Genomic DNA, 71,647 nt, shown 5'->3' on the forward strand with positions numbered 1-71,647 from the left:
TGATCGTAGTCTCAACCAAGAAGCCATGTGAGAAGTGAAAATGAAAGTCGCTCAGTTGTATCCAACTATACAGTCCATGGGTTTCCCCAGGCCAGAATACTGGACTGGGTAGCCATTCCCTTCTCCAGGGGATCTTCCCAACCCAGGGATTGAACCCAGGTTTCCCACATTGCAGGTGGCTTCTTGACCATCTGAGCCACCAGGGAAGCCCAAGAATACTGGAGTGGGTAGCCTATCCCTTCTCCAGTGGATCTTCCTGATTCAGGAATCGAACCTGGGTCTCCTGCATTGCAGGCAGATTCTTTACCAGCTGAGCTACCAGGGAAGACCAAGAAGCCATGGGTTGCCTTATCTTGCAGAATATCTGGTCTGAATTAAGCTAAACCTACACTGAGTGTTTACCAATGTAGCCATACCCCCACCCCTAATATTTGGATTTTAAAACTATCAGTTGGAGACATTTCATTAGCTCACACGCGCGCATACACACACACACACACACATACACAAACCCCTTTTAAACTGTTTATTTTTTAAGGACAGGAAGGAGCTATCTAACGTTCCTTAACACGTGATGATGTGTACCTGACATATATCTGTGGGTTCATGAAAGCATGTTAGAAAAATTGTTTAATCTTATTTAGTCTGTTTCTTTGATTCAGTGTCATCTTATTTTTGATGGATAATTTTTTGGGGGGGGGCAAAATTTTTGATGAACAAAAGTTTGAGGACTTTTTTTAAATTCAAGAGTTATTTCTATTACACAATTTTTATGACCTCTTTTTTGTCTTCAAAGTCTTTGAACATAATTTTGAAGAGAAAGTTTAATGTAATCATAATATACCATTTTCATATTTGCCATTTTACTTTTAACTATCTTTATTGAGAATCATTCACATATCATACTATTCACCCATTTATAGTGTACAGTCCAGTGGGTTTTTGCAATCATCACCACATTAAATTTTCATGCTTTTCATCACTCCCAGAAGAAACTCTGTACCTGTTAAACGTACATACCCCATTCACCCCAGCCACGTCAGTCAAAGGCAATCACTATTCTATTTCCTGTCTCTATGGATTTGCTTCTTCTGGACATTTCATATAAACAAAGCCATACCATATGTGATCCTTTATGACTGGCTTCTTTCACTTAGAAAAATGTTTTCAAAGTTCACTCATGTTGTAGCATATTTCAGTACTTCGTTTCACTTTGTGGTTAAATAATATCCCACTGAATAGATAGGCTACATTTTGTTTATCCATTGTCTGGTTGACTATTGGAATTCTTTCTTGCTACTATAAATTATGCTGCTATGAACACTCACGTAAGAGCTGTTGAGTGGGCATATATTTTCATTTCTCTTGAATATATACCTAGGAGTGGAATTGCTGGGTTATATAGTAACCTTATTTTTTGGCCATGTAGGCATGAGGGATTTTTAGTTGCCTGACCAGAGATCAAACCCATGTTCCCTGAAATGGAAGTGTGGAGTCCTAACCGCTGGACTGCCAGGGAATCCCTGTATGGTAACTCTTAGTTTAGCCTTTTGAGAACTGTCAAGCTGATTAAAGTCTTTGGTGAATTATTTATTTTGTAACAAAAGAAATCACTCCAAGTTCCAAAGAGCATTTATGGATTTTTTGACCCCCCCAACCAGTCCTACCATGTTGGTCATGGATCTGCTTTAAAATTTTGGTGCTCAGAAGGAGTGGACCTGAAAGCATCTGGCAGCAAGAACAGCAGCTCCAACAGAGAGAGAGTTCCAAAGGCTGTACCAGGAAGATTAGAATGGACATTTCCCAGATGGGCCTTAGCCCATGGAGATATTTCCCAATCCACCCTTCTTATCCCAATAAAAACAAATTCACAAGAAAAAAAATTGGTTCCCAGGGACCCACTATTCTTTACAGACCACCAGACTCTGCTATCTTGTAAAGGACATAGTGAATTAGTGCATGAACTAATGTCAATTTTTATTTTTTGGCCACGCCAAGTCGTTTGCAGGATCTTAGTTTCTCAACCAGGGATTGAACCCTGGCCCTCAGCAGTAAAGGCCGGGAATCCTAACAACTGGACCACTAGGGAATTCCCAATGATTTTTAGGTATGTCTTTGCTTTTATTTATTTGTTTTTGGCTGTGCTGGGTCTTTGTTGCTGTGCGGGCTTTTCTCTAGCTGTGGAGCGCAAGGGCTCCTTTCTAGTTGTGATGTGAGAGCTTCTCCTTGCAGTGGCTTCTCTTATTGTGGAGCACAGGCTCTAGAGTGCACGGGCTTCACTAGTTGTGGCTCATAGTTGCGGCATATGGACTCAGTAGTTGTGGCTCCCAAACTCTAGAGTACAGGCTCAATAGTTGTGATGCATGGCCTTAGTTGGTCTATGGCATGTGGGATCTTCCCGAATTAGGGACTGAATCCATGTCTCCTGCATTGGCAGGTGGATTCTTAACCACGGAGCCACCAGGAAGCCCCTAGATATGGCTGTTTGAAATATCAAAGCAGACCTCTCTCCCCCGACAAAACAAACAAACAAAAACACCTTCTAATATTGATATTTTATATTTTCTACAACTAATCATGATATATGGACTAGAATTACTGGTTGTGCAAGATCCATTTTTGCTGTTTTATATTTATACCATTCTAACAAGATAGCATCCAGGGTGAGAGTGAAGTTCTGGCTCAATCTAGGGCATGACTCAGTTGTGGCACCTTATCAAAATGTAAAGATCCCAGATAAGTGCTCCAAATATAACTTCGATGAGGTAACACACATGATCACAATGGAGTACAAGAAATTCTCATTTGACAAAACAGATACATTGTGTAAGGCCTGCATATTACAAATATCACATAATTGAGCCATTGAGCCATATGTATAAGTCAGGGTTCTACCAAAGAGATATAATCAGTAGGAGATAAATATATATATATATATATATGAGATTTATTATTACAAGGAATTCCCTTATATGATGGTGAGTGCTTGCTAAGCAGGGTCTGAAATTTGTGGGGCAGGCCAACAGAATGGAAACTCCTGTGCATGGGCTGATAATGCAGTCTATAGAAAGAATCTCTTCCTCAGAGAAATCTTAGTTTTGCTTCTAAGGCTCTTTAACTTACTGGATGCGGGCCATTCAAATTATGAAGGATAGTATCTTTTACTTAGTTACTGATTACAATGTTAATCACATGTACAAAATACTTTCACAGTAACACCTACATAAGCTTTTGAATAACTATACTATAGCCTAGCCAAGTTGTCACATAAAATGAGCCATCATGGGACTTCCATGATGGTCCAGTGATTAAGACTCTGCCACTCCACTGCAAGGGACACTGCTTCAACCCCTGGTTCGGGAATAAGATCCCACATGCTGCATGGTGTGGCCAACAAATAAATAAGTGATTTAAATTAAAAAAACTAGCTATCATACCAAAGGACTGACAAAGGCTGCAGATACTTTAGTTTACCAACTATACTGACACGCCCTTGTGGCAGTAATGCAAGTTCATAATTTACTCAGCTTATCAGCTTTGAAAATACTGCAACTCTTGATTGTATTTTTAAAAATTTTAAGGTTTTCAATATTTCATATTTTTTACATAAAGTAAAACTTTATTAATGTTGTTATTCATATTTTTATATAATACTAATTTAAAATTATTGAAATGCACAGTACAAGCAATTCTTTTGTCAGGTAGCTTTTACAATGTCAATCAAGGTTAGAAACTATGGCTTTTAACGTAATTATGTGGAGGCTTTTGCAGTTTTAGGCCTTTTAAGGAGAGCGCCTTGGATATCTAGGTCTGCCTCTTTCAGTTTCTTCAACCATCCTCTTTCAGTGTTATAGTCCAGTTCCTATCCTACTCCCTTGAGACTCTACACTCCTTATAGGAGGAGACATTTTCTTCCTTCCTTCCATGTCTTCTTGGATCTTGCAAACTTCCATATCTCAGGCTTGATCAGACTTTGGGGACTTCAAAGAGAGAGGTGAGGCCGAGTTCAGGAGCCATAGATGCGGACTGAAACAGGACGGATCGGGGCAAGGCACAACCTCTAAAGGAATGACACAGCCCTTGAAGATATAACGAAAGTGGTTAGAACCAACTAGGTCCAAGAGAGTAGATTAGACTTCCAGTAAGCCTTGAACCTCATCACACACTCATTGCAATACATTAGCATGTTAAATGACACACCCACATATACTATGTCTGTTTCGAGGTTGACCGTAACTGGGTGGTGGCCCAATTCCTGGAAATCTCTACCCCTTCTCCAAAATATTGACAGTTGGAATAATCCTCCTATTCATTAGCCTATGAAGTTACTCAGTCCATAAAAACAACCACCCCCTATTTTGCCTTCTGAGATGGCCCACAGTCTCGTTATAGAGTGTGCTGCTGCTGCTGCTGCTAAGTCGCTTCAGTCATGTCTGACTCTGTGCGACCCCATAGATGGCAGCCCACCAGGCTCCCCCGTCCCTGGGATTCTCCAGGCAAGAACCCTGGAGTGGGTTGCCATTTCCTTCTCCAGTGCCTGAAAGTGAAAAGTGAAAGTGAAGTCACTCAGTCGTGTCTAACTCTTAGCGACCCCATGGACTGCAGCCTACCAGGCTCCTCCATCCATGGGATTTTCCAGGCAAGAGTACTGGAGTGGGTTGCCATTGCCTTCTCCAGTAATAGAGTGTGTTTCTCTCTAAATAAATTCACCTCTTATCTATCACTTTGTCTTTCACTTACTTCTTTCTGCATTGAGACATAAAGAGCCTGAGCTTCAGGGCTTCCTTTGTGGCTCAGTGGTAAAGAATTCACCTGCCAATGCAGGATACACAGATTCAATCCCTGGTCCAGGAAGATCCCACACACCATGGAGCAACCAAGCCTGTGCACCACAATTACTGAGCCCATGTGCCACAACTATTGAAACCCTCACCCTAGAGCCCACGCTCTGCAACAAGAGAAGCTACTGCAATGAGAAGCCTGCATCCCTTAACTAAAGAGTAGACCTGCCAGCCACACCTAGAGACAAGTCAGTGTAGCAACAAAAACCCAGCACAGCCAAAAATAAATGAATACATTTTTTAAAAAAGAAGAAACTGAGCTTCACTAAATCCTGAGACCAGATGTGTGATCTCAGTTAAAACACCACGGATTCAAGTCTCAATCTGAGTTTTGGCAGCATTTGAAGTTCTAACATAGGGGTTTGAGTTCCAATCTAAGTTTTTTGGTTTCAGCATCAAATCCAGCTCAGTTTTACCCAAATGAGCATAGGAACTTGATATCTTCACCAGTTCCCTGAGAAGTATGTACACCACTCCCAAGACAGCATTAATTTTACTCGGTGACAACACATTCTCTCACAGATGTCATTTCCCATAGCATTATTTCGTTAAGGGACATTTGACTCCTCTCTGAATCTGGCTTCCAAACTTCACGACATTAGTTGCCAATATCTTACCAAGAATAAAGTACACCAGCTCCAAATCTCTCTTCTAATAAGATTGGGGGGTTGGGATGCATTGGTAGGTCTCAGTTCCTGCTTCAGCAGGCCCTCAATAAATATTTGCTGAATTAAATAGAATGGACATTCCTTTATGTGATGGGAAATCACAAATGGCCTTTGGATTATGATTAAATTTCCACCGTGTGGCAATACAAGCATTAATTCCTCCAAATAAACTTACATATTTCCAAGTAGAAATTTCATACTTCCTAATAGAAATATTCTTGCATAGAACAACATCACTGGTACTCAAGTTGAAATCATTATTATTCATAATGCAACATCGTTATAGCAGCTATTTCAGGGCTCCGCGCATCTGTCAATGCAAACAGAATATTGTTGTCTACAAGGAACTAATTACGTCGTTTTTAGTAAGCAGTGTGGAGTGCATCAGTCTTTCGAAGTAGAAAATGGGTGAGGTTATTCTAAGTTGTGACCTGCAAGCCCCGCCCCATATACCTGAGTGGCTCCGCCTACGGCCCGGCTTAGGTGAGGGGCGGTGAACCACATTTCCCAGCGGGCCCTGCAGGCCTCTAGCGCCTGCGCGTTGGCAGCTCAGGCAGGCGGACGGAACTCCCGCGCTATCCAGCCACCTGGTCTCGCCTTGTCTGTTCTCTACCTACGGCATGGAGGGGGTCCCGGCGGTAACCGCAGGCAGCGCGGGCGCTGCCAAGGCCGAGGAAGCCGCAGCCATGCCGCCCCCGCCTCCCGTCTCCCCGCCTGCCCTCACTCCGGCGCCCGCAGCGGGTGAGGAGGGCCCGCCGCCCCTACCCGAGGCGGGGGATCCCGGCTGCTCGGGCTCCAGGCCCCCTGAGCTGGAGCCGGAGCGCAGCCTGGGCCGCTTGAGGGGCCCCTTCGAGGACGAGGACGAGGAGTTGGAAGAAGATGAGGACCTGGAGGAAGAAGAAGAGGAGGAAGAGGAGGAAGAGATGAGCCACTTCTCGCTGAGGCTGGAGGGGGGCCGGCCGGACTCCGAGGACGAGGAGGAGGTATTGATAGCCCTTGTTTGACCACGCTGGCCCTCCTCCGTTAGGGCCGGGCCGGATGTCCCCGCTCGCCGCTGCATCCTTTGGCATTGGAGTCCACCCTCACCTCTCCTTGCGCCGCTTGCTTGTGGCGCGGACTGGCCTTCTGTCCCTGCCAACTCATTTTGTAAGATTCCGGCAGTCACTTAAGCTCCCTCTGTCCGACTCACTCATTATTGAAGCTACTGCGTGCCAGGAATGTAGGCGCCAACGGTACTGTTCTCCTGCCTTCTAGAAGCTTACAGTGGCTGGGAGTACAGTCCAGTTCTACAGGATGTTGAGAGTGTGGGGGAAACCCTTCCCGACCTAATCAATCTCTAATTGGGAAGATTTTTTTTTAAATTGGGGCAGCGCGTACTTCATTGATTCAGACAGTATACCGAGCCAGTCAGAATTTGTGTATTAAACACCAGTATCTGGAAAGTTTGTCCATTTTGTGATAATTCATAAAGTAAGATGCCCTTCATCTGGCAATATACAGTAGCTCCAAAAAGAATGAGATCTTTTTGAAACATTGGTTCATATTGTATTATTGTAACTTTGAGAGTATTTGAAGGGTCTGAGGTGTTACAACTTGTTTCCATGTTGCAAAGTAGACTACACATTGTTAATAAAAAAATTTAGGAATTATGACTTGGCGAGGACTTTTTTTTTTTTTTTTTTGGCAAGGACTTGTAACCTGTTTCCATTGCATTTGCAGCGCCTGATCAATCTCTCTGAGCTGACTCCCTACATCTTGTGTTCCATTTGCAAAGGTTATTTAATAGATGCAACTACCATTACAGAATGTCTTCATACATGTAAGTGTATAGTTCATTACATTTCCAAATAATATATTAAGTTTTTGAAATGTCTTGAAAACATTCTAATTCCAACATTTTTTCCCCAACAGTTTGTAAAAGCTGCATTGTCAGACACTTTTACTATAGCAACAGATGTCCAAAATGCAACATAGTAGTACATCAGACACAACCTCTTTACAACATAAGGTAAGAAAAATAAGTAACATTTATATTTTAAGTATACTTTTTCTGAAACATTGAAATTGTGTAGTTGGTAGTAAATTTGTATCTCAAAATGAGGAGAAAGGGAAATGCATATTCTTTAAAGAAATACATATAGAGCACTTACTGTGTACCAGGCACTGTGACATCTGCTGTAAACCTTAAAAGAAAAGAAAAAGGTACAGACCTCTTTTCTTGAGAATTTTAATTCCATCACTAAAGTTGATGAAGCTAGTTTAGGCTTGTCATTTTCTGTGTATCTAGAATTCTGTTTTTAAAGGTAATAACAAATAACTGGCCTCTTTAGAAAAACCTATCTGTCATAGGTCATTGTGGCTTATTAATCAAATTTTCAGTTCATGCTCAGTTTGCTAAGGGAAGAAAAACACTGAAAGTGGACTGCTTTCATTTGTTTAGCAAATGCTATTATGTTTTTACTACTTCATAGAAGAGTATTTTGCAGATGATACACAGAATTTTTAAGTACTTTCTCTGCCCTCAAACTCACATTCCTATTTAGGAAATAAGACCAGTTCACATGGAACAATTTAGCAAACTGTTCAAGAGTCTATAATTACTTGTAAGTATGACTACATGTAATTACTTGAAGTTCTCTTAGAAGAGAACCATTAGTGCTACCTAAAAGTAACTCACCTCTGAGAAAGGAGCTATTCACTCCTAAGAGAAAACAGTTAACTTACAAACAGCGTCATTCACTCTGTACCAAATGCGTCTTTTCTGAATTCTGAGGTATTCTCCATCCTTTCCTTTTATTAGGTTGGACCGACAGTTACAAGACATAGTGTACAAATTAGTGATCAATCTAGAGGAAAGTAAGTTTATTTTATTACCTAGTTGTAAGTCCCAATATATCTTCTGACTCTACTAGTTACATTTTAAGTGTAATTTAGTCTGTGTTTTATCATTTTTTAGGAGAAAAAAAGCAAATGCATGATTTCTATAAAGAAAGAGGTCTAGAAGTACCTAAACCTGGTAAGTTTGGGTGTATATCATAATGAATTTATAGATTAAAGAATACTAACTTAATAAAATTCACTCCCTTTGAGGTTCTTTTTTGGTGATAGCTGGTTATTTTTTGATCAAAGAGAGAGAAAGATTTTGAATGCAGTGACTTACTGTAATCCAATTTGTAAGGCTTAATGAGTAGAGGCTCTGAAGCTGGATTGTGATCCTGGCTCTGCCACCTTATTAGGTGTATAACTTGTGCAGATGACCTCATTGTTTCAGTTTTTTCTTCTATAAAGCAGGGATAATTGTAGCACTTTATAAAGTTGTTGTAAGGACTCACTGAGTAATGCAAAGCACTTAAAACAGTGCCTGGAACATAGTAACTGCTCAAATGCTAGTTTTTATGGTGATGGTAATGTCACAGTATGGAAGTTAGATTTGAGTTTAAATCCTCATTCTTCCACTTACTATGTGGGTGACTACAGGCAAATTGCCTAATCTCATTAAGTTGAATCTCATTTTCTTTACAGTTAAAGTACATAACAAGTACTTCAATTAAAAAGAAAAGCAGTAGTACCTATGCCATGGAATTATAATCAGGGTTAAATATGATAGTGCATATAAAAAGTGCTGAGCATGAGCCCTGGCATTTGTAGTGCTTATTAAGGATTACTCACAGCTATTGTTGCTTTTATGCTGAGCTTTCTCTGTGGCCCTGATAAACTAGCCACATATGTTTGCCTTCCACTGTGGAGCGCTCCCCAGGCTTGTCTCTAATTTCACTGGCTTTGACAGATTAGCTAATGTTATTTTAAAAAAGGAGAGTGAGTGCTTTATGATTTTTAAATAGTCAACATAGTTAAATCTGTGCAATTATTTTTCAGAGATCTCAATTTATGAAGTGTTTATTCTAACTCAACTTTTTTGTTTGGCTATCAAATAGCTGTTCCACAGCCAGTCCCTTCAAGCAAAGGAAGAACTAAGAAAGCCTTAGAATCAGTGTTTCGTATTCCACCTGAACTTGACATGTCTTTATTACTAGAGTTTATTGGGTGAGTACCCTAAACCCCTACCTCTGAACTTTAAAATAAAGAAATTTTAAAGTCCCAACAGTTAGAAAATCATCCTGAGCTAAGGTACTAGAGAGTATCACAATAACTACTTATATCTCTATCATCTGGCTTTCAAAGTCAGCCTTGCTATTATGGTAGAAGGCACTTGGCTACCCCTCCCTATTCATTCCGTGCTTCCCTTAGAGGTTAATAATTACTCTCCTAAAAGTAATGATTGTCATTCCCATGCATTTTTTTATGTGTTTACCACGTGTGTATGTATTACTAAACAATATGTAGAATTGTTTTTGTCCATTTAAAAACCTTAACTGGTGTCATACTATGTTTTCCAACTTTTTTCACTTAGCACTGTATGATTCATCCATGTTAAAATATATAACTAGTTCACTCATTTTCACTGGGTGTTCCCTTAAAATAAACATACCATAATTTATCTTTGCTTGTACTTTGGAGCACTTAGGTCGTTTCCAATTTTTTTTGCTATAGTACACAGTGTTGCTTTAAACATTTTTTTACAGATCTCCTTTTGTCTTTGTGAGATAGTTCTCTAAGAGTGTAGGTTTCTTGAGTCTTAGGATATGTTCAACTTCAACTTTACTTGGTTTTGCCAAATTATTTTCCAAATATTGGATATCTCCCTAATTCATATAAGTTGCTTCTTTCCAATGCTGTAACATATAGTGTACTCCATTATATTGCAGCATTGTTAGACCAACTGTCATCACAGAGTTGGCCTGTATCAAACTGTAGTTTTTGAAATAATTACATGGTTTGCAGGATAAACTAAAATGCCTTTCTTGGAAAATCTAGATCTTCCACTTTATGTCCCTGATGACTATTTGACTTCTCAGTCACTTCCTCCTTATAACTCTAGGCTGCCTGTATTATTTATTTAGTATCTAGCTTGTACTATGTTGTATTTATCTCTTTATGTATTCATCCTGTGTTCTCAAATATTATGGATCCCTGAGAGGTGAGAAACCTTTCTTATGCCTCCACTGAGCCCACTTAGTAGTGTTTTATGATAAATAAAATACAGATTCTTTAGAAGAATAAGAAATCATATAATATCAAACTTTAAAACAGCAGTTTCTGTTATTAAAGAATGTGTTCAGCCTAAATGACCAAAAAATGAACTAGTAAGTTAATGGTATGTGGAACATGAGCATGTGCTAGTAACATATGTGCTAGTATGGAACAATTGCCAAAATTCACTTTCTTAAGTGAAAAAAATAAGATGTAGAAGAGAATATATAGCATGTGCTCATTTATGTTTCTCTTAAAAGGGGGTGGTGGACATATGTGTGTGTATATGTATATATCCCCCCCCCCCACAACAAGGATAGACCATTTCTGAAAGGACATTTAAGAAAATGTTGATAGCAGTTAGTTCTATAAAAGGGCACTGGAGTTTATGAATCTAGGATCAGAAAAAGTCTTACTTTTCATTGTATTTGACTTTTTACTGTGTAACTTGATTTTTAATAAGTTTAGTTCATTAAAATTGAAAATTGAAAGGAATTTGTATTTCTGAAACATTATTTTGGGGAAATGTAACCTTTTCCACTAATGCACAATAGGAACTTTTTTTAAACCTTTTTGGAAAAGTGGCAGTAATGTAAAGATGGCAGATATGTTCCAAGTGTGCTACATTATCTCTGCCTCTGTCAGCAGCACAAATTAGTACTTAATCATGACATGCTTGACCACAGTACTCAAAGTGGTCATTACCATTTACCAGGGCTGTTCCATTTTTAACACATTTCCTGCTGTAGGAAAAAAGAAGCCCTCACTTGGAATAAGAAGATCTCTATTTAAGTCCTAACTCCTTTGTTATATAGCTTTGTAAAATTGAACTTACCACTTTCAGTTAATGCATTAGATGCTTATTAAGGTGCTGCTGTGTGCCAGCGCAGCAGTCTGCTAACTGTTGGGAATGTATTTAAATAAGTCAGCCATGGCCCTTGCCCTCATGTAACTTGTAGTTTTTAGTTTCTTCAGCTTCCCTGTTTGTAAAACGAGAGAACTGACCCTTGTATGTTGTTGATTATGATGGGTAATCTGTGTACATCAGAAAATAGTCTTTTATCTGTTTTCGAATGGTTATGGGGAAGAAAGCTTCCAATGTGGCAAGAAGTCCTTTTGAAGTCACCAGTCCTCAGAGTTAAATCCCCATGTTTATTACATTGAAAAGCTTGGTGTTACCCCTGAAATCAGGCTACTGAGGGTAACCCATAGGAAGCTCTTTCATGGTAGGACAAATTGCAGGTGAGATTTTTAACCTAATGCAAGTACAAGGGTAAATTTGATCCAGCTAATGACCCTGCTTGAACTGGAGGAGCAAAAATACTTAGCTGGGTTCAGCCTGTGGACAGTGATTTTTCAACCGCTGAAATGAGCATGAAGTGAGATTCCCTACTCCACCTCCAAATTTGGTATGCATCTTTTGTGATCTTAAAGTAGTCTTGTACAGTGCTTCTTTTTGTTTTTCAGTTTCTATGTGTAAGGTAGAAAATTATAAAAAGAAATAATCTTAGACAGGCAGTATAATGTATACAGACAAAGCATAACTCAAGGTATGTAACCCTTAGGATGTAGCTTAACTTCTCTGGTCACCGGTTTCCATATTTCTAAATTGGAGATTATAATACCAACTCACAGGATTGTCATAAGAATCTACATGTGGTATTCCTCACATGTCTAAATTACTATAATATATGCATATTGATATAATGCAGGCTTATTCAGAAATAAAGGTTAGTCTGGTGCTGTAATATGTACAGCATCTGCCTGGTAAAGAAAATGGACTCACATGAGAGTGTATGAGAGAAGATACGGCAAAAATTTAATGTAATCTTAAGCTCAGTGGTGTTTAGTAAACCAGAGAGTTGCTATTCCACTGTATGCTATGCTAGCCAACTAGGGTCTTATGTTCAGCTCTGGGCACTATATTTAAGAGAGCTGTTGGTAAATGGAGGTGTAATCAGAATAGTAAAAGGTGTGAAAACCATGTCATGTGTGGTGGCAGAAAAACTGAATCTAATTCACAGGAGCACCAAAAGGTGAGACTAGGGCCAGTAGGTATGTTACAGGGAGAAACATTTGATTCAGTGCAGACATTTTCTAAAGTTGCCCACAAATGGAATGAACTGACTTGTCAATAGGAAGCTATTTCTTTAGACATTTAAGCAGAAGCCAGATGCCCATATCATGGATTCTATAGAAATAATTCTTATGATGAAGAAGAGGATGTTTTACTTTATTTGATGTTATTTATTTATCTTTCGGCTGCATGGCTTGCTGGATCTTAGTTCTTCGACCAGGGATTGAACCCACACCCTTGGCAGTGAAAGCACAGAGTCCTAACCACTGGACCACCAGGGAATTCCTGAGAATATTTTGTAACTCTTAAGATTATGTTATAATCTTAGGTTTAAGTCTATATATAATATGTATACATAAATTATGTTTTATATTTATGTCAATATAACATACTTTATAAATAGTTAAAACGTATATTATATTTTAATGTCTTTATATTTGTATTATAAGAATACTCTAGATGATGCTATTGTGACCGTGCCTATTCTTCACATGATAGGAAAGAAAGCATGTGGGCTTTAAGAATTCCCTGGTGGTCCAGTGGTTAGGACTCTGCAACTCTCACTGCCATGACCCATGGCCCAGGTTTAATCTCTGTTCAGGGAATTATGATCCTGGGCAGCGTGGCAAAAAAAAAAAAAAAAGGAATGTGGGCCTTGATACGTACACCTGTGTTTGAAACCCAGCTTTATCACTTCCTGGCTCTATAACCCTAAGTAAGTTATTCATCATCTCTGAGCTTAGTTTTCCTTATCTATAAACTGGAGATTCTAGTGCCTGATTTACAGGGCTACTGTGAGGACTGAATGAAAAACATTCATAATATATGAAGACTTAATATAACTCCTGGTGCATAGTAGATGCTCAAAAAAGTTTGTTCCTTGCCTCTTCATGATATGAGTAATTGATTTAATCAAAAGTCTTTGTTCTTGTAGGGGAAAGACAAATTGAGTAAATCATGCCCAGGTGATTATGCTACAAGTAAAACAAGAGGAAATGTAGCAGCTTTCTTGTAAGGACTCTATCTTGTAAATATTACTGTCGAGAAAAAAAACACATTAATTATGATAAAGAAAAAGACGTTTTACTTTAAACTGGAAAATGTTAGAATGCTATATGTGGGGGAAATCTAAATATTAAGACTGCTTTTGATTCCTGGAAGAAAATATACAAAACAAAATAAACTATGGTATAAAACTGCCTTTACCTTACCACTAGGTGGCAGATATGACAATTAATTGTATCTGTTCATTTCATAAAGGGTTAGGTGACTGTGTTTTAAGATTAAATTGATGTTTCTCAAATATTTATATTATGTTATTTTTCTGTGTTATATAATTAAATATGTAGTTTAAAAATTGATTAATTTTGCTTTCATTTTTCAGTGCTAATGAAGGCACAGGACATTTTAAGGTATTTTACTCTTATTTTTCATTTGCTTTACAAGAGGGCCCTATAAGACACAAATTTAAGATTAACAATCATGTGGAGACTGTCTTTGATAACAATAAAAAGTGTTTTAGAAATAAAACTTGTTGAAATTTGGAGTATATTCAATAGTGCTTTCTTATAGATTTTTGAGAAAAGAGTTATTAAGTAGGGGTTTATTATTATTTCACAACAATGGTCTAAGGAAAAATAAGTGAGTAATTTTTAAAAGTGAAGCCAAATGCTGTGCTGATTTGGTGATTTAAAAATATTTCAAAGCATTTTTTGCATAGTTGGCATTTAGAGTTAAATATGAACTTATAATTTCATTTTCATGTAACATCTTTGGTTCAGATTAACTTGCCTCAACTTTTTATTTCAATCATTTAGTGAAACTTTAGCAGTAAGAATGAATTCTTCAGTTCTGCTACTGCTAAGTCACTTCAGTTGTGTCCAACTCTGTGCGACCCCATAGATGGCAGCCCACCAGGCTCCCCCATCCCTGGGATTCTCTAGGCAAGAATACTGGAGTGGTTTGCCATTTCCTTCTCCAATGCATGAAAGTGAAAAATGAAAGTGAAGTCGTTCAGTGGTGTCCGACTCTTGGCAACCCCATGAACTGCAGCCCCACCAGGCTCCTCCGTCTATGGGATTTTCCAGGCAAGAGGACTGGAGTGGGGTGCCATTACCTTCTCCATTCTTCAGTTCAGAGTTGTCTTAAAAGGCTTCGGTATCACAGGTGCCATTGCACACTGTAGCTCCTGTAGTATGAGTCACTCAGGAAAAGGAGACTTTCTTAAAGGGGGTAAATCGGGCCTTAGAGTTACTTGGGATTATAAAAATATAAAGGAATAACTGACTTTGATCTGCTTAGATTTTCAGTGACTTTGTCAAAGTCTGCACGAAAATATGGGTGAATTATACCTGGTTGGACATAGTGTTTTGTTTTGTGACTGTAGTGGCTTAAAGGACGTGAGTTGATGCATAGGAATAGATGAGTACTTTTTTGGGCGAAGTATATTATAGGTTTTCCCCAGAGATCATTGTGATGGAGGGGATGCAGTGTTAGGTTTAGTCACTTTTAACCTCTTCTAAGTTGTAAAATACCAAACTTACAGTGATAAACTTTAGGAAGTCCTTTCATAGTATGGTGGGTGGGAAAGTAGCATAAAAGTTTCTATATGGGACAAGTATAGTCATAGGCTCCTAGAGTTCACTGAAGACATCTGTGTAGTGACCTGTAATAGCCAGGTGAGCCAACAGAATATAAAAATCTCATGAAGAAAGAACTAAAAATTAAGTTGGAATATTAACCTATTCCACAAAAGCACATGTGCACTTAGAATATGTATGTAATTCAGAGCCTCACACATCAAAGAAATATGACATTGCCTGCCACCTATGAAGTGTTCTTGCCGAAACAAACGTGAAGCTGATCATATCCCTGGATTACTAATTTACAGGAAATCCAGGGGATACAGGAACTTATTTAATTACTCTATAGGAATATAATAAGCCAAATCTAGATACTGGAAGACTGCAGGACAAGGACAAACAGTTCTGTTTCTTCAACAAATAAAAGGGAAAGACATAAAGAGGGAACATGTAGATAGAATATATTGATTAGAAGAGACTCAAGGGACATCAGTGTATAGTGTTTATTTGGATAGGATTTGAAAACTAAAAAATTTATGAGACAGTAGCCCCCAGTGGTAAGTAACATGAATATCCATCAACTGATGAATGGATAAACCAAATATGATATATCCATGTAATGGAACAGTATTTGGCCTTACAAAGGAATGAAGTAGTGATAGGTGCTACAACATGGATGAACCTTGAAGATATTTAAGTGAAAGAAACCAGGCACAAAAAACCACGTGTTTTTTGATTCCACTTACATGAAATGTCCAGTATAGGCAAAATTATAGAGATATGGAGTAGATTAGTGGTTGCCAGACACTTGGGGGTGAGAAGAGGTTGGGAGTCACTGCTAATTGGTATGCATTTCTTTTTGGGTGATGTTCGGAAATTAGGTAATGGTGATAGATGCACAACTACATAAATATACTAAAAACCATTGAATTGTATACTTTAAAATGTGGTGAATTTAATGATAAGTGAATTATATCTCAGTAAATCTGTTAAAAAACAAGCCAAGGCCAAGAAAACTTCAAATAGAAGCATTGTTTGTATAAATTTAGTGCATACATTTTGAGAAAACAAAAATATATCTGATAAAAATAATATATACATAAATTAAAATTTTTATTCTCTCTGTAATGACAACCCTAAAAATAAAATCATTTTCTACTAGGTAAAAAAAATTGAGACAATTGGTGAAATTTGTACACTTACTGTCTATTTTCTGATATTAAGGAATTTTAAAGTATGGTGGTAGTATTATGTTTTTAAAAAGAGTTCTTATTTTTTAGAGATGCATGCTGAAGTATTTACAAAGGAAATGATATGTAAGGGGTTTGTTTCAAAACAAGCCTGGGGAATGGGGGCCAGGAGGCAGTTGGGATAGGAAAAGGGTGGGATTTATTTAAAACAAGATTGACTTTGAGTTGATAAAGCTAAGTTTATAGGAGTTTATTTATACTATTATTAAACTTTTGAAGCATTAAGTTTTCAGTGTTAACTAAAGATTCCCGTGTTAATTTGCAGGTGTATGTCTGTATGAGGTAATGAATGTATTGTTTTAGAAACAAATGATCCTATTTTTGCATTTTTTGACTGTTTTTACTTTGCTAAAACAGTCTTTTTAAAAAATACTTTCTTAGCTAACACTTTGGCAATCTTATCGTTTTTCTTTTAATTCTGCATTTATAGGGGAGTTCTAGTTACAGTTTTTTATATTATAGCTGAGTATAAACTACTGCTTAAAAAGCTGCTTTTATTTCTTATTTGGAGTTCAAATAAATATGTCTGGCTAGGATAATGCTTAGTTAAACTTTTCACCACATACACTTATGGCATGATAATCATAAAGTCTGTTTGCTGCATTCACTTTAAAAATATTTCACCAAGCAGTAATACATGTCAGAAAATTTTTCCCAGGAATCGTCTTTTCTTTAACTTTTAATTATGAAAATATTTGAACATACTGAAAAGTAGACAGAATAGAACCTCCATGCATCCATCACACAGTTTTACCAGTTAACTAATGACCAGTTGAATTTCTTTTCCACTTCCCTTCTTTTTGGGGGGACTTTGCCACGGGCTTATGGGATCTCAGTTTCCGAAGCAGAGATTGAACCCGTGCTATGGCAATGAAAGCTCTAAATCCTAACCACTAGGCCACCAGGGACTCCCCACGCTTCCCTTCTTTCTGATGTTTTTCTGAAACAAATCCCTGGCATTTTGCCACTTCCTCTGTAAAGTATTTCAGTACTCTTAAAAGATGAGTCCCTTTTTTTTAGTGACCATGTATCATACCAAAAAAAACAAGTTACAAAAATGTCAGTGTTGTGAAAGATAAAAATAAAGTGACAGACCTATTCTAGATTAAAGGAAATTAGAGAAGCATGACAACAAAATGCAGTGTGCATTCTTTCATTAGATTCTGGATTGAAATAAGAACAACATACAAAGGACATTATTAGGACATTGGAAAAATTTGAATTTGGACCCATTTAGATAATTGCATTGTATTGTTATAAATTTCCTGAATGTGTCTATAAATTTCCTAAAAATTATAGTTATGAGGGAGAGTCCCTTTATTCTGAGAAGATAACTGCAGGTATATTTAGGGGTAAAATAGCTCAATGTCTGCAGGTAACTTAAAAAATGGGCTTCCCTAGTGGCTCAGACAGGAAAAGAATCCACCTGCGATGCGGGAGGCCTGGGTTTGATCCCTGGGTTGGGAAGATCCCCTGGAGGAGGGCATGGCAATCTGCTCCAGTATTTGTGCCTGGAGAATCCCCATGGACAGAGGAGCCTGGTGGGCTACAGTCCATGTGATTGTAAAGAGTCAGACACACTGAGTGACTAAGCAGCAGCAACTTAAGAAATAGTAAGTGTCCATGTATGTACACACACATACATATACGTTGGAAGAGATAAAGCAAATATAGCAATATGTTAATATTCTAGTTCATAAAGTAGGTGAAGTCTATCTGGATCTTCATTTTACTAGTCTTATAACCTCTTTGTAAGTTTGTGATTTTTCAGAAGATTGAAAGTGGGGAACAAAAAAAGATGTTTCTTACCAGGTATCTAGTCAGTGTACAAATTTTTATCTTAGTTGCAGTGAGTGTTTTATTTTAAATCAAAATCCAAATAATGTTCATACATTGTGATTGGTTGATAGATCTTTAAATCTGTAAGTTTTCTGTTTCTTTTTTCTCGCAGTTCATTTCTGTTTCTTTTTTCTTACAGTTCATTGTTGACAAAACTGAGTCATTTGTGCTATATGGTTTCCTACACATTGGGTTTTGATGTTGCATCTCTGTAATTTAACAAGTTCTTCTGTCTTGCTCATAAACTGGTAGTTAAGTCTGAGTTGATCATACAGGTGTGACTTGAGGGAACTAAGAATACTTTATAGGTGGGGGTGTTTTGTCCACCTGGAGGCACATGATGTCTGGTTGTTTGTGTGTGTGTTTGTGTGTGTGTGTGTTTGTGTGTGTGTTTGTAATGCTAACAAGTATTGGTAGTCAGTGTCAAGTCCGTTAACTTAATAGGGTTTGGAAAATGATGTTGTTATTCCTCCTCTGTTTATTGAGATACTTCTATAAGGGAAACTTCTGTTTGGTTAGCTAGCAATACCATTCATATAGGAAAGAGAGGATAAATGCTGATTCTTTCTCTTTACTTACCAGGTTCAAAATAATGAGTTGATTCTTTAGCATGCTCCAGTCATAATCAGTGTTTTTGTCTTACTTTGTGTTTAAATATATTTGTGGTTTAAATACATCTTAATTATCGATTTTGATGTTCAAATTGTCATATCTTAAGATAGTCATGGCTGTAATAACAAGATATTTCATACTCAACTCGTACATCTCTTGCCCCAGACACAGAGTCGGTCATTTCTCCAAGGTATCCTTGAGTGGTATTTCAGAATTACAATCTGGTTGCTAGGGATTTACCTTGCTACTGGGTTGGTAACTATTTTCAGTTGACAGAGGCAGGAATTTTTTCAAAGTAAAATGAGTTGATCTTTTTAAAAGATATTTTTAGTAGTATGCATTTTCTATAGCCAGGAAATAACTGAAAGTCTCTTAAATCTCCCTATAGATTTTATCTCATTACTCCAGCTTTCTTATCAAATTGACCTTCTGTGTTAACAGGTGGTAGGGAAGATTTTTGTGCTTAATTTCAAAGAAATATAATTCTTCTGGGAAATTTTACTTTTCTGTTTATGTGCAGATGGTAGGAGGCTATTAGGTGTAGCAGGAAAAAAAACTAAGTTGACCATTTAGGTGAGAACTGGGTTATATACAGCCTTAAGAAAAAAAAGCAAAAATCAGAAGGTACATTTTCTTCTAAAAAAGCTGGATCTGGCTCTAGCTGCCATCTTGCGTCCCCGCGTGTGTGCGCCCAACCTCAGCTGGTCTGCCCGAGACCACCTGAGCGCCAACCCTAGTCCCCCGCGCGGCCCCATTTCCGCTCCAACAAGATGAAAGAAACTATCATGAACCAGGAGAAACTCGCCAAACTGCAGGCACAAGTGTGCATTGGTGGGAAAGGAACTGCTCGCAGAAAGAAGAAGGTGGTTCATAGAACAGCCACAGCAGATGACAAAAAACTTCAGTTCTCTTTAAAGAAGTTAGGGGTAAACAATATCTCTGGTATTGAAGAGGTGAATATGTTCACAAATCAAGGAACAGTGATCCACTTTAACAACCCTAAAGTTCAGGCATCTCTGGCAGCAAACACTTTCACCATTACAGGCCACGCTGAGACAAAGCAACTGACAGAAATGCTCCCCAGCATCTTAAACCAGCTTGGTGCCAACAGTCTGACCAGTTTAAGGAGACCGGCTGAAGCTCTGCCCAAACAATCCGTGGATGGGAAAGCACCACTTGCCACTGGAGAGGAGGATGATGATGAAGTTCCAGATCTTGTGGAGAATTTTGATGAGGCTTCCAAGAATGAAGCAAACTGAATTGAGTTAACTTCTGAAGAAGATAAATCTTGAAGAAGTTACTGGGAGCTGCTATTTTATATTATGACTGCTTTTTAAAATTTTGTTTATGGATCTGATAAAATCTAGATCTCTAATATTTTTAAGCCTAAGCCCCTGGACACTGCAGCTCTTTTCAGTTTTTGCTTATATACAATTCATTCTTTGCAGCTAATGAAGCTGAAGAAGCCTAAGAATAAAGTTTGAGACAAAGATAAATAAAATTCTTTGCCTAGTAAAAAAAAAAAAAAAAAAAGCTGGATCTGAAAATTATAGCAGAAGAAAGCATTACCTTGTGAGCCTGGAGTATGAAGACTAAAGGTAACCATGTGAGAACCCAACTTTGAAAGCTAAGGCCAATGTTTTCTTTCAGATGTTGGCAGATTTCATAATTCTGTTCTGGATAATCTAAAAAGTACAGTATGGATAACCTCAACTAAGTTGGATTAATCTTAACAAACACATAGGGGTGAAGTGCTCATCAAGAACTAGAAATGAGGAATATTGAACTATCCTCTGTTGGTATACCAGAAGCCTACTATTAAGATGGTAATGAGAAATTGACCTTCAGAAATGCACTTGTTGCCAGGCAGGCGTCTAGCTAGATGACCCAGAATTGCAGCTTTTCAAGGCTTGGTAGGATTCAGGCTCTTCCGGCAATGGTACCTACAGTGCAGTACCTTTATCAAGATTGCGCTTGGAGCACTGCTGTTTCTGCTCCGTAGTGAGAAAGACTGCCATAGATTTGCAAGATGATTCTTACACCTGTGTTAAAAAAACATGAACCTTTGCCGTTTTTGTCTGCATTGTATCAGTATCCATGATGACAACTAGGCCCTCTAATTACATTCCTTCACATAAAGGAGCACAATAAATCAGTGCACTAGTAGTAACTAAGTACGTACTGTGTGCCAGGAATTATTTATAGTTATTTACATATATTAGAGCTTCTCTGGTGGCTCAGACTATAAAGAATCCACCTGCAATACAGGAGACCTAGGTTCAATCCCTGGGTCAGAAAGATCCTCTGGAGGAGGAATTGGCGACCCACTTCAGTATTCTTGCCTAAGGAATTCCATGGACTGGGGAGCCTGGTGGGCTACAGTCCACGGGCTCAAAAAGAGTCGGACACAGCTGAGCAACCAACACACACACACACACACACACACACTTACTTTTTAAACACCCTTTCCTCATGATAATTCTGTGAGGTAGGTGCTGCTAGTATTTCTACTTTTCAAATGGGGAAATGGAGACACAGAAAGCTTTAGCAAGTTGTCCAAAGACTTGCAGCTAGAAAATTACAAAACCAAGGTTTAAACCCAGGCAGTCTGCCTCTGGAATATTTGCACTTAATATGCTATCTGTTGTACTATGGTATTTAGGGATAAGGCTATCGTTAGGAAATTTCTTAAGAAACCAAATTACAGAGAAGAGAGCTGAGTGCTGTTACATGGGACAAATACGTGCTTAACCTGCCTGAGTCCTTTTGGTAACAATTCTAGGATTCCTTTTTTGCTAGTTCTAGAAAAATACTTTATGTTTTCCTAAAAGATGCCTTTTAGTTCTTATTATCCCAGCTTTTCATTTTTGTTAATAGTAATATCCTTTTGTGCATGAGACAAGTGCTCGGGGCTGGTGCACTGGGAAGACCCAGAGGGACTGGGTGGAGAGGGAGGTGGGAGGGGGAATTGGGATGGGGAACACATGTAAATCCATGGCTGATTCATGTCAATGTATGGCAAAAACCACTACAATATTGTAAAGTAATTAGCCTCCAACTAATAAAAATAAATGGAAAAAAAATAGTAATATCTTTTTAATTGCCTCAGAGAGAGAATAGCAAGATAAGCATTCAGTTTGTTTCTACTTTAAAACCCTATGGTCTCTCTACCCATCACCTTAGACCATTGGATCAGATTCCAGCCATTTATGTTTAGATGTTAATCTTTTTATTTTCCACTACTGCAAGAAAATTTCAAACTCATACAAAGTAGATGATAGTAAAATGAATGCCTGTGTACGTGTATTACTTAATGTCAATAATTATAAAATCAGGGCCAATCTCAATTCATCTTTACCTTTATCACTTCTCCTATATAATCTTCAAGCAAATCCAAGACTATCATTTTATCAGTAAATAATTCAGTTTATTTCTGAAAGATGAGGACTTTTTATAAAAATATAATAATGATGCTATAGTTTTAAAAATTAACAGTAATTCCTAATCAAATATCCACATGCTATTTAAATTTCCTATGAAAGTTGTTTTATAGATTTTTTAAAATTGGGATCCAAATAAAATCCATATATTGTAATTGGTTGATATCTCTTATTTATAGGCCTTATATCTTTTTTAGTCTATGGATTCCTCCTACTCTTTGATTGGTTGGTTTTTTTTTTTCTTGCAGTTTTTTTGTTAAGGAGGCTACGTTCTTTTAGACATTGAATCTTGGGTATTCACTGCAATAAATTTTGCTCTAAGTTTTAAAGCCTTTCTATTAAAAAAATTGTTGACTTTTTTTTTTTCCAGCAGGTGAAACAATTTTATTTCACAGTTGTCGTTAAAACCACAAAGACACTATGTTCTTCATATAAAAACATTAGTAGAGAGAACTATACTTTCTAGAAAATGATTATAGAGACCATCTTAAAGAAAAATGAACCCAATTATATGGTTTTGGTGGCAGCTTAGGAAAAACTCACATCTGAACTGATTCCTAAAACATACCATTCTATCCCACCATTCTGCATCTTTTGGTTCAAAGTATAAATTATTGTCATCAGTATGTGCTCCTGCATTCTTACATGTATGACAATACATATATAGACTGGTTTGTTGTTTAATGTTCCATTGGTTCATCAGCCTTTTCTGCAGGTTCATCAGCAGGTTGAGTAGGCTGTGCCTTTCTCTGCGGTCTTTCTTCCAGACCTTCCAGGAATTGACACTTTTTAGAGAGGAGAAGCTAAACAAAAATTCTTTTTTTGTATGGGATAGATAAATTAACTCAAACTTTCTTTTGTAAATCTTTTGAATCATCTTTGCTATAAAATGTGTTTTAAGGTTTGTGCATTTTATGTATTTTTCACCTGAAATTGGTTTGTTTGTTTACTTTTGTAGCCATTGGAAAAGAAGTTTGTCCGAGTTTCAGGAGAAGCAACTATTGGACATGTAGAAAAATTCCTCAGAAGAAAAATGGGTCTTGATCCAGCTTGTCAGGTAGAGTATGTGTATATAAGAAGTCAGGGGAAGGGACTGACTTCCCTGGTGGTCCAGTGGCTGGGACTTCACACTCTCAATGCAGAAGGCCTGGGTTCAGTCCTTGGTCTGGGAACTAGATCCCACATGCTGCAACTAAGACCTGGCACAGCCAAATAAAAATAAATATTAAAAGACAGGGGAAGTTGTGAGATTACCCTTAGCATATTGAAGAAGGAACTGTCTCCAGGATTTCATGCAGTGGCTTTTGTTTTATGACATTGTAAATATTGTAAGTAGTAATTGAATATTGGCACACAGCGATCCCTACCCCCAAATTTTAATCATATTTGACTTACTGGCTGTCTCTTGCTGCCATTGATTACCATCTCTGGGTGTCAAAAGAAAAGTTGAGGATATGAGAATGATTAAACAGCTTCTAGAGCCTCAGCTCCAGCTTTTTTCTTTTTGATAGTAGAGCAAAAGTATACTTTTCTATCCATTCAGTCTCTTCAGAGGCCATCCTTGTATCAGTATCTAGCTCAGGACACCTAGAAAAGTGAAATATCTATCTAGTATAGACTCTTATTTTTCTAAGGATTGAAAAAGATCTTCCATTGTAGTTGTATAATACTTTCTTTTGTAAGATGAAAATCTCAAACACCATGTATTATTGAATATAAAGTGTAAATATACTCATAGTTTACTAATGTGGGCCAGTGAAAATGCACATTTATATAGTTTTGCTCTTTCATTAGTCAAATTTAAAAGGGATTTTTTGTTATTCTTCATCATGTGTAAAATTTCACAGAATAACTTTTTTCTAAAATATCTACTTATTATAGATTAAGTTAGTAAATATTTTAAAACTAGCTGAAATTTTGCTATGCTTTCAGTATCAATATCTGTTGGTACTAAATATATATTGTTCAGTCGTGTCCAACTCTTTGCAACCCCATGGACTGTAGCCCGCCAGGCTCCTCAGTCCGTAGAGATTCTCCCGGCAAAAATACTGGAGTGGGTTGCTGTGCCTTCCTCCAAATATATATTAAATGCAGTTAGATGTGACTTCCCTTACTGACTTTGACATAATGCTAGCTATATCTCATGGTAGCTGAAAACTGGAAATGACTTATTTATTTCCTTTATTCTTAGTCTTTTGGTGAGAAATAGATAGCTGTTTACAGACTCCTGAACAAAGAATTGTGAGTGACCCGATAATAGTCTATTATTTCTAACAGCAGAAATCAGAAGAGTTGCACCTGATTATACAGAATAAGAAGTGGCACCCAAGAGGCTTTCTTTAGGGTATAGATTACTTCCTCTGTGGCTAGATATTGATTGGAGCCATTGATAAATTTCACATTTGGTGTTTTAAGAAATTTGGTTGCCAAAACTCTAAATTGACTCTATTGTATAAAAATGTGGGTTTATTTTTTTCCTCATTTCATAGAATTCAAGGCTTTTAACACTTTGAAATTTGTTTCAGTCTTTAATTTTCTCTCTCAGCTCTTGGTTCTCTAGGTAAATATTTTTTTCTAATTCAGGTACTATATAGCTGGTAACATTCATAAATTACTATCTCACCAAAATGTTAAAATAATAGAACAGATAATTATGCAGACCCATTTGTGACTAAAATTGTTGAAGCTTTCTAAATCCAAGAGAAAATAAACAAGAGTTAATTCTAATATGAATGAAACATTGAGCTAATTAACCATTCAGTTCAGTTTAGTCACTCAGTCATGTCCAATTCTTTGAGACCCCATGGACTGAGCACACCAATGGTTAATAGTTAACCATTAGACAAAATAGTTAACCATTAAACAATTCTTGATCAACCCAGTCACTTGAGTCTTCTGTGCTGACCTTCTTTAAAACCATTTAGTTCCAAATAGAAAATGTATGCTTTGTTTACAGATATGTGACCTTCATGAATGGTTATTTACTAGCAGGAATGAATGATTACTAAGGGATTGTTAAATGATAAAATACCTTTAAAGATATTATTTATTTGTGGCAGATAAAAATAAAAAAGGAAGATAGTTCTGAAAGATAAAAAAATACATAGATCACGTGTTCTTAAGAGATTTAAGTTAATTCAAACCAGAAATCAGTAATTATCTGAGTGGATTTTTTTTCATATAGAGACCCCAGTGTCTTTGAATTATCATGATTGACTTAGTGGTATTTTGAATTTATTCATGTCTTACTGTATCTTCTTGTTTTTCATGTTTGTTTTTTTTAAACCAACTCTTGTGAGATATTCCTTTGTACATCACATCATTTGATCTTATTTTTGGTTTTATAAAATGCTTATCACATTTATCACTAAATATTTTCTATGTAAAAAATGTAGTAGTAAATTTTGAATTCCATCTTGTAAGATAGGTTTTTTTTCCTTAGATTTATTTATTTACTTTACTTTTTGGCTGTGCTGGGTCTTTGTTGCTGTGCACAAACGTTCTCCAGCTGCCCTAAGCAGGGGCTGCTCTTCCTTGCAGTGCTCGGGCTTCTCACTGTGGTGGCTTCTCTTGTTGCAGAGCATGGGCTTTAGGCACATGGACTCAGTAATTGTGACACACGGGCTCAGTAATTGAGGCTGTGCACAGGCTTAGTTGCCTCAGGTATGTGGGATCTTCCTGGACCAGGGATAGAACCTGTGTCCCCTGCATTGGCAGGGGGATTCTTAGTCACTGGACCACCAGGGACGTCCTGATAAGTTCCTTTTTATTATTATTTATTTAGTATATTGCCTTAACCCTTAACCATACCACTGAATTGTTTCCAAATCATTTATCTTACGGAGGTTCCAATCTGTCATATGGTATATCCCTACCATTCATTTACTATCTGTTAACATTAAATTGAGCAATCTATGTGCTTGGCATCCAGTACAGACATGAGACAGAAAATTCATGCTGTCAGGCAACTCAGAATTGTGTGGGAAAGATGTAAAATGACAATAGGCTATGATGAGTGCATCAGGAGCACAGAGTGAATGATTTAGCTCTGAATTTGTCAAAGGATTTGCAGAATGGATTTTTTTTTTTTTCTTGGCCAGATAAAGAAAAGAACTTTCTATCAAAGAAAAGAGTATATATGAACAAAGAGGGATGAGTGTGGCACTGGCTCATTCAGTGAAAAATTCTGTCTTGGAAGCTTTAGTGTGATCTTGCTTTTAAAAAGTTAAGGATTTTTTTTTTCCCTTAAGACTATCTTCACATTCTGATTTCTGCTCTGAGATTCAGAAATTCTGTCGTTATCCTTCCTGTCTAAGACTTAATACTCCAGAGGTTAGAAAGATTATGCCGAAAGGAGTTAACAAAGTAGACCCGAGGCTGCTGTCTGTAGAAGGGCTGGCTTACAAGGTTGGCCCTTGCCTAGCATCTAGGGAGCTGGCTTGTAAAAAGTTCCCTGCACTAATATAAAAACTTACCTAACTATTGCATGTTTCCCTGTGCCTGGACTGAACAAACAGTGAATACCTGCTTTGCTTCTGGGAGTCTGGAATTTGGTAGTTGCTAGGCAGAGAATGCCAGCATGACCAAACCTCAGTAAAAACCCTAAACTCTGAGCCTTGAGTGGGCTTCCCTGGCAGAGACACCGCACAAATTGGCTGCATTTCTACTGCTAGAGAAAAGAGTACTGTGGGAGTATTGCTTCCTGGACTGGGAGGGAAGAGCAAAGAAAGCCTGTGCATGGATTTCTGCAGACTCTCCCTGTATCTTTCTACCTTGCTGATGATCTGACTATATCCTTGCTGTGTTGCTGTAGTAAATCATAACCGTGAATATGCTGAGTCCTTCTACCAAATTATCAAATAATTTGGGTCATATTTGTGACATCCTCACAGACGTGACTCTGTTTGAATGAACTAAGGTAATCAACAGGTAAAGTGAGAAGCAGTTTAAATGCTTCTGAGGAGAACGGATATATAATTTATGATATATTTCATAAAATGGAACACTGTGCAGTTATTAAAGTCAGAGAGTTAACTATGTGTTCCAAAAGATGTCTGTGGTATATTAAGGTTTTGGTGTTTGTGTGTGTGTATGTTTTAAGAATATGTAGAACAAAATATGTGACATGATCCCATTTCTATAAAAATAAAATCCCTGCATGCACACGTAGCATCTAGGACCATGTGCATCAAACTGTTAGTAACTGGCTAACCTCTTGGGATGAAGTTGAAAATTTGTAGTAACCAAGTCATAAATGTATACCATATGGTGAAGCCCACTAAGAGTGGTGGTCTCTGGACTGGTGGATACTTAGTAAAAACATAATGTTAGTTTCTAAGTTCTGTAATTTTTCTTGGATCTAAGTTCTGTGCACATCATCAGCTGTTACTGCCTTCAAGTCCTTTGCAAACAGATATTGCTCTACCAACTTTAAAACTGGTAAGCATAAAACAGGAGTTGTTACTAATTGGAGGTTATTCATTGTGAGAGAGCACAGGGCTTGACAAACTGACCCACAGGCCAAATCTAGCCTGCCATCCTTTTATAAACAGTGTTTTATTTTAACAGCCATTCTGTGGCTGCTTTTATACTACAGTGATAGAATTGAGCACATGTAACAGTGATCTTGTGGCCTACAAGCCTAAAATATTTATTATCTAGCCCTTTATAGAAAGTTTGCCAATCCCCGACATGCACTGATTTTTGGAGAAAGATAGACCTGGAAATAGACCTGGGTTCAGATCTGAACTTTGCTGCTTACTGGCTTTGTGATTTTAGGAAAATTTAATGTCTTTACTTCTTAGCATCCCTATCTGCAAAGTGGGAATTACAATACCTAACTCACAGGAATGTGAAAATGATGAGAGATAACATATGTAAAATAAATAAATGTAATTATGCTGTGCATAGTGGCTGCTCAGTTAAATGCAGGTGCTTTTTTATTCTTACCCAAGCATGCTAAAGGTTTTAGAGGGATTAACATGTTGGCATTGTGTAGGATTTTTTAGAGTAAACAGAATTTGAAGTTAGGAATCTGGTTAGGAGATGATTTCAGTGGTTTAAGCCTGAAGGCAGCACTTGAAAAAATGATATGAATGTAAAAGGTATTATGAAGAAAGAAGAAAGAAGCTACACCTGTAGCTTTTTGCATGTGAGATTGCATGTGTAGCTGATTGCATGTGAGAAGAAAGGAAAAGGAAAAATAGGAGTTAAGAGGTGATACTGTGGTTTGGAGCAGGGAAGAATCTCGTGCCATAAGCTAAATAGGAGTCTTAGGAGACGGAGTCTCTTAAGTGGTATGTGTTAATAAGATGTTGAGGACCTGTTCCCATTTTGAAGCAGTGGAAAAGGAGTACTCAGTAAAAGAGTATATAAGGACTTCATTTCTGTTTCTAGCAAGTGAATATACTGGAATCATATACAATATAGTATATGACTGTACAACCATATTGTCCTGTCTAGAGCATTCAGTATAAAAGTAGATTTATCTTAGAGCTTTGACATTACTGAAAAGGCTGAAAAGACCTTGTTAAGATTGTTCTGCCCATAAAACACAATGCCTTATTGTGTACTTTATATCAGTGTTAGACTTTTCATTGTTGGAAAATGAGATATTCCTTAATAAGAAAATCGTTCAAACAACTAAAGTTTGCCTTTTGAAGCATTATAAGCCCTTAATCACTGTGTCATAGAACTGTTTAAAAATGTAATTTTCTGTGCCATCTTATGCTGAACATATCAAGTATGATTTAACTTGTTCTGAGAGATTCAAGGAAACTATTTGGAATATCTGCTGTGTTCTGTGTTGTGCCATGTCCTCTATGCTCATTCCATTTTATTTGTAAATAAACTCTTTCGTAAGAGCATTAATCAGTCTAAAATAGTTAAGTCAGAACCTCCCTGGCAGTCTAGTGGTTAAGACTCTGTGCTTCCAGTGCAGGGGATATGGGTTCAATCCCTGATTGGTGAACTAAGAGCCCACATGCCATGGCCAAAATAAAAAATAAATAAATAAATAAAAATAGCAAAGTCTAGTCTAAAAATAATTACGTTGATCTTCCTCTTTTTTAATATGGTTTTTTGAAGCAGGAAAGCAAACTTATACTCTTATTTGCCTGTAGGTAGACATCATCTGTGGTGATCATTTGTTAGAACGGTATCAAACTCTAAGGGAAATTCGACGTGCAATAGGTGATGCAGCAATGCAGGTAGGTCTACCATATTTATGCCCAACGGGTAAGTTATTTAATGAAAGAGGAGTGTTCCATGTTATCAGGGTTTTAATAAACATTCTATAATTAAAATTACCTGGACTATAATAAAGCTAATGTTTACTGGATGCTTACTGCGTGTCAGGTAACTTTTCTAAATGATTTGTAATGATGAGCTCTCTTACTCATCATAGTTTTATGAGATAGGTATTCTTTTATCCCCAGTTTTAAAGATAAGGAAAGGTACAGGTAAGATGAATTTCCTTGGAGCTCAGACGGTGAAGAATCTGCCTGCAATGCGGGAGACCTGGGTTTGATCCCTGGGTTGGGAAGATCCCCTGGAGGAGGGCATGGCAACCCACTCCAGTATTTTTGCCTGGAGAACCCCATGGACAGAGGAGTCTGGTGGGCTGCGGTCCATAGGGTAGCACAGGGTCGGACGTGACTGAAGTGACTGAGCACGCACAGGTAAGGTACAGAAAGGACCTGTGACTTATCCACAGTCAGTGAGTGTGTGAGCCAGGCTCAAACCCCAGGCAGTTTGACTCTAGAGCCTTTTTTTCTTCTCTGTCCCATTCTGCAGTAGAGCTTTGAAGACTGCTGGGCAAATGTATCTGCAAGTACGTGTCTTTAAGAAAAATTTGCAGATACTCATTAGTCTGTAGAGATTTCACATACCATTCCTAGCTCAGTTGATGAGAAGCCATGGTAACTGTTACGGTGTTTTAAGTAGCCTATAATATGAGTGGGAAGTATAGTGTGAAATCTAATAAGGATAAATGAAAGCAAGATAAGACCTATGATTTTAATGAAGACAAAAATCCAGTTTCTTTTGGAATTTTGCCCTCTAGTTCTGAAATCCATTGGGGAATCCAAGAGATGACTGGTGTATGGAGATTAAGTACCTTGCCCAAGATCACTTGGTTAGTTAGCGGTAGAATCAAGGTTCACCTGTTGAAAAAGTTGAACTTAAAGCTTAGGGTCTTAATGAAGGGGTAGCTGAATATTTATTTGGGTAATTATTTGATTATTCTTACATGCTTTTAGAAATATAGCACTGTACTAATTGTTCACATTTTAGTAACAAATAATTCAAAAGATCTTCATAAAATACAAAAGTAAAATTGTTGGCTAAGTAAAGCATACTTAGAGGTATAAACAAGACATTTCCTAAGATTTTTATAAAATCAGACTTCAGAAATCTTAGAAAATATTGTCTTTTTTAAAGTTAAGCTTGATTAGAAATATAAAAAGCTAGGCATAAAATCCCAAAGTCAATGGAGTGGGTAGAAAGTATGACTTCAATTTAAAGAATATTTTTAATTAAAGTCCTCATTGATAACTATGTAAGTGTCATGTAATCTCAGGACCTCTTAGCTAAATGAATAATACGTCTTTGCAGTGGGAAAGCTAGGATGTAGCAAGTGAGGGAGAGAGTGGGAGGAGCTCAGATCTGATAGTTAGAATAAAACCATGCAGGACTTTATAGGCTGTAGTATGAACTTTGGATTTTAATTGAATGAGGTGGGAAACTATAGATTGGAGAGATTTGAGCCAAGGACAGAAGAGACATAATCTGATTTATCTTTTAGCGGATTTACTCTGGTTCGATTGTTTAAGAAGACCATGAATGGAGACATCTAAATATAAAATATAAATAATATTTATATATTCCTGTATATTTATCAGAATATAAACATAATAAATATAGATATAAATTTGAATTATAAAGATTATCTCATTTCATAAAATGTAATTTTATACATGTATTGAAGTTGTTTTGAGATTTTAAACAGCTTGTAATTCTGAAACATAACTATATGCAAAAAATTGATATTCTGTAAAATGTAATTTGTATTCATGTAAATGTGTTAATAGGATCCTTCTGTGTGTGTTAGAATACAAATTCATTTACTTTGATTAGACAAATTAGTCTAGAAGAGATCTGATGATCTGTAGGCCAAACATGGTGTGGGATTGATTATACTTTATTTGGCTTATTCTGTGTTTTAAATATTTTTTGAGTTTAAATTCCTTTAGCTAAGCGTCTGCTATGATTTACCATTGGTCTCAACATACCCTGTTTGACTACTTACCTGACTCACATATTCATTTATGGTACTTCTCTGGCTTTTGTGGGTATTTGAATTTGTGAACCCCTTTCTAGAATTCTGATGAGTTTTCACTAGAGTTGCCAGTAACAGAAGCCAGATTGCAGTGAGTTGAATAGTGAATGAGAAATGAGGAAGTGGAGCCATGAAAAAGCTTAATAAAGAAGAAAGAAAGGGTGATAGCTAGAGCAGGGTTGGAAATGCAAGGCATGTATGCCACCACTCCCGCTAAATGTTGCTCAAAGTAGGCCCATTGCCCATGGCATACTTTCTCAATGAGTCTTCTTTTTAAGCTAGTTTTTCAGTTCATAAAGTGAAGTCACTCAGTCATGTCCGACTCTTTGTGAGTCCATCCGTGGGGTTTTCCAGGCAAGAATACTGGAGTGGGTTGCCATTTCCTTCATAGTAGATTACAAATAGCACCTTAAAAAGGTAGGTTGCTTGCTGGGTGCAGCTTTGGCGAGAGCACAAAGAATCAAGACCTGATATCAAGAAAGGAGACATAGAGAGACTCATAAACAATGTATCTGGAGTCATTTAGTGTTAAGTTTCCCAACAACCCCAAAGGACATCACTGTGTTATATAGCTCAGTACAGTTACAGTTCATAAGGATGACTCTGGGTATCAAAGAAAGGGTGAATTGTACTGAACATTCTTCAAGGAGGAAGTAAAATGTATCATGTATTAAATGGGTAAGAGTTCTGAAGTTTTCTCACTTATTTTAGTTGTAAGCTGCATTTATATGGGAAATAAATGTTTTATTTCCTAGCAGACCCATGATACTCTATGATAATTGAGTCTTTCTTAGAGAAATCCGAAGTTGGGTGATATATTAAGCAATCTGCAAAAGGAAAAGTTTTAGTTCTTTTTGGAGAACTGTTTAGCCATAAACAACCTTGACAAACTGTGGATACTGGTAGTTTCAGGATTTTCTTCTAAGAGTCATTAAAAAGGCACACTAGCAGGGAGTGTTTGGTTATGAGGTGAGTAGATTAGCAAGTTTCTTTATCTTGGACCTTTATTCTCTTTAAATCAAAGAATTTCACATTAGTGTTGGGTTATGAAAAATAAACTATCTTTGACTTGATCATATATGTAAGTGGTTTTCAAGTAACTGCAGAACACTTTTTTTTTTCAGGATGGTCTGCTGGTTCTTCATTATGGACTTGTGGTTTCTCCTTTGAAAATTACTTGAAGATTGTAAGATTATTAGGAGTGGGTGAACAAAATAAGGAGGCTTCTGCAGGATTGCATTCTCACCAAAGATTTCCATGAAACATGTAATTGCTATCATTTTGTGCTGTTTGGGATGTAACTTATCTATTTTCAGCACCAAGAATCATAGGAGTCTTATAAATCATAGGATTTTTAAGTATAACTTGGAATGATAGAATGCGTCTGTTTAGTGAAAGATCTGTTTAGTAAAAAGTCTGTCTAGTAAGTGACTATATAAAAAGCATCCATAGCTCAGGGGGAAATTTTTTAAAGCATTTACTTTTTATGATTTCAGATACTTTGATATAGATTTTGTTTCCTAATCTTTGAGGTAAATCAGTCACTGTTTTTGTCTTCATTGAGCCATACCCCTTTCAAGTTGGTGATTGGGATTCTGCTCTTTGGAATGGCATCAGTTGGGCAGTCATCCAATTGGAAAAGGAGTGTGCTTTTGAACTGAAAATTTAAAACCAGACTTTGTTAAATTACAGAATGTACCTCTCAGACAAAGACCAAAACTATGGGCCACTTTTGTATGTTGCCGTCATATTTTGAACTTATGTCTTTTTTTTTTTCAAACCAGCAACACTACTAAAGAGATGTTATCCACTTCTAAAAGGGATGAATTATAATTTTTTGTGTGTGAGGAGGCTGTCCCTTGTAGGGTTTAGGTCTTCAGTGTAATGAAGGCACATTTAACATACCTTACAGCAAGGGGTGCCTCTTTGCAACATTTTTTTGATTGTTAGTTTGATTAACATTAATTTTGAGTACATAGTATGATTGTCAGTACCTTGTAATGGTACTGCTTTTGAAAGTAATTTAAAAATTTGAGTGAATTTAAGGTTTACAGAATACTTGTTCATTGTTTCCTCAGTAAGTCAGTTTAATGTTCATTTTCCCATTTGTTGCTGTGATAAAGAATACGGGTGTTTGAGAGCTCACTCAGTTGCATGCAAAAATTTCCATTTTAAAGATTATTTTGCCTAAAATTAGCATTGTGATGCTTTAAAAGAAATATTTTGTAGACCTTATTTCACTGTAAAATTTCTGAATCTGCATAAAAGCAATTATAATTGGAGGAAGATTGGTGATTGTTTTATAAAGAATTTATGAATTCTGTATAAATTTCTTCTAACATTTAATACAATTTTTTAATAAAATTTTATTTTAACCTATTTTGAAATGCTTGTGTTTATTGAGGATTTTTTAAAAATAACTAAAACTCTTTAAGGAACAAGACATCCAAAGCAAAGTTAAACTGTGCCATCAAATAAATATTTTATAAACATCTTTACGTTCCCTGGTTATACCAGATGCCTTTATTTGACAGTGGACAAAGTAACAGCTATGGAGTTCATTGCCTCGCGTAAATGTCTCTTGCACAAATTACTTACTATTTTTGTTCTTACCTGGTGTTAACATATGTGTTGGGGATCTCCAAGACCATTCTCAGGTTTAATAGTTCACAAGAAGGACTCATGGGACCCAAAAAGTTATTATGCCCTTGGTTATAGCTTGTTACTATAAAAGGATACAGATTAAAATGAGCAGCAGGAAAAAATGTATAGGGTAGAGTCCAGGAGAAACCAGTCACAAGCTTCCATTTGTCCTCTTCCATTGGAGATGCAAGGAGAGTGTTTAATTTTCCCAACATGATATGTGAAGTGTTGCTAACCAGGGAAGCTCACCTGAGCCCTAGAATCCAGAGGTTTTTTTTTTTTTTTTTAAACACGAATTGCAACTTTATTTTTTACACTTAAAGGCTGACGAGAAACCATTACTAATCCTATTAAAGAAAATCCAACACAACAGCTCAATCGAAAAGTATGGTAAACATATTTACTCATTAAATACTATTTTTTCTAGAACACAACATGGAAACATCTAGCATGCATGTTTAATCTCAGTACAATAGATTCAAAACCAAGTATACATGTTACATGCTTCAAGGCTAGATTACAAATTATCATAGTCATCGTCATCATCATCGTCATCGTCGTCATCATCATCACGTTTTCTTTTTAATGCATTTGATGCTTCATTGGCAGTATTTTGTGATGAGACCATGTTAGTAGTAATAAGAATATTTTTGGACCCAATTAATGACGGATTAATTAGAACATTCTGAACTGCTGATGTTGCAGGAATTGACGCTTTTACAGCTGGGGATTGTGAAGTGGGCATCTGTACTGTGAACCTTTGCCCTGCGAGGGACACTGGAGTCCCTACTTTAGTTGAGACGGACATGGCTTGTGGGGTTGGTGTGCCAAGCGTGGGAGTACTTGGTCTGCTAGTAACTGAGCCAACACTTAACCGTGGAACTGTTATTCTTCCTGCAGAAGTAGACGCCTTTTTTTGTAAAGACTTAAGTCTATAATTTGGAGCAGTCAAGCAATACCTATCAGGTGGCAATCTAGGACCTGAGTATGGCTTGATCAATGGCAAAGGGGTTTGATTTCTTTGCCTTGCAATATCTAATAAAAAGTCTCTTGGGGGAGGAGAGGTAAAAGACTGGTCAGCACGACATTGGATTGCCAATCGCACATCATCTGCATCAACAGTAGCTTTCTTAGCATGACTTGAATAAATTTTTGCATCATCTAGAATTGTGGTCACATATCGGAAGGCAAACTCCAACATCTGATTTATAACTCTTGGTTCATATTCTGTAATCCCCATATCCTTCAGGATTTGTGCCATCATCTGTGCATCTTTCGGCATGCTCTTGGGAGAAGCCATCTTGCCAGACTCCATGATATCCGGTGATCAAACTTCTCGAGCTAAATCACCCACATTAATGTATTTCAGTCCTGATCTTGATGCAAGTTCTTTGCCTAACGTAGTTTTTCTAACCCCTGGTGTACCAGTGAGCAGGATGTTCGGAAGCAACATGGTCCTCGCTGCGCTGGCTCCGCACGCCTCTGCACACGCGCTCTACACACTCCTGGGAGGGGCTGACGGGCGGGCAGCGGCGAGCGCCAGCAGCTCGGGGTACTCGAGGCCTGGAGGGGCGCTCGAGACCCACCTCCGCCGCCTCGTCACCCACAGTTGGTTACCCGGCCCTCTAGGACACGCTTCCATCGCAGGGTCCGAGGTACCGCCACCGGTCGGGCCGGCGCTTCGAGTCAGGCCGAATCCAGAGTTTTTATTGGAATTCAGTCACATAGGCGCGCAGCCTTGATATCCCAGCAGCCTCCCAGTGGACAACCTGATATGGCATGTCCCAGGTACATAAAAATAGGCATTCACCATAAATCACATTGTCAGCATACACTATCTGGTGTGACCAAGTTCTCAGGCGTACTAAGGTTATTCCAAGGGCTCAGAAATAATGGTTTATAGGAGCATGGGGAGACACTTATTTTTTAAAGCAGAGTATTATATGTAATTAATTAAAGGTCCATGTTGTCAAAGCTATGATTTTTCCAGTAGTCATTTGTGAATGTAGGAGTTGGACCGTAAAGAAGTCTGAGCGCCAGAGAATTGATACTTTCGAACTGTGGTGTTGGAGAAGACTCCCGAGAGTCTCTTGGACTAAAAGGAGATCAAACCAGTCAATCCTAAAGGAAATCAACCCTGAATATTCATTGGAAGGACTGATGCTGAAGCTGAAGCCCCAGTTCTTTGGCCACCTTTTCCGACTGATTGGAAAAGACATTGATGCTGGGAAAAATTGAAGGCAGAAGGAGAAGGGGACGACAGAGGACAAAATGGTTGGATGGCATCACTGATTCAACGGACATGAGTTTGAGCAAGCTCCAGGAGGTGGTGAAGGACAGAAGCCTGATGGGCTGTAGTCCATGAGGTCGCACTGAGTTGGACACGACAGAGCGACTGAACAACAACATTAAATGTAATTATTTGATAAATATTTCTGCAATAAGTCAAAAGAATATCACTTGTGTGGACAACAAAATTAAAATTAGAGGAAGGTAGTCTGCCTTTAAGGAATTTGCAGTCTATGGATTACTCACATCTCAGAATTTTACCAAAGGCAGATACTAGTAAATACTATGTTAGTCACAAAGAGTTCCACCCCTTCTTTTTTCCCTCCCTCTTGAACTTGACCTCCAGGAAACCCAAAGAATGAATTTTATCTGGTTATTTTTATTTGGCCTGTTGTTACTACTGTTAGTTTACTGTTTACTGTTAGACAGTAAACTAAGTAAAAACACTGATTGACTGGTTTAAAAATCGGTACTTGCAAAGGCAATGTGACCTTGGGTACATCAGTAGAAATACAGTTTCAGATCAAGGGAGTTAATACTTCTAATCTCCAATGCATCTTTTATCCAGTTCTGTGCAGCATACCTTAGAAATACTGACAGACGGGAAGGCAGTGGGATAGGGAACACTCACAAGGAGAGACTCAGGAAACAAGAGCAAGCATTGACCAATTGCTTCTGTCTTGGAGAAGCAAGAATTTAGTGGTGAGAGGCCATATATGGTAGCTGTCTTCAAATAACCAGAGGGTCAAAGACTTAAGATGAGGAAAAAGCACGAGCAAAAACAAGACAAATGCACTGTCTTGTTGCCTTGGGTTAGCCTGACTGTTTCAAGAGGGATTTTTGCTAGGAACAAAAGCAGAAACAAAACTAAATCCTCAAATCTGCACAAATAAGACTATATGAAGTACAGATTCCAGAGTCTAGATTCAATGGCTAGAGAAAGATTTCTTTGGCACAGCTGGTAGGTTGTCTGTTTTCGCTTAAGCCCTCTCTAAGCAAAGACATCCAGGGGGCTAATTTGTGACAATAGTAGTCAGACAGAATGTGAGCTTGGCAGGTTTCTCAGTTCCTCCCTAAATGCCACCCCAGTCTTTTCTCTCTGGTGTCATCATTTCCTCTGACCTTGGGCTTCACTGAGCTTCCCCTCCGCTTCTACTGCACTGCCCTTCCCTCCTGATTGAGTCAGATACATTCTTATCTAGTCCCTGATAATCTCTCCTCTGGATTCAGACTTCTTGCACACACTCACACAGCGACCCCTCTACAGCAACTGTGGCTTTGAATTCTTGGAAGTGATGCCACTGGCCAGTTTACTTTTCCTGTTCAGCCTATGCAAAGTATAATCTTGGTGATTTGATCCTAGGTGAATATTCTTGTAGGATGACCAGATCATAATTTCTTATTAGATGTATATGTGACTAATTTAAAAAAAGTTATTTTTTCCTTTTCAAGTTCTAATAGTTGGCAACCTCTCTGGTGTATTTTGTTATCTTAGAAGGCTCTGTTAATAGAGAATAATCAAGCTGACTCTGAATGTTCATTTTTGCTGTCTTCAGTAGATCATGGACAAAGGGTAGGTCCTCATTTTTAACCTTTTTCAATAATATTGTTGTGTACGTGAGTTTGATTATTGGCCTCTCTTCAAAACTGGACAGATGATATCTAAATTTTTATTGTTTATTGAGATTAATAGTCAATGCATAAATGAAATGCCATATTGATCTTCAGAAAGCTTGACAAGTATTTATTTACATAGAATGGATATTATGGTTTGATCTTTACTGCATATTTGTTTCATTTTGATGGTACCTGTGGTTTTACAAGGCTTCCTAGGTGGCTCAGATGTTAAAAGAATCCACAGGCAATGTGGGAGACCTGGGTTTGATCCCTAGTTTGGTAAGTTTGCATGGAGGAGGGCATAGCAACCCACTCCAGTATTCTTGCATGGAGGATCCCCATGGACAGAGGAGCCTGGCAGTCTATAGTCCATGGGGTTGCAAAGAGTCGGACATGACTGAGTGGTTTGACACAGGTTATTATACTGATACTATTTTTTCTTTTAAGTGAGAAAAGTTTTTTTCTTCTAATGTTTCTAAGAAAATGTTTTTCCCAAAGAAAAGCTGGTTGAACATTTTAAATCAGAAAGTGAAGATGTTTGCCAGGAACAGACTTTTTCCCCCCCAGTAGGCCTAGAGGCAGTATTTCACATTGGTTAAGGACATGAATTTTGAAGCCCAGACTCACAGATTTGACCTCCAGCTTTGCTATTTGCAAGCTGTGTGATCTTGAACTTTTATATAATTTCTCTGAGCTTTAGTTTCCATATCAGTAAATTGGGACAGTGGTACCTAACTCAAAGACTTGTTACAATAATTAATGAATGTGTTAAGCACTCAGAATAGTGGTTGGCATATAGTCTGTTTTCAAATTCAGTTATGGTCCCTTGGTAGTCACTTCTTAGATTACTTTGCTGAATTAGTTTCCAATGAATAATTAGGCCTGTTAATATTAAAAGATCAAAGTTAAACCATGTACCCCCCTCCCCATTTTCTGTCCTGTATATTTTCTATATTCACTTCCTTCTATTAATGACCAGACCAAGTGTAGAGATACAGGCCCTGGAGCTGGACCTGAATTCTGCTTTCATCTTAGTTCTAATCTTAACTTTGCTGTTTCTACTTTACAGACTAGGTTAGGCCATGGACAGACAACTTCAGTTGCCAGAGACAGGTTCCTTTTGCTGAGGTTATGTCTGACTTAAGATAGAAGATTGTCTAGTCCTAAAGGACATCAGGAATTCTATATGTCATGTATAAATTCTTATGCATGCCCGGAAATCATGAGGAATGGAAGTTACCCCTCTCATTTATTCACACATATGGCATAGCAGACAAACCTGAGTTAAGTTTGTTTTAATAAGCACTTCTAAGGAAAGAGCTGCTTTTTTGTCCTGTGTAATAATCAGCAATTAACCAGACTGCTACTGATTATATTCTAAAACTCCAGCCCTTATACTAATGATTTTGGTTACAGTCTGCTGAGCATTCTCTAACCCCTAGGAGAATGTGATAAAACTGGAATGAAAAGTCTCAGACCACTTGTCTCATCAGGGAAGAGGGTAGCCATGTGGTGATCTACAGTAATTAATCAATGAGGAAGCAAGCCTGGAGACCCTTCCAGGATCAGTCTTCATTTTCTTTGTAGCCTGAGCGCTCTCTGTTTTGTTTTATTCAGAATCATTGAAGCACTGTAGAAACATAATTCTTTAAATATCTGTGGTATGACTCACTCTGTTTTATTATAATCTTGGGGTGTGTATGTGTGTGTGTGTTTCAAGGGATTTTAAGGAAGAATTGATAAATTTTAGCTAGTTCCCACCCCCACCTAGTAAGCTTGTGAAATAGCATAAAACATGAGGGCAATCCAATCAACTTCTAAGAGATCGATAGAGGAGGAGAGCAGCCTTTTGATCCACATAGTAACCATTCTTTTCTCCATTTAAGTGTATGCAGCAAGGGTTGGTAATATAATAAAAACAGCCCTTTGTTTGATTGGATTCAGGAGCACTCACTCCATTTGCAAATGGCATAGCCATGTGAGATATTTGAAAATAGCAAAAGGCATGATGACAGCAACTAACCTGTACATTTAAATCTGAACACGCAGCAAAGCCAGTAATGTACTGTCTAGAAAGAAAAATAAAATTTCACATAGGAACTGTGTTTGCAAAGCTCCCTTCAGTTATTTCCATTTTAAATTAGCACTGTGCTTTCAGGTATATAAATTTATTTGGTTCTAAGAAACAAAATGTGTTCTTAAAATTTGGATGTTTTTAAGGAACTTACAGATTTCTGATGATATGATAATAAAAATAAAATTAGCTGGAAATCAGTGATAACTACTCATAAGCAAGCAACATTTCTAGCTATTCTTTCTTTCATTTACATCCAGGGAGATTTCTGGCTTTTTCTCCAGGCTCTGTTTTGAAATCAATACTACTCTTATTAGATCTGGCTTAATGTTGTCCAAATGGAATTCCTTCTACTGGGTTGACCCAGGTGGCTGTACATAATGGTCTCAGCTGGAGCAGAAGGTATGGCAGACATCATAATTATTTTTCTGATAGACTCATAAATTCTCTATCAGTGAATTCTTAAAATTGAGGTGAATTTAGATGACATAAAATTAATTATTTTAAAGTGAATAGTTCAGTGGCATTTAGTACATTTGCAGTGTTGTGCAGTCACTGTCTGTATCTAGTTCCAAAACATTTCCATCATTCCACAATAAAGCCCCACTTCTATACCCCTCTTTTCCAGACCTAGCAACTGCCAATGTGCTTTCTGTTCTAATGGATTTTAAATACATTAAAAAAAACTATCTCATGTTTGCCTTTAGATCCATGAGTGGTGGTATGGTCTTGGATTTATTACCTCTTGAGGAATGGGCCCCTCTGTAACAGCCCCTTAATTCCAGCTCTTTGATACTGAGCTATAGAATTCCTTTACAAAAATATTTTTAAAGCTCCTTTTAAAAAAAATAGGTAAATAGCATCCACTTCTCTATAATTTTTAGCAGGAGCATGCAGAGGCTCATGGTTGGATGGGCCCAGACCCAGTTTTGGGCTGCCACCACCTCACTGCAGTGCAGGAAGGCAGTAGGCTCAGGAAATCTGCAATGTGTACCAGTTTTCCTTTGGGACTCAATGTTGCCAAGGGTTTCTGGGGCAGAGAAACCTTCCGTTAAACCCTGGGAGGAAGGAGTGAAAAAGAAGATGAAAAGAAAGATGTTTACTTCCTCAAGTTGGGGGGACTTTCTTTTACATAGAAAGGCAACATAGGAAAGAAAAGCAGGCACTGAAGCATCAGAAAACCAGCTCTGTTACTCACTATGGGGCATCAGACAAGGGTTTAACTTTGTCATTCCAAGACTCTCTTCCTTCATTTGTCAAATGGGTATACAAATACTATACCTAGGGAGGGTTGTGAGGCTTAATTGAGATCATTCTATGTTTACTGCCTAGTAGAGTGACTGGCATATGGTAAGTAGGTACTGAATAAATAAGAGCTGTTACTAATATATTTCAGGATGTGGAGGATCACATTGCCTAGTGACTGAGTCTATCACTAGTATGCTTCATGGACAGGCTTCCCCATAGTCTCACAGACTCACTCTGTTGTCCTGTCCTGTCCTAACAGTCGATATTGCTGCTCCCCTTTCCGTCTCCTCCCTGCCTGGTGATGCTGAATGCCATGTTTCCCTGTTACTATAATTGTTCTGGTTTAATAATTTATCAACTTCATAATATGCTTTTAATGTCTTTCTTTTATAAACAAGCTCATGGCAATTAGTGGCAACTCACTGAAAATAGGAGATACAGACTAGTAAGAGTCAGCAATTCTATAAATTAAGGAAAGAACTCTGGCCTTGCATAGAGAAGGATCTAGTAACCACATACTACTATTCTTAGAAGTGGCAACAAATGTCTACATTGCAAGCCCATGTACTGATGAATCTACTGTTCTTTAATAGGCCCTAAAAGATGTTTGTGTGTGTGTGTTTTACTTTCTGGTTGTGCCACTCAGTATGTGGGATTATAGTTCCCTGACCAGGGATTGGACCTGTATCCTCTGCATTAGAAGTGAGGAGTGTTAACCAATGGACCACCATGGAAGTTCCTAAAAGATGTTTTATTTCAAAACTCTCAGTATGCAACTAACATCTTTCACTAGCAGCACCACTAATGTATCTTCAAGTGGCCTGAAAGTGCCTTTAGACAGATGGACTGAAAATGACAACATTGTTCAGGATTCAGCAAGCTCCAGCTTCAATCATCAGCTGTGAGTTGCATCCATATATCCCCTCATTGGCAGTCCCCATCCTGGAAACTGGCATGGCATTAGGAGATCTCAACTTGGCATCCATGGACTTCTGTATACCAGAAGTAGATAGTTCTAAAGGAGTCACAGATCCCTTGACCTGTGTAGTTTTGTGCATGTATTTTCTTGGGGGAAAGGATCCATAGCTTTCTCCAAGGGAGAGAAGCCTTTTTAATCCCAAAAAAGGTTTTAAGAATCACTACAGTAGAGGAAGATTCTATTACTGCTGCCCATGTTCTACCTAGGCACGTGGGTTCTGCAAAAGCAGAGCCTCATTTTCAAAGAAGGAAAAGATTCTTACTGTTTTGAAGAACTTTTTTATCATGTGCCTTCTGCCAGTTCATTCTCAGAAATCTTCAGCAAGCTAAGCTAGTTAAATCATTATCCAGGCACAGAATACATTGTCTTTCATCATTTGATTGATTTGATTTCTCCACTTCCTGTCATGAACTGTCCACTTAGTGCATTATGTTTCAGACCAGACAGTCTGCAGACTATAGCCCTAAGGCTTCGACAGGGAAAAAAAAAAAATGAAACACTAAACAAGGATGCACAGAACAGAGAACATATGATTTCTGAATTATCAGGGTGTGCAACTGTTCACTGAACCAAAACAGTGCTTCTCTCAGTTAAAGCAGCAGAAACCACAAAACACAAGTTATGTTGGTGGGATTCGTGTGACTTTTAATTCTGATTTTACTAATGTTTTACAGTAAGTGTAAGGAGTAAAGACAGGAATGGAGTGAGGGAAAGGAAGAAGAGAAAAGTATTCTTTCAAGTTCCTTGAACGGCTGAAGGACGTGCTAGGATCAGAAAGTTGAGTAAAAGTATCATGTCCTTTTCACCACAGAAATGGAGATGTGTAACACAGATATGGCAACTCTTCAGATCTGTGGAAGTGACTCTGACAGAGAATTAATTCTGCATCAAACTTGGCACATGTGGAAGACTGGGCAATGCAGCTGCTACACAGCTGGGCAAATGAAAACTGGACTTCTCAGAACCTATTTCCTAGCGTTTGATCAGGACAACCGTGTCCCTTCTCTGGTCTGAGTATCTCTCCAGCAGGGAAGCAAGACCCCACCAACTATGCAGCAATGGGAAATCTGTTGGGCAAAACTCTGTTAGAAGACCAAGATTTCTTTTATTTATTTGCTGGTTGTGTTGATTGACCAGAAGGGACTTTTTACTTTTGGGCAGGAGCATTGTGTCCTGGTGATAAAATAATCTACACTTATACTCTTAAAAGGCATAGGTGTAAGACAAGGCCTTTTTAGAACCTAGACTAGGGGGGGAATATGGGGATTTTAAGGGAAAAGGCATGAAACAGCTAATTCTCTATCACCACAAATGAACTGCCACGGATAAATGAGACTTTATGTCTTTTCCCCTTCATACAAATACTCACCTCTTCTAGCTTGCACTACTAAATCTAAGGTCAGCTTAATCACAGTTTGGGATTAACTATGACTGTGCTTCTAAAGTTAAGGTGAAAAGCTACATTCTTAATAAACTATTCCTTTTTCCTAATTAAATGGATTTGAATAAGCTAAAAGTCTAAAACCTAGGGACTCTTTTCATTGTTTCTTGGGGGCAACCCACAAACTTATCACTGCCATTTTTTTTTAAAGTATATAATTAAAAGGACATGAAATGGACATGGAGAAGTCATTACACGAATCATAGAAATGGTCAACATGCATCTAATTCTAATTACTGAGCAGAGAGAGCTAAAGGGGTTAAGTTCTTTTGAGAAGAACCTAAATGTGTTTTAAAGGGACAAATACTACACTAGCCTTTTTTTTTTCCTGAATGGAATAAAGGATATATGGAATTGCAGGGGGGTGTGAGGGAAAATACCCATTAAACAAACACCTATCATTTGTGAAACAATTCTATCCGAGTGGTGTTGGGTGTGTTGTGGGCTGTGGGTTTATCTCTGGCAGTGATCTCATGTTTTAGATATCTAGAGTGAGATTACATAGCTGGGTAACGGCTGGGTATGGTGAGTGAATATAGGTTTTAATTTCAATTCACAGCAAGATGGTGATGATCACAGATTTAGCACCTTAGTTTGTACTTCCTCTGTACCTGAATCATCTATAGCTGTGAAGCCTGAGCTTTAGGTGAGAAAGCTACATTCTTAGATAACTCCTCTGTGATTGCTCTAGGACTACGGTTTGTTCCAATCTAAGGTGTGGTTTTCTTATTAGAGAAAGTATGTATTCAATGCTAAATATGAGACTGAAGCCTTGAAGACAATGTAGAGTGGCGACAGGTGTTTTGGATCAGGAATAGGCTGTTTAACAAGTCAAGTGTATATTATCCCCTCCTAAGCATTAACTTTGTTTAAGCGAGAGAATTATATTTTTTGGCTTGAAATGGTGTTTTCTTCTATATTTGATTTCTCGGTTTTCTTAGTAGATATCACTGTCTCCTCCAATATTTCTTCAAAACTTTCTCCTATCTGGGAGGTTTTCTTTGAGGCTACCTTAGAAGCCTCCTCTTCCTCCTCCTCTTTCTTAAGAGACAGCCCAGTGGCTGACCCTTTGGAGGTGGTAGAACTGAGGATTCTAGGTGGGAGCAGATAGCTTGGGTTGGGAAGTGGATTCAGCCCTGAAATGCTTAATCCACTGGTGCTGAAACGTGTCTCTTCGCCTTCCAGCAGTTTCCTGTAAATCCAACAGAGAAAAACTCTTAGGAAGTCAACTTGCAACTTTTTAAACAACTTAACCCTCTATCCCCTATTCATTTCAGAAAGACTCCAGATTCCAGATTTCACAGTTTCTTCATGACATTGAGACCAATAAATATTGAATTTCAAGGCCAAAGACTTGGACTTTATCCAGCACACACACACACACACACACCTTTTCATCTAGCGCGCGCATACACACACACACACACACCTTTAGCACCAGCTATGTTTAAAGCATTGTCAAGGGGAAACCTATCCTATTTGCAAATACATTAAAAAAAACCCCTTCAACTCCCCTTGGTTTCGTTTTTGGCACTTAGAATCTACAAAGCTCTAAGGAGAAGTAATTTACTAATTAACACCTTAAGTGCAACAGGGGTAAGAAGGTAAGAAAGCCACAAAGGAACTGCCTAATTCAGCTTGAACTTGAGATCTGTATTTTTTCAGCATGTCAGGATATAAACAAAATGGAATCAGCAACAACAGAAACCAAGGAATTAAACTGTTTCAGATACCAAGCTTTTTTCCAGCCTGGCCTAAACAGCATCATAATAGAATGGCCCCAATATCTTTCTTTTCCTCTCATAATTCCAGTAACTTTTATCATTTAAAAAAAAATCATAAACTCAAAACACTGTCAAATCCTCTGGGAGCTTTGAAGTAGTATACAAAGTGTCAGAAAAAAAGAAAAAGTTCTCAGACAGATCTGAGGTTGAGTCTGAACTCTTTCATTTACAAACACTGTGACTTTCAGCAAGTTACACAATCAGCCTATGTTTCAAGTTTCCTCATCTGCAAAATGATAATATAACCTGATACCTAGATAATTTATATGCAGAATCTAATATAGTGCCTAGCACACAGTAGTCATTCAAAAAGTAGTAGCTGCTGTCTTTTTTTTTTTTAAAGGTAAATGTTTACTTACACATTGCTTAAGTGGGAGTCCAGGGGGATACCTCATCTATGAGGACTTCCTAAGTTATATGAACCCTGTTTTTAGAGTCTGATGGGTTTTCTTTCAACCTCTGTGCACTCACATTATTCCCTTAAATCTCTGCAGAGGTAGGTAGACTACTCCAGGCCTCCAGGTACTAGCAGCGTGGAGCTGGGACCTAACCAAGATGAGGGACGTAAGGGTCAGCTCACCTGGAAGGAGCCAGTGATGCCTTTCCTCACCCCCCACTTCACCCATCAGAAATCGGAGCCTAAAACCACTTATCTGGGTAGCTATGCCCTAGGTGATGGGATCTGCCTAGGTGAGCATGCCCTGTGACGTACCTATAAGCTGCTATCTCAATGTCAAGAGCCATTTTGACATTGAGCAAGTCCTGGTATTCCCGAAGGTGGCGGGCCATCTCACTCTTGGTGTTCCTCAGATCATTCTCCAGCTGCCCAATGTTATCCTGAAAAGCAGCAACACAAATCCAATATACGTAGGCCAAACCGGCTGTCATTCATCAAGATTGAGAAAGCAAGGATTCTCAACTCTGCCTACACATTAAAAATCCATACCTGTCCCTCAGCCCAGATTCTGATTCAATTGTCCCAGGATGGGGTCCCAACATCTTAATTTTTCCATAAAGGTCCCAGGAGATCTGGATACGTTTCTACCACAGGGCACAGGGTTCTCAACTAAACACCAGGAAGATATTTATTTTTTACTCACTTACTGTCCCTCCCTTGCTATTGTATTACTGCTGAATCACTCAGTTGTTGAATGTCCTTTTCAAAACCAAAGGCTCAGGTTAGGAGCTTAGATTCAGAAAATTCCAATTGTGGAGAGCACAGAGAGGATGGCAAGTCTCCTCTGCCTCCATTCATTGTGATGGTTTCATGGAAGTCTGCTACTCAATCACTTCACTGACCAAATTTTACATGACAGATAGGGAGGAAGCATAAACACTTCAAGGAATTATTTTTTTTAATCCAAACAGCAGATTGAAATTACAATTTTTTAAAATAAGAAACTTAAGTTCATATAATAATTGTGCTTTAAGTTCCTCCAGGTGCAAAACCAGGCACAGAAGAAAAAAAAGGTTTAAATCTGTGATTCTTGAAAAACGAGAGGATCTTTTAAAAACACAGCAGATCTGCTCATCTACTTAAAACCCTCCAACAGCTTTGGAATTAAGTGCAAACTTCTCAGCACAGCCTATACTTTTCACCTTGCTCAGTATGTTTTAGTTACCGTGGCCTTCTCTTTTGCTCCTTAAACTGACCAAGTTCATTGCTATCGCAGGCCCATTAGACTAGCTCTTTCCTCTGTTTGGAATGCTCTGTGGCAGGTCTTCACATGGCTGACTTCATGTTACACAAGATTCAGTTCAAATGCCCTTTACTCAGGTCTTGGGCATCCAATTAAGTACCCTCTCCACACTGATCTAGCATGTACTTTTACCTTAAGCCAGGGCAGCTGCTAGCCCATGACGGAAATTCGTGAAAACTTTAAAAAAAGTATCTTCAGAAAAAATCCCCCACCTGAAAGTGGCCACTCTGCTTTTTAGTTCTTGTTATATGGGTAATTCTTTGTTGAGGGGGAACGTCACTGTGAATGTAGGATTTTTAGCAGCATTCCTGGCAAGCTCCCACCTAAAAGTGGCCACTCTGCTTTTTAGCTCTTGTTATATGGGTAATTCTTTGTTGAGGGGGGGCATCACTGTGAATGTAGGATTTTTAGCAGCATTCCTGGTCTCTATGGACTAGATGCCAGCGGCACCTTCTCTCCCAGCTGTGATAACCAGCACTGTCTCCAGACATTGTTAAATGGCCCTGGGAGGGTAGATCACTGTTAGAAATCTACTTTCCTGGGACGTAATCTACATGGAAGCCGTCTGTTAGTTCACCCCTGGAAGCCCAGAGCCCAGCACAGTGAACACTTGAGATGCTCAACGAATGACTGTTGAATGAATTTCTTTTCTTATTCTGAGCAAATAACTCATATAATTCAGTTGCAATTCTCAACATGGAGAGTACAGTAGCTGAGAGTTATTTTTATGAAACAGTCATGCAGATAAATATATCAGAAACCTCAAGAAAGTGCTGAGGAATCCTTTGAACTTCCCTTGTAGGGATGATAAAATGCTGGTGAAAGGCAGGGCTGATATGTCAGGGGGTGCAAACTTCCAAATCAAAAGAATCTGCAGAAAGAATTAAAATTCATACCACCTACCTGTTCTATAAATATTGACAGGAATACTGCAAAGAAAAAACCCAATTAACTGATGGGTACAGAGCAAGGAATGATAAGCAGTGAGGAAAATATATAATACACTGAACAATGGTGGAAATATTCCAAAGTGTGTTAAGAGATCATAAGATTTTAAAGGGATTTTTGCCAAGAAATTTTACTTGATGGTTGCTATATGTGAGGTTAAATTAGTGTTAATTGCTCAGTCGTGTCCGACTCTTTGCAGCCCCATGGACCGTAGCCTGCCAGGCTCCTCCGTTCATGGGATTTTCCAGACAAGAATACTGGAGTGGGTTGCCATTTCCTTCTCCAGGGGATCTTCCTGACCCAGGGATCGAACCCGGTTGTCCCGCATTGTAGGCAGACTCCACCATCTGAGCTATAAGCAAATCTTCTAGTGACGCCCTAGGAGTAAGAGAATCAATATACTGTGGTAAGGGGAAAAGAGTCTAAGGTGAAGGAAAAAGGAGAAAGGGGAGAAAGTATTCTGATTATGCAGAGGGGCAGGAGAAATGTTACAGGAGGAAAAAAAGAGGATTTCATCAAGATCTTTGGATTGCATTTCTTGCCCTGCCACAAACATCTAACATACCTCAGTTTTCTACACTTTACTTTCTTTGAAATTTCCACTTCTGTATATGGGAAATTATAATGTTTATTCTTCTCTAAGGTATTCTGAGATCTTCAAGTGAGGATTTCAATTTAATGCACCTCACATTATTATGTGATGAGTCCATTATCTGTTCAATTAGATAATAGTCATTAGAACAGCATTTGGTACCTAGGAACTGCTTAATAAATGTTAGTAATTTTTATTATTGTTACTATCATACCATGTGACTCTACCCTTTTAATGATATGGACAAATTGATCACAAGCCCTCCCTACAACCTCTTAGATCAGCGGTCCCCACCCTTTGTGGCACCGGGGACTGGTTTTGTGGAAAACAATTTTTCCATGGATTGAGGGGAGGGGATGGTTTTGGAATGATTCAATCACACAGCATTTGTTGTGCACTTTATCTCTATTATTACATCAGCTCCACCTCAGATCATCATTAGATCCGAGAGATAGGCAACCCCTGGCTTAGATAACTAAAGAAAGCAACGTATAATAAAACTTTAACATTGGAGAGTTGGAGGCAAATCCCATAAAGCACTGGATTATTTTTTGTTTTTCACGAAGATGTACATCTCCGTAACAGTTGGTTTTTTGTTTTTTGTTTTTTTTTTTTCATTTAAAGGATATTATTTTCTTTCTCCAGATAGGAAGGTACAAAGTTAAAACCTTAAATATCAGAATTTAATATAATACTTCATTCTTCAAAACAGCCATAGGCGTTTCAGCTCTGGACACCCAGGTTTCCATAACAGTTTTTAATAAAAAATCTAAATAAAAACTTTTCTAAAGTGCTTTGTACTACTCTTTCCTAGGATACTAAACAAAATGCAACCTTTCTCAGCAACTAAGGATTAAGATAATGATCAATTATTTCTCTACAATTCTGTGATGTGTTTTATCTTTTAGGTCAACTAAGGTACATATAAGGTATATATAAAGCTGTGTATTTCTACCCTAAATGGCCCCTGAGAGCAGTATTTGAACTAGTGTTTGCTGCTAGTGGTTTTCTTTGTCCTGAAAGTTGAACTAATCTGCTGCTACTCACTCCTGACAAGACCTGACTCCTGTGGTTCCTCTTCTCTATCTTGCAGCAGGCTTGATATCCAAATAGCAAAATGCTTTAGAATCACAAAGTAATGTAACAAATAAGCTAGGGGGCAACAGAGGGGCCAACTTCCTAATATGTGATTTAGAGATAGATGTGTCACATCAGTAGGTTAATTAGTTCCTTTTAAAAAATTATTTTTGTTTCACAGCTGTTTTCTGAATAAGAGGTTGCTGGGGACCTGAGTTCTAGATAGATGAGATTTCCTTGAACTTTTCTGCCACACATTTCACAGGTCTATTTTATGGATCAGTGTAGACATAAAGCATGACTTTGCTCTTTTTAGAAGGAACTATGCTGACTGCTGACCACTGCTCTTCAACATGTAGTCTCTTTGTCTGCGCTTTCTTCCCCACCCCAGGCTGTCTTGCATTGCCCTTCAAAAGCCCTGCCAAAGATGGCCTCCAGCTGGAAATCTGAGCAGAGCACTGCAGTCTGCCCCCTCCCCCAACCACAAAGCAGCTGCTGGCTTAGACTGAGGAGAGAGGCACTCCCATTCCAGGGGTCTCTCCTGGAATGGCTGAGCATCCTCCTCAGGGCCGGAAGGATGTGGACTGGAAGTAAGAGAAAGAACAGGCCACCAGAGCATCTTCCACGGAGCACAGGACAACGGACGGAGCTGTGGGCTCATCACTTTTAGGGGCCCTCACCCAGGGGAACACTAGTGAGGGCGGCACCATCTGATTGACGGAGGCTGTTCAGAATTACTGCTCTGCCTGATAACGCAGGTGGGGAGGGGATTTCTGTACGTGGTGCACTCACAGGTCACTCTGCTGCCTTTTCTACTCCTATCTGTTTCATCCCATGATTTTTCTACAATACTTTAAAAATGTTGCACTACAAGTATTTCTATAGGCTGGTTTACACTGGGAAAGGTGGTTTAAGTCAGTGCACCCCCAAATAAGTCTAAGGAATTGACAGGCTGCAGTGCTTTTATTGAAACTACATATTCCTGGGCCCCACCTGCAAACTATTGAATCCATATCTTTGGGAGTAAGCCTGAGACTCTTTCTGTTAAGCCCCCAAGTAACCTTGGTGGGTCAATGGGTTTAGGAACCACTAGTTTTTCTGTAAAGGCTCTAAAGGGTGGCCCAGGTGATAATACAGTGAGGTGGTATGTTTGGTGTTTAGTTGCTAAGTCATGTCCGACTCTTTGGGACCCCAATGGACTTGAGCTCACCAGGCTCCTTTGTCCATGGGATTTCCCAGGCAAGAATATTAGAGAGGGTTGCCATTTCCTCCTCCAGGGGAATCTTCCTGATCCCCAGGGATAGAACGTGCATCTCCTGCATTGGCAGCTAGATTCTTTACCACTGAGCCACCAGGGAAGCCCTAATATACTGAGGGAGAGGGGGCAAAAACAGAACAAAAGAAAGCAAAAAGCATAAGGAAGAGTAGAAAAAAAAGAGAAAAGGGGACCAAACAAAGACCTTTTTCTTGAATTCTAATTTCAGAAATGGATCTATCAGGTTATAGATTTATATGTAGCCACTGCCACCCCCAATCTCCAAGGGGCCAGCCCCTTCCTGCTATTTAATTAGGCTACATTTCAATCTCATACTGGAGAGAAGAGGGCAGACTTGGCTCATCTCCCTGGAGAGCATTAACTGATGGTGTGATCCTGATTGTTCCGCAAAGTCTTTCAAGGAAAGCTTCAGCTTTCCAAGATTGACCGTCGTATAGGGCCAGGGCCCCCAGTAACGTTCAAAAATGTCCTTAGACATCTTTGGTAGAACAGGGACTCTAATGGCGGTGAGGCAGGAACCAGAATCACCTTGTGTCAGAAATGGAAAGCCTTTAGTTAAAGAGGATGGCTCTGTTTGGCTTCTGAGGACAAAAGTCCTAGTGCCTCTTAATTTTTCGTGTCGCCTGATTCAAGCTCTTGCATACACCACTGTATACTCACTATTAATATGTCACCTTGACTCATTCTTCACCCTTTCAAAAGTGTGATAAGCTTTCTTTCCTCAAATAGGCTGTCAGCTCTCTGGGGCAGGGAAAACGTGACTTTAATGGGGCCTTCCTCTGCCTCTAAGAGGGTGGCAAACCTGCAAAAGAAAATGGGTCTACCACTAATCTCTGAAGCAAAAGAAAGAGAACAGCCTCCCATCTCTGCAGTGAAAGGGGAGGGGGAGGGGTTAGAGGGCAAGAAAACAATGGCTGAATCTCACTGTGGGAAAGGAGGCTTTTCATCTCAATCAGCGCTGCTAAGATTGTCAGAATAGCCTGATGACACCCTTGTGACTTCAGGACTTCAGGATCTGCAGGTAAAGATGTGAGCCCCTCCTCAGCTTTTACCCTCCTCATACATATATATATATATCTGTTGTCTGATCTCCTCTTCCATTCACAGCAGGTCCACTGAGTCTATGGCTGATGGGGGCAGCACTGCAGAGCTGCAGATGCCGCAGTTTCTGTTGTTTTTTGTTTTCTGCAGGCTAGTCTGGATGACCCTACTATTGTCTAACACTGAAAGCCTTTTAAAGCAAACAAAACAAACCAGACAATACTGTCACTACTTCTTAGAATGTAGGGGCTACACCAAGCAAATAGATGACATGGCAAAGCCCAATTCAGATGGTGATTATGGGTAAGTTATCCTTTTTAGAGAAATACTGGGCTAGCCCTTCAGAAGATCATGAAGCCCATCCTTTGAAGCTTCTAGAAGAAAACATGAAGTCTCAATTAAATAAATATAATTAGTTCAGGCCATTGAGAGCTAGGCCACATAGCGAAAAGTTCAAGTTAAAGATTTTGAAGTGGAATAAAAGTATTTATTTGAATATTACTGTAATTATAAACACCAAAATAAATAGCCTAAGCAAGCTTTCTTCCTTTATCAAAGGGAGTTATTTATAATGAACAGCAAATACTGCACACCCATAGTAATTCTCTGGCTCCAGACAAAAATAGCAATTTGAGGATTCACTGCTTTCTTGATTGTATTTTCTTAACGTTCCTAAACATTATTAATTTTATCAAATGAAAACTTTGAGCTTGGTATAATGAATTATTGCAAGTTTCTGAACTATTAGCATTCTATCCAATGGAACTTTTATGGCACCTTGAAACTGAACCACACTATTTAGATTCTTTTCCACACTTTTCACCTTCTTCTGTGCCCTTTGTGGTCATAAGCCCAGAATGTTCCATGTAGTAAAACTGAAGATACAGTGGCCTTTGTTTGGAGAGAAAAGAAGGAAAGAGCCAATCGATACCTTCACAGGAGCTTAGAGGACAGGCAAAGACAGGAAAAAAATAAGTGACCTATAACAAAGATGCACTCATCTCTGTGATTTATCACATGCACTTAGGATGGACAAATGTTAAGGAAATGGTCATTTTCAAGTAGGACTTCACTGCTGCGGGGCAGACTAAGTGGTTTTTGTTAAATGCTAAGCCATCCATGAAAGTGAAAATTGAGGCTGTCCACGAGGTGACCCTTGATTGCAGGTAGCCAAGACTGATGTGTTGGTGTTGCAGAAAGGAAAAAAAAAAAACAATCGAAGCAGTTAATTGCCTAGAGAGTCATAACTGGGACATGAGACAGAAGGGAAATTCTGAGATGGGAAGAACTCGAGATCAGCACCGAGGACAGCGCCCGACCATCCTCCTTTGCTAACGTCTGTAATACGTTCTTTAGGAAGAAATACCGTTAGTCGCCGAGGGAACTGAGTGTGTGCTGGGAGAGAATAGAGCAGGGCGGTTATAACTAGCCCAATCACTCATCTCCTTGGCTGCCAGTCTCTACTCCTTTGAGGGCAAAAGTCAAGACAATGGGATATAACTCTTGCCAGTATAGTCTCGCATTCTTCCCCCAACCCAATGGCAGAAATACTCCCAGGACGCCCAGAAAGCATTTCAAAGCATTTCAATCAAACAAGCCAGACAGCGGAAACAGCACCGCCAACCACGGAAGGCTGTGACCCACCCCTATTGCGCTCACTCCCTCTTCGGGAGGGGGTTGTTCTTCAGGTCGCCAGCGTGTTTTTGCCCACTTGCTGAAGAATAGAAGCTTGAGGGCTTCTTTGTTAGAAGGGCTCAGACAGGGACGCAAGTGAGGGGCAGGGAAAGAGGGGGTCCAGGCCCCTAAAATTAGCGAGAGAGGCCCCAGGGCTTTTTGTTTGCCGGTGCCTCTGGGCGGGGCGCTTTCCGTCCCCTTTCATCCTCCCCTTGATTTCGAGGGCCCCAACTGTGCGAGAAATACGCTCCGGAGAAAACAGGACTCCCCTCTCTACGCAGCGCTCCAACCTTTACCTGGTAGCTGGCCACCTCGGCACTGTGTCGCTCCTCCAGCTCCAGTATCTGCCTCTCCAGGGACTCATTGGCCCCGCGCAGGCCCTCGATCTCGATGGTGCGTGCCTGCAGCTGGCGCCGGTACTCGTGAATCTCCTCGCGGCTGGCCCGGATGGCCTCGGTGCTGCGCGCCGCCTGCTCATTCAGGTTGGCAAACTTGGACTTGTACCACTCCTCGGCCGACTGCAAGTTCTTGGCGGCCAGCGACTCATACTGGGCGCGGATCTCCCTCAGCGCCGAACTCAGGTCTGGTTTAGCCACAGTCACGTCCACCTCGGCCGCGGCCTGCGAAGACGCCTGCAGAGTGGCCAGCAGCTCGGCCACCTCCTCGTCGTGCACCTGGCGCACGAAGGCCAGCTCGTCCAGCAGCGACTCTACCTTCTTCTCCAGATCCAGGCGGGCCAGCGTGGCGCCGTCCACGTCGCGCTGCTGCGCCTTCAGGGCGCGCTCGGCCCCTTCGCGCCCCCGGCTCTCCTCCTCGCAGCGCGCCCGCAGCCGCTGCACCTCCTCGGCCAGCCCGTCGCGCTCCAGCAGGGCCTGCGCGCGCGCCGAACTCGCCTCCTCCAGCTGCGCGCGCAGATCGCGCAGCTCGCGCTGGAAGAGCTCGCCGACGCGCGACGGCTCGGCGTGGCGCTGCCGCAGCGCGGCCAGCTCGGCCTCGAGCGCGCGGTTCTGCGTTTCCAGCTGGTGCACCTTCTCGATGAACACGGCGAAGCGGTCGTTAAGGCCCTGCAGCTGCTCCTTCTCGTTAGTGCGGATGATCTTATACTCATTGGTGCGCGCCGCCGCCTGACTCAGGTCCAGCCCATCGGACGCCGGGGACCGGCGGTAGGCCAGGCCCAGGCCGAGTGACGAGGCCGAGGAGCAGGCGGCCGAGGAGGCCACATTGCAGCGGGACAGCGACTGCGAGCGGAAGCTCCCCGCGCCGCCAGCCCCGGAGAGGCGCGAGGACAGGCGCGAGCCGTCCCCGAACACCTTGCGGTAAGACGAGGAGGCGCACAGGTAGTGCTCCGAGCCGAAGCTCATGGTGCCGGGACCAGGGCCGGGAGAGCGGCTGCGGCTGGCGCTGGCGAGGAGAGGAGAGGTGCGCCGGGCGGGGCGCGGTGGGGCGGCGTGCACCGGGTTTTAAGGCGTCGGGGGGGGGGGTGGGGGGACGACTGGGGCGGTGCGTTGGGGGCGGAGCTCCTGCTCGGGTCTGGCGGAGAGGGGAGAGGGGGGCCTCCAGGAGCGCGGGCGGGGAGGCGCAGTGGCTCCTGCAGCTGCGCGCGCCCCGGACCGAGGGCGAGGGGACAGAGTCATTTGTGCAGGAGCCACCGCCTGTCTGATGAGCCCCTCGCCGAGGATCGTCTGGTTTGGAAGTGACTTGTGTGGAGGGGTGCCTGAACCATGGGACGTCCCCATCTAGACACTGCGCGGTTCTATCGCGTCCCTTGACCCTGCCCTCCTTGCCCGCTTTAATCCACCGGGAGGTTAGTGTTTTCTGAGAGGTGTGCTGTACTCTCACGCCCACCCCGGAGCTCCTGGGCGTGAGGCTCTGTTTTTCCAGTTAGAGTGTAGACCCTCAGGGCGCGGCTTTGTCCCCTCCTTCAGCCCGCTCGGGGTTCCCAGGGGAAAAGTGGGTCTACGTCAGAGAGCATCGCATCAGCTGCTCCTCTGCGGCTCTCGGGGGCGCCCGTGTTGGGTGGCTGCACTGAAAGCCTGCAACGCCCCGAGGAAGAGAGGGGAGGGAGGTGCGGCGCGAGAGCTGAGTTGCAGGGAGTGGAGAGAAGCGGAGGGAAAAGCTGGGATGGCCATGATGGGCGGAGCTGAGGTGCCCCTGCCATTTATGTATTAAGTGTGCCCTCCTGTTTACCACAGTCCCCCACTACTCTCCACTGATTAATGTCCGCCTTCTTAATCCATCGACTTTACCTGTCTGGCCCGTAGGCGTTTGAGATTTCAGTCTGTGAATATCTTCATCTGGTTTGGACAAAAGAGGTCCCTGCAAACATTAAGTTCCGAAAGTGCAGAAGAGTGCTGTTGCCTGAGCTGGCCTGTTTCTCTGCATGGGTGGATTTCCAAGAATGGGATCTGTAAAGATGAAGGCTGGGAGGAAGCAGCGTGGGGTCTTCAAACTTGTAATCTCTCAGGATGTGGCTATGACTTTGAAGAGGGAAGGGGAGGAACTTTTTAGTAGATTCCAGAATTCCAAACTGAAGGCCTTTCTTGATCTTGGAATCTCAAGGATGTAGTTCTAGGATAAATTTTACTTTCATGGAAGAAATATTACCTGAGACAGGCCACTAAAAAAAGGGAGGGGGTATAGAGTCCTATGAGACTTTGGAGTGTACTCTTGTCTTTGTGCTTTATGTCATGTAAGATGGCCAGGCCCTACCACAGCCTGGTCCTTGGTTCCTCCTCAGAAGCTAAGACCTGAGCTGCAGGGACTCAATTCTGAGTTCAGTGGACTCAGAAATACCTGGTAATGTGAAGGATGGAAGAGTGCTGACGTCACTGAATGTTCTCTACCAGCCATTGTGCCAGGAATTTTGCATAGGTTTACTTCCTTCTGGCTACTCTTCAAGGTGACCTTTATCCCCATCTTACTGATAAGAAGCAGGCTTAGCTGCAGCACCCTACATAAGGTTACTAGCAAGCAAACACATTTTCTTTCCTCACTGCATAATTCTACTTAGAGCAATGAGACTCTCAAAGTCTTATTTCCATGTAGCCAGAATAAAGGTAAGTGGGCTTCAGAAAGGTTTTGGCCAATAACAAAATAGCCGGCTGGTTTGTAATTCAAAGAATCAGAGGTGATGGGTTTGAATTGTGTCTCCTGCCACTTACTAAGCATGAGGGGATAGCAACACCTACCCCAAGGTCATGAAAGACTGAGTTGGTGCATGTGAAGGTGCTTTGTACAGATGTAAGGGGTTAATGTCATCATTGGCCTCTTTCAAATAGGTATTGCTTTGCGTCTACCATCAACAGCAAATGAGTCAGGTTTTGTGATGAAACTGCCCGCAGTATCCTTGCACAGGCCTCCAGGCTGCCCCTTGGGAGTGAGAGTATAGCTCTCTTGACTGTGCTACCAGGGGTTAACATGACTGTGGCTAAGTGGAAACAAGCACATATAATTAGAAGCTTTTCTGGGCTGTGACTCTAATCTCACTTTAACTGTACTACCAAAAGCAAAATCACCTTTCTTTTTAAAATTTTTATTTATTTATTTTTGGCTTTGCTGGGTTTTCATTGCAGTGCATGAGCTTCTCATTGCAGTGACTTCTTTTGTTACAAAGCACAGACTCCAGAGAATGTGGGCTTCAGTAGTTGTGTTGCACAGGCTTCATTCCTCCATGGCATGTGGAAGAGTCCAGGAGCAGGGATCAAACCCATATCCCCTGCAAGGCAGGCAATTTTAACCTGATTTTTAACCACTGGACCACCAGGGAGGTCCTTGCCTTTCTTTTCCATTCTCCAATAGAAGCAGTAATCCAAAGACAAACACACATAGAGCAGAAGAGGGTGAGGCAAAAACCTGAATCATCCATCAAAGGGGTAGTGGCCCTGGAAAATCTAAAGTGAGCTGCATTTTGCAATTGCTGAATAGCTTAGCATTTCAGAGATTCCATACTTAAATTCTCCCATGAGACTTGGGCCTCCCTGCCTCCTCTTTTTTGGCATACCACTCCATAGACCCAAATATTTGGCTTTAATTATTTTAGCACAGATTTGTACTACCAAAGAGTAATCTTGGCTGAGTCACAAGCCACATCTCCTTCCAGCTGGCCAGGTCTCCTAAGCGAGTGCCTTGCCCTATGCAAGGGGGTGTGTATTCATTTTACTATAATGGCAGATTTGGGCACTGCAGACACATTGTTCAGTTATCCTCAGATTTTCCCTCCTGCCACATCCTCTGTGGCCTCTCTGTGGCATTTGGCAGTGCTCACTACTCAGATTTCAAGGACTCAGTCTTTGGCCTTCTGCTGTTCCCTCATAAACTCATTTTTAGGTATGATATCTCCCAGAGGCAGGGATGCTTGTGGTAAAGAGCTCTAGTTTTGCATCACAGTTCTTCCTAACCATGGGACTTTGAACAAGTCACTGATGCTTTCAAACTGTGGTGCTGGAGGAGACTCTTGAGAATCCCTTGGACTGCAAGGAGATCAAACCAGTCAATCCTAAAGGAAATCAGTCCTGAATATTCATTGGAAGGACTGGTGCTGAAGCTCCGATACTTTGGCCAACTAATGAGAAGAGTGTACTCATTGGAAAAGACCCTGATGCTGGGAACAATTGACAGCAAGAGGAGAAGGGGGTGACAGAGGATGAGATGATTGGATGTTATCACTGACTCAATGGACATGAGTTTGAGCAAACTCTGGAAAATAGTGAAGGACAGGGAAGCCTGGCGTGCTGCAGTTCATGGGGTCACAGAGAGTGAGACACAACAGCAAAATTTCGTTGAACAACAAAATTTGCTGAACCTAAAAAAAAAAAAAAAAATTTGCTGAACCTTAGTCTCTTCATCTGTAAAATCTCAACAAAACCATCGACCTGAGGAGTCTCCAAACCTGACTGCTCTTTAGAAATACCTGGGAACTTAAATTCAGATTCCTAGGCATTGCCTCCAACCCATTGAATTTAGGTTTGAGAATCCTTGACCTCCTTTTCATGAGATTATTGTGAGGCTTAAATGAGGTTGTGTGTACAAAGTGTGTATCACAGTGCCTCCATGTGCATACTCAATAAATGGTGGCTATTAGAAGTAGCAACTTCTTTTGTTCATTCATTCAGCAAATATTTACTGAGTACAAGGCACTGGACTAGGTGCTAGGACTCTGCTTCCATGGGACTGGAATTTTAGCAAGAGAGATAGAGATTAAGCAACTAATTACACAGTTAATTGTTAATTGTAACTGTGACTGGTGCTCTAAACTGTGACTGGTGATCTAGAGGAGAATACAAGATGCTCTGGGGCATGTATTAATAAAAGACCTGACCTATGTTGTTGATTCTCAAATCCCTATTTCCAGTTTCCAACTCCAGACTCACATATCCGACTGCCTTTTGGGCATCTCTTCATGAATGCTTGTTGCCCTTTAAGTGCTGTTATTTAAAAGTCAACTTTTTCTTTCCCTCTAGCCTCTCCCCCTCAGACCACTTTTTGATCTTAATTCTTCTGTCCCATCTGTTCCACTGCTTGTGCAATTCTTGCCCTGACTTCAACTGTTGAAATCCTTAAGGCCCGAGGGTGGGATGTTCAGAGAGAACAGCATTGAAACGAGTATACTATCAAGGGTGAAACAGATCACCAGCCCAGGTTGGATGCATGAGACAAGTGTTCAGGGCTGGTGCACTGGGAAGACCCAGAGGGATGGGATGGGGAGGGAGGCGGGAGGGGGGATCGGGATGGGGAACACAAGTAAATCCATGGCTGATTCATGTCAATGTATGGCAAAAACCACTACAATATTGTAAAGTAATTAGCCTCCAACTAATAAAAATAAATGGGAAAAAAAAAGAAATCCTTAAGGCCCCAATACTGCCTCCTCCATGAAGCCTTCCCTGATATTTCCAATGTAAAATGATCCTTCCTTCTCATGAACTCTCCTCCGGCTACTCAGTCTTTGCAATACTCACATGACTCACAGTCACCTCTCATCTTCTGCTGTAATTATTTGTGTATTTGTCTAAACTGAACTAGAAGCTTCTTGAGCACAACTCTTCTATATCTATGTATCTCTCAGCATTTGTCACAGTACTAAACACATGGGAGGAGGAAAAAATGGTTGATTTTTTTCTCCTGTACAACCACTTGGGAAAACTCTGGCATGATACCAAGGGTGCAATTCATAAAAGAAATAAACTTGGCTTCATAAAATTTTTAAAAAATCACTTGCACTGCAAAAGACCCATTTAAGAAGATAAAAAGACAAACCAAAAATTGGAAGAAAGTATTTGCAAGTCATGTATCCAACAAAGAATTTGTATCCATAGTATATAAGGAACTCTAAACACAGCAGTAAGAAAAAAACATTCCAGTTGGAAAATGAACAAAAGACTTGAGCAGACATTTTACCAAAGGGAATATACAGATGGCAAATAAGCACATGAAAAATAAGTTCAGCATCACTAACCTTTGGGGGAATGCAAATTGAAACCACAATGATATATACTTACTAAAGTGGCTGAGACAAAATACTGACAATATCAAGTGCCTGCAAAGATCAGAGCATCTGGCTCTCTTATTCACTGCTGGTGGGGCTGTTAAATGGTACAGTCACTCTGGAAACACTTTGGCAGTTTCTTATAAAGTTAAAAATACATTGACTGTATGACTCAGCAATCTCACTCCTGAGTATTTAGCCTAGAAAAATGAAAACCTGTGTTCACAGAAAAATTTTATGAATGCTCACAGCAGGTTTCTTTATAATAGGCAAAACCAGAACACAACCCAAATGTCCTTCATTAGGTGAATAGATAAACTGTGATACATCCATCTAATGGAATGCTATTCAGTATTAAAAAGAATCAACTCTTGATAAATAATTCTCAGCAACTTGGATGAATCACAGGGGCATTATGCTGAGTGAAAAAGTGCTCCGTATTACATGACTCATTTCTATAACATTCTTGAAATGACAAACTTGTAGTGATGGAGAACAAATCAGTGGTTGATGGATTAGGGTTGTGGGGAGGATGCAGCTATAAAGGGGTAACATGAAGGTTGTTTTGTGGTGGGGGAACAGTTTTATGCATGATAAAAATTCATAGAATGAAAGAGGAGAGAGAGAAACCCTGTGAAATCCAAATAAGGTCTGTGGTTGAATTAATTTGTTGCGTCAGTTTCACTTTCCTGGTTTTAATAATGTACTAAGGTTATGTAAGATGTTATCTTGAAGAATGAGCTGGCTGGATGCATGGTACCTGGGAACTTTCTGAACTGTCTTTGCAACTTCTTATGGGTCCTTAAACTACTTCAAAATAAGAAATAGTTCTTTGAAGATAATTAATATATAAAAAATAGGCAAATATTCTTTGGAGATATTTGATGAAGTATTTAGGTTTGCATTGTCATGATTTATATAACTTACTCTTAGATGGTTTGGCAAAAATAGTACACACACACACAGATGCAGGGGAAGTAAAGCAAATATGGCAAGAAGTTAACAATTGGTGAATGCAGATGTTTATCATATTAGTTGTGCAATTTTTCTGTAGGTTTGGAAATTTTCAAAATAAAAAGTTGTGAAGATTTATTAATATGTAGATAGGTAGAAAGATAAAGTAAGCATAGATAGGTAAAAAGATAAAGCAAGCATAAAAGAATGTATTATCCAAATCTGAGATTGAACTAATGACCTTCACTTCTAATGCTCCACCACCTTCATTTAATTACTGAGTGCTCTTCCCCACCCCCCCGCCCTCCTGCTCAACAACAGGAAAATCCTGCTTATTCTGAAGTAACAACGACAACAACAAAATGTCAGAATTGACATTCTCTTGGGAGTATTTTAAGTGCTATACTGAAACCTCGGTGTTACCATGTGTGTGCTTAGTCGCTAAGTCGTGTCCGACTCTTTTGTGACCCCATGGACTGTAGCCCTCCAGGCTCCTCTGTCCATGGAAATTTCCAGGTAGGAATATAGGAGTGGGTTGCCATTTCCTTCTCCAGGGGATCTTCCGGACCAGGACCAAACCTGGGTCTCCCTCATTGCAGGCGGATTCTTTACCATCTGAGCCACCAGGGAAGCCTGGCGTTACCATAGACAATTAAATATTTGCTGAACCCTGGCTGTGTGCCAGCTGCTGGAATTATAGCAATGAATATAGCTACAAGTGATAAACAGTATCCTTTTCTCAGATTAATTTTTAAAGTAGATATAGACTTGTATGTGTTTTATATATGTTCTACATCTTTAATTTTTTACTTCATAAATTGTAGCCATTTACCCACATCGGTTATATAGATCTGCTTACTTCTTTTTATAATTCAGTATGGTGTTTGGTTATATAGATGTGCCATAAGTTGTTTCATAAGTCTCTTGTTGGACTTTTACATTGTTTTTAGTTTTTCCCCTATTAAAAATACACTAATTTTTACACTAATTTTTTAGAAAGAAAATACATAAAGAAAAAAGAAAATACATTACCTGAAAGAAAAAAATATGTATTACCCGAGTGAAATCCAGCCTTCACCTCTACTTTCCTTAAACTGTCAGCCATCCAATATTTATTGAACACCTGTTGTGTGTCCAGCTGCATGTTTGTGCTGTTTGTGTAGGAGAAGACGTGAGATGTGGTCATTACCTCTGAAGAACTTGCAATTAGTTGAGGAGTTACAGCTAATTTGAGGTCATAACTTACAGACATAAATACATAAGGCACTGTGTATTTGACTGCAGGCCATATGTGCTGTGTATTTCATCCCATCTCCTTCCTGTGTCTGACTTTATACAGTCATATTTGTTCAGCTGAGTTTCTTTAGCCTCCATGAAAAGATGCTTGCATGAGCATATCATTAAGACAAGTAGGGAGGATTATGCCTCAAACTTTCTGGAGAGGCGTGATTATTATTTTTTTTAATAACAAAGACGTGAAAGAACATGACATCAAGCTAAGTCATACACCTATTTGTCCTCTATCTATAAAAATCAAACTGTTTCTCTCTACAGGAAAAGATAAAAAATAGCTGTGACCTTTGGTATGGCTCAGTTGATGGTGACAGATCAGTCTATGTGGATGTAGTTTTGCATTTGTGCAGATTTGCATTGCATTGTTTGATGCACAGTTTTTTGTCCCTTTGCATTTCTTCTATATTTTTGATTAGGGGTTTCTTGGTGACCCTTCTTATTTAAAAATAAAATAAAACCAAAGTTTCTGTGTTTTGGCCTTAGCAGTCTCCTGGTGACTAAGCTGATTCAGAAGACTCTGTGTGTTTGTGTACTTTTCTCTCTCATCCTTTCCCCCTTCCCAGAATTAGCTCTTCTTTTACCTCTTCTAAATCCAAGTATAGGCTGAACCAGAGTTGCCAGGGCCCCAAGAATAGGAGAAGGGCTTCCCAGGTGGTGCTAGTGGTAAGGAACCCACCTGCCAATGCAGGAGATGTAAGAGACACAGGTTTGTTTTTTTTTTTTTGAGACACAGGTTTGATCTTTGGGTCGGCAAGATTCCCCTGCAGGAGGAAATGACAACCCACTCCAGTATTCTTGCCTGGAGAATCCCATGGACAGAAGATCCTGGCGGGCTACTGACTACAGGGTGGCAAAGAATCGGACACAACTGAAGTGACTTAGCACGCAAGTATGCAAGGAAAGGAGAAACAGGGAGACTTGCCCTCTCAGTTACACTTCAGGACCTGAGACAGCTCCTCAGCGTCCCGGTGTGCGCGCCTACTTTCTAGACCTCATGCTGCTGCTGCGGCTGCTGCTGCTGCTGCTAAATCGCTTCAGTTGTGTCCGACTCTGTGCGACCCCATAGTCGGCACCCCACCAGGCTCCTCTGTCCCTGGGATTCTCCAGGCAAGAACACTGGAGTGGGTTGCCATTTCCTTCTCCAGTGCATGAAAGTGAAAAGTGAAAGTGAGGTCGCTCAGTCGTGCCCGACTCTTAGCGACCCCATGGACTGCAGCCTACTAGGCTCCTCCATGCGTGGGATTTTCCAGGCAAGAGTACTGGAGTGGGGTGCCATTGCCTTCTCCGCTAGACCTCATAGAATGTCAGAATGGAATCAAATTTGAAAAGCCATTTGGTCCACCTGCTGCCTTTGGATGATGCCTAGAGAAAGAATCCCACTTAGCAAGTATTTCAGAATTATTAACTACCTGGCTGTGGGAGATGCAAAGGGCTTGGAGAGCTTCCCCTCCCACAGCATTTCTTGTATCTACATGTCTGCTGATGCCAAAAAAGAATCCTTCAGTTCAACTCAGAAAGCTTATATGGATCAAATTTTTTCCTCCCTGGAAAGAGATATGGCCTTGATACAGGTATGCTGTGTGAAGGGGAATAAAGGGACTCCAATTTGAATGAGAAAATAATTCCTCCTGAGGGCTTGTCTTGAAGAGGACTGGAGGAAGAGAGCACAATGCATTGAGAAAGCAGGAAATGGCAAAAGAAGTAAAGAGGGGGCCTTCAAAGAAGTCTGGGTCTCTGAAGGCAAATGTGGTGAGCTTCACGCTGTTGACACCAGTGTACCCTGAACACACAGTCAAGAAGTCTTCCACTTTCTTAAAAGAATAGAGGTCTGTTGTCTCCTCTTCCAAATACATATAGCAAGAGTCACTAGATTCATTTTCAAAAGATAGTTATGTAATGATTTAATGTCTTTTGTCTTCATTCTTCCTCACAATAAACTTGGAAGGGTCAGGTTTTGGGGGGGCTTTTTTTTTTTTTGGCCACGCTGCCTGACCAGCGTGGGATCCTAATTAGAATTGAGATCCTCATTTCCCAACTAGGGATGAAACCTGTGCCCCCTGCAGTGGAAGCACAGTCTTAACCACTGGACCATCAGGGAAATCCCAGAAAGGGTTTTATTATTTTCATTTTGCAAATGAATAAACTGAGACACTGAGAGGTTGGGTAACTTGCCCAAAGTGACACAGCTGGACAATGACAGAGCTGGGTCTTGAACTCAGTTTCTGTGACTCCAAGCTGGTGTTCTTTCTATCACACGGCACCCCTAATAGAGTCTTTGTGAGCGTGTGGTAAAATGTATATATCGTGAATTTTACTGCTTTCACCATTTTAAAGTGTACAATTCAGAGGCATTAATTATGTTCACAGTGTTGTGTGATCATCCCAACTATCCATTGCTAAAACTTTTTCATCACCTGAAGTAGAAATTCTGTAACCATTAAATAATAACTCCTCCCATCCCCCCAGACTCTGACCTGTGGTAACTTCTATTCTATGTTCTGTCTCTTTGATTTTGTCTGTTCTAGGTACTTTATATGATTAGAATGATAGAATATTTGTTCTTTTGTGCCTGGCTTACTTTATTTAGTGTAATGTTTTTGAAGATCATCAGTGTTGTAGCAGGCACCAGAGCTCCATTTCTTCTTAGAGCCTAATAGTGTCTTATGGTTGCAAAGGACAGATTCACCAGAAAGTAATGAGGGGTTACTGTAAGCAATATTATAAAATGAAGGAAGACAGAAATCTCAGTACAAGGCTAGAAGTTCAGGAATAGCCATATGGTTGGGCTTACTGGGGACTTGAATACAGCTTAGAATCTGATCAGCACAGCTCTAGGGACCAAAATATTTCATTGCCCCGGTAGTGGCAGGAATTTGCTGTTTTCTGATACTTGGCCATTTTGCCTTTTTAGTAATCTGCTTCCTTAGCTCCTGTATGGCCTGGCACTACTTCTTACTTCTTACTCTATGAAAACCACCTACTTCTTACTCTCTGAAAAGCAATGCTCAGGCTTTTGCTGACTCCGGATTTCTACCATTTCAGTGATATGCTATCTCTTATCCCTATATGTGCTTCATCTCCTGTGCCTGCTGTCAACTGACGTCTTCCTCCAAAAATTTGATTCTCTTTTCTTTTTTTTTCCCCACTAGAACAGAAATAAAATTTAATTCATTGAAAAGTGCAGCAGTGAACAGGGTCCTTCGAAGGGCATTTTCTAAGTCAAATGACTGAAATGACACAGAGCCAGGGCAGAAGAACTTCCAGGAACAGATGATGCAAACACAGGAATTCCACAAATTCAGTTTCTGATTGGCCTAGTTAGTCTCCAATCATCTCATACCATGCCACCTCATAAGCCACTTACCTGCCCAGAAATTAGGCGCCCTTGAGTCAAGCATCTTCCCCTGCTCTGATCACTTGTGGCCAGGGTAATAAGTTGCATGCTATTAAAGATGGCTCTTGATGGTAAAGGCCTACTTCTCTTTAGAGGAGGTTAAGAGCATGGCAGGCAGGCACCTCGAGGGTCATTGACTTCATTCTTCTACATCAGCTTTCCCTCTCTGCCATGGCACTATCTATAGTATTTTAACCCTTTCTCCTGAATCTACTTCTGTGACTTCTCAAGTCAGGGAGCAGAGTTGTAAATGTCTGGGTTAAAGTGTGCTATGCAGCTGTTTCTACACATATTTTGGATTATTAGGTGTATCTTGGAGATATTGGGGTTTTGGTTCCAGGACACTGCAATAAAGTGACTATCTAAAACGAACACCACAATAAAGCCAGTACCACAAAGTTTTTGGTTTCTCTGTGCACAGAGAGCCCCCCCTTGCTGCAACTAGAGAAAAGCCTGTGCAGCAACGAAGACCCAGCACATCCAAAAATAAAATAAAATAAAATAAAAAAATGTATACTGTGAGAAACTTGGCAGGACAAATGACTGAGCACACACACACAAAAACATGCACAGATATATTATGTTATATCGCCCATGCACTGCAGCAAAGAGTAGCCCTCTCTTGCCACAACTAGAGAAAGTGTGCACACTGCAGTGAAAATCCAAAACAACCTAAATTAATATATAGGAAAAAATGTACTTTAAAAAAGACTTTAAAAAATGTACATACCTTAATTTACAATATTGCTCAAAATGCTAATCACCATCTGAGTCTTCAGCCAATCACAATATTTTTGCTGATGAGAGATTTTAAATACTATGAGAATTACCAAAATGTGACAGAGACATGAAGTGAGCAAATGCTGTTGGAAAAAATGGCCCCAATAGGCCGCCTTGATGCAGGGTTGCCACAAACCTTCAATTTGTAAAAGATAAATAAATGGATAAAAAAACTACAAACAAGAAAACAGTATCTACAAAGCACAATAAAATGAGGTATGCCTGCACAAATAATTGCTATATGGTAACATGTAGCTTGGAGTTGCTTGTAATATCCCCCCTGTGTGTCCCAGCTACCTACAGTTTCTGAATGGATTGTTTTAAGATTGAAAATCTGTTTTCAGTTCTCTTGCCAAGTTGCAGTAACAGGAAGATATTCAGAACAGGGTACACTGAGATGTTAGCAAATCCATAAGGTGGATTCCACTTCATGCATACTACAGGAAAAAGGCCTGAACTATGGGAACCAGGCCATTCCTCGTTAGGTGGCTGTGACAGAGAATGCAGTGCTCACATAAATATCACATCAATACCCCTCTTCCCATACCCTCACAGTTAGGCTGGGGCATGTGACTAATTCCGGTGAAGGGACTGTGAGAGGAGGTGATGCATGTTCTCCACACTTTCTCTTCCTAGAAGGTACAAGTTGAGTTGGCAGAACCCACAATAGCTAGAAGTCTCACCTTCTAAGATTCTCTGATTGTTAGCTGGTCATGTCATGTTGACTTTTCCTGTGTGAGGTTTCTGTCCACTTCTTTCCATTCTTACTGCCATTGAAGTGTATTATTTCTCTCACTCAATTCATTTCAAAAGCTTTCTAATTGCTCCCCATGTCACCAGACTCATAAATTTCAGCCTTCCCAGTTTCTCAGTGTAGATTATGTCCTCTTCTTCCTCAGAAGTCTTCACGAGCTGCCCATTGCCTACTGAACAAAATCCATGTGATGTCTGACATTTGAAGTCCTTGGTAATCTGTGGTTGGTTATTTGTGCAGAGCTCTCTCGTCCCAACTGTACTGTGGGCTCCTTGAGTTTCAGAACCATGCATGTCTGACTCAGTGTATAGCCTCCCACACAGTTAATGATTGTTGACATGGAACATCAAATGTCTTCAAACTAGGAATGAAACCCTAAGAAAGTGATAGAAACCCCCCGATGAATTTCAGTGATGGTGTTTGGCCATGGCACGCCTATGTTGTGCGCAGTGGAAACATGCTGAATAGCGGTGTGATAAAATCTGCATCCAAGGTTGATTAAAGACTGTCTGAAAGGCTTTGTGCAGTAAGGGAGGTGAGGAAGTAACAAAAGATGTAAGGCAAGGTCCCTGCCCTCCAGGGGATGAGGGGTGTGGGGGACATGTGTTCAGGAAGAGGTCTGCTTAGAAGAGAAAAGGAGTCCTTGAAGTGGCTTCCTGGGGACACAGCAAAGGAATACTGGTTATTAGGGCTGGCCCTGGTATAATCCTCCCTGAAAGAAATGCTGTGATTCACACCCCACTGGCTTCACCCCTAGTGCCACAGCGGACCCCGAGTGGGCACAACACCCAGGGAGGGTGGGAAAAGGAGGAATTGGAAAGGGGGAAGGAAAGAGGGAGAGAAGGGATGTGATGAAGAAAATCAGAGTAGAGGAAGTACATTACCGCAGAATCTTCACATTTATATCCTACCTCTTAGTTCAAACAGCATTTTCACAGGAATCCTGTGAAATGGCTATCAAATTTTTATTCTGCTGATGGTAAAAAAGGAGAGGTCAAGTGACTCAGTCACAAACTTAGGCTTCTAATGTGGAACCAGCAAGAGGAAGTACCTCAGCTCCTGTGCCGTGCAGTAAATTATGACTATTTGGGATTATGACCTGGAGACTAAAATTAATATCTGTGAGCCCATACTGATGTAATTAAAAGGCTGAATAAATAAACAGTGGGGAAGAAGGAAGAAAGAAGAAATCTCCCTTACAGAAGAATTCTAATTAATACATGTAAAAGGAATGAGAGAACCAGCAAATCACATTTAGAGCACCACAGGAATAATTGCTAAGCTAAGATCTACTAATGAAGGTAATATTAGTAGCAAAAATTTAAGGAGAAACCTGATATTTGCATGGCCTTAAAGTATCGACTCCCAAATATTTAATTATCTTTATTTTTAACATGTATCCACAAATGCTTGGAGACTCCTCCCTCCACAGGTAAAGCTTAATTTCTCTCCCCTTATATGTGGGCTAGAATTAGTGATATGCTTCTAACAGAGCAAGAAGAGCCAGCCAGGAACCAAATAGGAACTCTATTAGTCTCTGTGAGCCATAGTCTCTTTCACAGCAACTCACCTCTGCTGTTGTAGCATGAAAGCAGCCACAGATAATATGTAAAATAATGAGTGTGACTTTGTACCAATAAAACTTTATTTACAAAAACAAGCAGTGGGCTGGATTTGGCCTTCCTGGATTTGCTGAATAGCATGCACGCATACATGATCTGACTCTTTGTGACCCCATGGACTGTAGCCCACCACACTCCTCTGACCATGGGATTTTCCCAGCAAGAATTCTGGAGTGGGTTGCTATTCCCTCCTTCATGGGGAGCTTCCCAACCCAAGGATTGAACCTGCGTCTCCTGCATTGCTGGTTGGATTCTTTACCACTGAGCAACTGGGGAAACTCCCTGGAATAGCATATAGAAAGGAAAAAATAGTACCTTTGCAGTGGAGAAACCCAGCAGATACCACCTTAACCAAGTGATTAAAGTTAACATTGCTAGTAATGTCATATTGAAGTGATGTCAGCAGAGCAACAAAGGAAGGAACACCAAAAGTTGATCCCTTCATTATAGTAACAAAAAATGCAACAAAAACTGTCAGGGTCAGCTTTTTCAGAACACTGGACACTAACTAAAAGCCTCCAACAACCAGGGGAATACTTTCAAGGAACACCAGCTGTATTTCAGTGAGAATAGCAAGGCTTTGTGATGTTTTAACTTATCCTGGTCCCATCCAGGGTTGGAAGTAGCCTTGAAGAAAATAGCTGCATTCCCTGTATGGGTGTTGGGGACAAAGGGAACAGAATGGATTTTATTTACAAGAAATTGTGATCGTTTTGAACTATTAGGTGGCTCCCTGAAGGACTGGCTTAAAGGACATGTCTTAATTTGAAACCACATGAAAAAATAAAGAATACCATTTAAGGTAACTCCATAGGTAGATACAAAAGACAGTATAAATGTACTTATTGCAGCTCTTTGTTTTCTCCTCTTATTTAAAAGATAACTATATAAAGCAATAATAATAAATTTGCACTGATGGGCACACAATGTATTAAAATGTATGATAAAAACATTATAGTACAAAGAAGGGGAGAGGGAACGGAGGTATATGGGGGCAAATTTTTTGTATAATAGTGAAACTAGTTGGCATTAATCAGAACCAAGTTGTTATAGTTAAGAAATTCATTGTAATTTCAGTTGTAACTGTCCAGTTGTATGTTGTTCATAGTCCAAGGACAAAAAGAAATTAACTAAAAAAATATAGTAAACAGGAGAATTATTATTATTTTTTTTAAACAGGAGAATTAGAATGGTGCCCTAGAGCATAGCTAATCAACACAGAAGACAGTAGTGAAAAAATAAGAGGAACAGAAAAGATATACAACGTATAAAAAACAGATAGATAAAATTCCTACCTTATGATCAATTACATTAAATGTAACTGGATTGACCATTCCAATTAAAGGGCAGAGAATGCTATAGTGGATTTTTAAAAAAATATGATCCAACTATATGCTATCTAAAAGAGACTCACTTTAGATTCAAAGACAGGACTAGGTAGAAAGTAAAAGAATGGGAAAGATATTCCATGCAAATAGTAACTAAAAGGGAGCTGGAATGGCTATCCTAACATCATACAAAATAGACTTTAAGACAGAAATTATTATAAGAGACAAAGAAGGTCATTATGTAATGATACAGAGACACTACACATATAAAGTACTAGGGTTATGACTTTTAACACATGAAATGAGAGGGGAGGTGGGTGCACACTTCAGTATGTGAGAGTGACCTTGGGGGCCTAGCACAGAGCACCACAGAGATGCAAAGCAGTGAGCGTCCTGCAGCAGCAAGAGGCAGGCATGTGTCAGGCTGTGCATGAGGGGTTTTCATCAACCACACATGTAACAGTGATAGAGGCAGCTGCTCCCCTAATCAGGTTGTCTGGTGAATGGAAATATTTCTTCCATTCTCTGTCCTTAAATCACTTAGAACAACACTGCCCCCTTTGGTTTGTATAACACCAGGGATACACGATAACTCAAGGGGAGAAAGGGCTATTGGGCTTTCTGTTCATCTGGCATGTGGGTGATCAAGCTCGGTTTCTTTTGAAAAGTAGAAGAGATGTGACTTCATGTGTCTTCTAGGCTGGTGATTCTGGTTGTTACAGGCCTTGCTGGTTACATAAATTCAAGCTGGGTTTCTGAGACAAGATTGCTTTATGTCTTTTGTCACTATTTCTGTCTTTCTTTTCTTGTTTCTTTAGAGAGCAGGGTTAGGATAGTGGAAAACCAGAATTTTAAGGTAAATAGAAGGGCCCTTATCCTTCAGAGAGGACTGCTCCTGTGTATCTTAGTATCTTGTAA

At 39.8% G+C, this 71,647-nt stretch overlaps 4 protein-coding genes and 1 long non-coding RNA gene across 5 annotated transcripts; 2 read left to right on the forward strand and 3 right to left on the reverse strand.

Moving 5' to 3' along the window:
* Window positions 1-3,666: 3,666 nt before the first annotated feature.
* LOC122445965 lies at window positions 3,667-6,063 on the reverse strand. The gene is made up of 3 exons (XR_006270744.1): window positions 5,963-6,063; window positions 5,685-5,819; window positions 3,667-4,079 (listed from the first exon to the last, which is right to left on the reverse strand). It is a non-coding gene; the product is annotated as an uncharacterized LOC122445965 (long non-coding RNA).
* Window positions 6,038-34,119, forward strand: PCGF6 (polycomb group ring finger 6). Its single transcript, XM_043475551.1, has 10 exons — window positions 6,038-6,492; window positions 7,229-7,328; window positions 7,421-7,517; window positions 8,310-8,365; window positions 8,466-8,525; window positions 9,445-9,553; window positions 14,062-14,089; window positions 23,359-23,457; window positions 29,522-29,608; window positions 32,862-34,119. Exons 1-10 carry the CDS (start codon window positions 6,130-6,132, stop codon window positions 32,916-32,918), a joined length of 1,056 nt encoding a protein of 351 aa, XP_043331486.1. The 5' UTR covers window positions 6,038-6,129; the 3' UTR covers window positions 32,919-34,119.
* LOC122445964 (transcription factor BTF3-like) lies at window positions 19,597-20,461 on the forward strand. Its single transcript, XM_043475553.1, has one exon. The coding sequence runs from the start codon at window positions 19,731-19,733 to the stop codon at window positions 20,217-20,219; it is 489 nt and encodes a 162-aa protein (XP_043331488.1). The 5' UTR covers window positions 19,597-19,730; the 3' UTR covers window positions 20,220-20,461.
* A 647-nt stretch (window positions 34,120-34,766) lies between the features above and the next one.
* Window positions 34,767-35,855, reverse strand: LOC122445963 (transcription initiation factor TFIID subunit 9). Its single transcript, XM_043475552.1, has one exon. The coding sequence runs from the start codon at window positions 35,693-35,695 to the stop codon at window positions 34,898-34,900; it is 798 nt and encodes a 265-aa protein (XP_043331487.1). The 5' UTR covers window positions 35,696-35,855; the 3' UTR covers window positions 34,767-34,897.
* A 7,354-nt stretch (window positions 35,856-43,209) lies between these two features.
* Window positions 43,210-55,555, reverse strand: INA (internexin neuronal intermediate filament protein alpha). The gene is made up of 3 exons (XM_043475543.1): window positions 54,417-55,555; window positions 46,525-46,649; window positions 43,210-45,220 (listed from the first exon to the last, which is right to left on the reverse strand). The coding sequence occupies exons 1-3, from the start codon at window positions 55,479-55,481 to the stop codon at window positions 44,911-44,913; spliced, it is 1,500 nt and encodes a 499-aa protein (XP_043331478.1). The 5' UTR covers window positions 55,482-55,555; the 3' UTR covers window positions 43,210-44,910.
* Between the last annotated feature and the right edge of the window lie 16,092 nt (window positions 55,556-71,647).

The sequence above is a fragment of the Cervus canadensis genome, chromosome 8 (genome assembly GCF_019320065.1).
Source record: "Cervus canadensis isolate Bull #8, Minnesota chromosome 8, ASM1932006v1, whole genome shotgun sequence".
NCBI classification, from domain to species: Eukaryota; Metazoa; Chordata; class Mammalia; order Artiodactyla; family Cervidae; genus Cervus; species Cervus canadensis.

Excerpts from the sequence above, each read along its gene's own strand:
- PCGF6 (XM_043475551.1), top strand. The coding sequence starts at position 6,130 with ATGGAGGGGGTCCCGGCGGTAACCGCAGGCAGCGCGGGCGCTGCCAAG. Across the intron at positions 8,366-8,465 it reads AGTGATCAATCTAGAGGAAA|GAGAAAAAAAGCAAATGCAT; the intron begins GTAAGTTTATTT and ends ATCATTTTTTAG. Across the intron at positions 8,526-9,444 it reads TCTAGAAGTACCTAAACCTG|CTGTTCCACAGCCAGTCCCT; the intron begins GTAAGTTTGGGT and ends GCTATCAAATAG.
- LOC122445963 (XM_043475552.1), bottom strand. The coding sequence starts at position 35,695 with ATGGAGTCTGGCAAGATGGCTTCTCCCAAGAGCATGCCGAAAGATGCA.
- LOC122445964 (XM_043475553.1), top strand. The coding sequence starts at position 19,731 with ATGAAAGAAACTATCATGAACCAGGAGAAACTCGCCAAACTGCAGGCA.
- INA (XM_043475543.1), bottom strand. The coding sequence starts at position 55,481 with ATGAGCTTCGGCTCGGAGCACTACCTGTGCGCCTCCTCGTCTTACCGC. Across the intron at positions 46,650-54,416 it reads CCGAGGTGGCCAGCTACCAG|GATAACATTGGGCAGCTGGA; the intron begins GTAAAGGTTGGA and ends GCTGCTTTTCAG. Across the intron at positions 45,221-46,524 it reads ATTGAGATAGCAGCTTATAG|GAAACTGCTGGAAGGCGAAG; the intron begins GTACGTCACAGG and ends TTGGATTTACAG.